Raw genomic sequence first — 72,089 nt, forward strand, 5'->3', positions numbered from 1 at the left:
GAATTCCGGATCAAGCTACAGAACAGGTATTCGGCTTTAACCCAGGAAGAGGACCATAGTGTTGAAGCAATGAACGACAATCTTATGGGCATCATTAATGAGTGCGCAATAGAAGTCGGTGGTAACGCAGTTAAACAGGAAACCAGTAAGCTATCGCAGGAGACGAAAGATCTGATCAAGAAACGCCAATGTATGAAAGCCTCTAACCCTACAGCCAGAATAGAACTGGCAGAGCTTTCTAAGTTAATCAACAAGCGTAAGACAGCGGACATAAGGAACTATAATATGGATAGAATTGAACAGGCTCTCAGGAACGGAGGAAGCCTAAAAGCAGTAAAGAAGAAACTAGGAATAGGCAAGAATCAGATGTGTGCGTTAAGAGACAAAGCCGGCAATATCGTTACTAATATGGATGAGATAGTTCAAGTGGCTGAAGAGTTTTATAGAGATTTATACAGTACCAGTAACACCCACGACGATAAGGTGAGAGAGAATAGTCTAGAGGAACTTGAAATCCCACAAGTAACACCGGAAGAGGTAAAGAACGCCTTGGGAGCTATGCAAAGTGGGGAGGCAGCTGGGGAGGATAAGGTAACAGCAGATTTGTTGAAGGATGGTGGGAACACTGTCCTAGAAAGGTTGGCCGCCTTATATACACAATGCCTCATGACCTCGAACGTACCGGAATCTTGGAAGAACGCTAACATAAACCTAATCCATAAGAAAGGGGACGCCAAAGACTTGAAAAATTATAGACCGATCAGCTTACTGTCCGTTGCCTACAAAGTATTTACTAAGGTAATCGCAAATAGAATCAGGAATACCTTAGACTTCTGTCAACCAAAGGACCAGGCAGGATTCCGTAAAGGCTACTCAACAATAGACCATATTCACACTATCAATCAGGCGATAGAGAAATGTGCGGAATATAACCAACCCTTATATATAGCCTTCATTGATTACGAAAAAGCATTTGATTCAGTCGAAACCTCAGCAGTCATGGAGGCACTACGGAATCAGGGTGTAGATGAGCCATATGTAAAGATACTGGAAGCTATCTATAGCAGTTCCACAGCCACCGTAATCCTCCACAAAGAAAGCAACAAAATCCCAATAAAGAAAGGCGTCAGACAGGGAGATACGATATCTCCAATGCTATTCACAGCGTGTTTACAGGAGGTATTCAGAGACCTGGAGTGGGAAGAATTGGGGATAAAAGTTGATGGAGAATACCTTAGCAGCTTGAGATTCGCTGATGATATTGCCTTGCTTAGTAACTCAGGAGACCAATTGCAATGCATGCTCACTGACCTGGAGAGGCAAAGCAGAAGGGTGGGTCTGAAAATTAATCTACAGAAAACTAAAGTAATGTTTAACAGTCTCGGAAGAGGACAGCAGTTTACGATAGGTAGCGAGGCACTGGAAGTGGTAAGGGAATACATCTACTTAGGGTAGGTAGTGACCACGGATCCGGATCATGAGACTGAAATAACCAGAAGAATAAGAATGGGCTGGGGTGCGTTTGGCAGGCATTCTCAAATCATGAACAGCAGGTTGCCACTATCCCTCAAGAGGAAAGTGTATAACAGCTGTGTCTTACCAGTACCCACCTACGGGGCAGAAACCTAGAGGCTTACGAAAAGGGTTCTGCTGAAATTGAGGACGACGCAACGAGCCATGGAAAGAAGAATGATAGGTGTAACGTTAAGGGATAAGAAAAGAGCAGATTTGGTGAGGGAACAAACGCGGGTAAATGACATCTTAGTTGAAATCAAGAAAAAGAAATGGGCATGGGCCGGACATGTAATGAGGAGGGAAGATAACCGATGGTCATTAAGGGTTACGGACTGGATTCCAAGGGAAGGAAAGCGTAGTAGGGGGCGGCAGAAAGTTAGGTGGGCGGATGACATTAAGACGTTTGCAGGGACAACATGGCCACAATTAGTACATGACCGGGGTAGTTGGAGAAGTATGGGAGAGGCCTTTGCCCTGCAGTGGGCGTAACTAGGCTGATGATGATGATGACTGCCTTCTAACCTACTTGATCGGTGTCAGGCGTCTTTCGCGCACCTTCGTCGTTTACAGGGGGGTGCACCTAGAGACCTGCGAGACACCATGTCTTGGCTACATGCTGGCGGTTCTGTGTTTGGAGACGGCACCTGAACCGTCTCTCGCGCCCCACCATCGTTTATAGGGTGTGTAGCTTGATACGTGCGAGACACAATGTTTTGGCTACATGCTGGCGGTTCTGTGTTTGGAGACGGCACCTGAACCGTCTCTCGCGCCCCACCATCGTTTACAGGGTGTGTAGCTTGATACGTGCGAGACACAATGTTTTGGCTACATGCTGGCGGTTCGAAGTTTGGAGATGGCGCATGAACCGATTGCGGGAAGCAGTCCTGGAGTGTTCGCGGTCGCAGATTATCAACATGAACGTACTGCTCTTCCCTCCCTATCCCGACCAGATAAGTGCTTGAACTCACACGTTAATTTACCTTGCCGCTCAACCACTCCCCTTCTCCGGGTCGTAGACCCTGTACCCTTCCTCGAAGTCCCTCCACACACCTCTTCGTCTATTTGCCAACTGATTTGTTCGCTCAAGTTTTTATTTCATCCTTTGCTCGATATCCGGATGAAGAAGGCTCAACCTTGTCCTAGGTTCCCATGATGAGAATAGCTGAGCCGGTGTGTCTTCAGTGACCCCTGTTGGCGTGTTCCTATAGTTGAATAGGAACTGGTCAATCCGGTGCTGGAGAGACTTTATCTGTCCACTTCTTTGTTCGTCCATGACCTGCTTAAAAAGATTTTTTTTAAGTCTGTACACAACGCTCCATGCTGCCATTCGATGCTGGGTGATAAGGAGGCGATTTAGTGTGCCAAATGCCATTCCGTTTCATGAATGTCTCGAAAAATGCTGATGTAAACTGCTGGCCATAGTCTGTTACCACTTCTTCCAGTAACCCGTACGCGGCATATACTGTGCGCAGCTTCTCTATTGTCTTTTCACTACTAGTCGACTTCATGACAAACACTTCAACCCATTTTGAATAGGAGTCAACTAGTACTAGAAACCAATGCTGGTCACGATGAGCAAAATCTAAGTGCACACGCTCCCACCGGCGCCTAGACACTGCCCATGACATTACAGGAACTTTGGGTGCCACATTTTGGGTCAACTGGCATGTGACACATTCTTTCACTGTTTGTTCAACGTCTTGCGTAAGGCGTATGACCTTTGGCAAGGTCATAAGCAGCTTGGAACGTCAGCTACTCTTCTTGAGGAGCTCGGCTTGTGCTGTTTCATTTCTCAGTCCGGCCACGAACCGATCCCGCAAAGCGTCATCCAGCAATTGCCCGAACTCACACGTGGCCTCTAGACAGCATTTTGATACGTGCCATTCCAGGATGGCCTTCGTGCAACAACGATAGCACTTTTCCGCGAAGAGACATTGGCACGTACTATCACTCGATTTCCCCACGTCACGCATTCTCTGTCAACAGAAAGCTCACTTTGTCGCACAAAATATGGTGTCAAAGCGTCATCAGACACTTTTGAAGGCCAGCCGACCTGCGTGTAAAACAACACCTTTGATAACAGCTTGTCTTTGCTTGTTTCCCCTCTAATGTCTTCTGCCAAGAGTGGGAGCTCGTCCAGCATAGAAAAACCTATGTACACGTCACACACGTCATCTGTGTACCGTCACCCGTGTTCTGAAGCGGCAGACATGAAAGTGCGTCAGCGCACTTTCATCAAGATAATGCAAATGGTCAGCACTTTCATGCCTGCCGCTTCAGAACACGGGTGACGGTACACAGATGACGTGTGTGACGTGTACATAGGTTTTTCTATGCTGGACGAGCTCCCACTCTCGGCAGAAGACATTGCCGATATCTCGTGATTTGCGATAAAACCATTTGTAGTCATAAGCAGCACTCTGTAAGGCCCACCGCTGCACGTGTGCTGCCGACATAGCAGGAATCGGCTTACCGTGTCCTAATTTATTTATTTATTTATTTATTTATTTATTTATTTATTTTATTTGTTTATTTATGCATACTGCAGCCCCTTTGCAGGAGTGGGTTAGACAAAAAGAAGTCATACAAAAAACAAGTAAACAATAACATATTAAAATTTCACAAGAAATAAGGCAGATGACACAAATGAAACTCAAAATAACAGCAACACTCAGAGTCAGTACAAAATAAGAATGAGTCAATACACTGTAACAACAAGAAAATACATAAAATCAGGTGCAGTTAACTTTTAACATGAAATCGTTTAGTGGCAGTGCATGACCTAATTCTTCCGGGAATTAAGTTCCAGAATTCAATAGCACGTGGGAAAAAGCTGTATTTAAATTTATTAGTTCGAGAAAAGTAAGGCTTAATATTAAGGCTATGGTGACTCCCACTTGACCGAGGAATGTCTGAAGGAATATATATGGGATGCGAGACACGATAAGAAAAAATGGCCAGGCTTAGCTTGGTTAAGCCAAGAATGCGTTGCATATTGCGCGAGTTGGGGCCCAGCTTTTCCTCCGGCTGTCGTGACGTCACGTCACGTGGTTGCGCTAAAGGTCAATGGTGGCTGCCCGGCCGCGCCCAAGGGCTGAACTGAGTGATTGCAATGTGCAACGCATAAAACTCTAGTGTAGGGGTATGAGCCACTATGATGGCTCATACCCCCAATGGTGGCTGCCCGGCCGCGCCCAAGGGCTGAACTGAGTGATTGCAATATGCAACGCATAAAATTGGCGATACCATGCAGAAACTTCAATGACTCAATGTGACGGCGTATGGATAAAGGGGTTAGGTTCAAAGAACATAAGGCACGAGAGGGTGAAAAATAGTGATCATAGCGACGATATATGAACCTAATAGATTTTCGTTGTATGCTCTCAATGGAGTTAATGTCACGCTGCTTATGAGGGTTCCAGACAGGAGAAGCATAATCTAGGATTCGGCGAATTAAAGTTTTATACATTAGTAACTTAGTTTCCTTTGGAGAATTGTTGAAATTGCGCCTCAAATACCTGAGCTTCCGGATTGCTTTAGTGCAAATGAAATTAATGTGTTTTGACCAGGGCATGTTAGTGGTAAATATGATGCCAAGATACTTGTATTCCGAGACCCTGTGCAAGGATAAGTCATTTAAAGTAGCCCCACTAAGGGTTGATGATCGGAGTAGATCCCAAATTTCCGCCCGAAAAGGTACTTGTGAAACTTCTTTAGCCCGGACACGACAGCCAGGGCTTCTTTTTCAAAATGAGCGTACGCCTGCTTCGTCTCAGTCAGAGTTTTAGATGCAAAAGTGATGGGTCTTTCTTCAGATCCTTCCTTATGAAAAAGGACTGCGCCTAAACCATATGAAGACGCGTCGCAAACCAGCCCTAGCTGCTTTGAAGGGTGCTAGTAGGTGAGTACGGACGAACTCAGCAGCCAGCCCTTGGAAGCTTTGAAGGTTTTTTCGGCGGAAGCCGTCCATTTCCACTTAACATTCTCAGCTAGCAAGTCACATACTGGTTTAAGCTGTGCTGACATGTTCGGCACGAATTTCCCATAGATATTTAACAAGCCTAAGTAAGCGCGTAGCTCGTTCTTGTTTTTTGGCGTTGGTGCTTCTTTGATAGCGCGCACCTTGTCTTCTGAAGGACGGATTCCTCTGCCATCAATCACGCGACCCAAATAGGTCACAGCCTTCGCAAAAAACTTGCATTTCTCCTTCCGCAATTTCACACCCCGTTCCTTGAACCGCGTCAGCACAGCTTCGACCTTATTATAGCATTCTTCCATTGTTTCTCCTGCTATTAACACATCATCAAAATAACATGACACTCTGTCTAAACCTTTTAATATGTCATCCATCACGGCTTGAAAAATAGACGGAGCACTTGTTATTCCGTACGGCATACGAGTGTATCGAAAAAGGCCTAGGTGGGTGTTCACAGTGACCAAAGGTTGCGAATCAGGGTGCAGCTGCAACTGTTGGTACGCTGTAGAAAAGTCAAGAACAGTAAAACATTTGCATCCATGCAGCATGACAAAAACATCTTCCAACATTGGCAAAGGGTAATAATCGGTTCTCAGACAACGATTTACAGTCACTTTGTAGTCGCCGCATATGCGAACTTTGTTGTTAGCCTTGGGTACGACTACTAGGGGCGTAGCCCAATCACTTTGCTGTACAGGCACCAGTACTCCCGATTCCACTAGTGAATGTAATTCCTGTGCTACAGCGTCCCTGAGTGCAAATGGCACAGGTCAATGCTTGCAGAAAACAGGTGTACTGCTGTCTTTTAGCACTAGGCTCACCGATGTGTCAGCTATTAGTCCTAGTGCTGGCTCAAACACTTCCGAAAATTTTTCGATGACTGCGGCTGATTTATCAAGACCGATATTACACACGCTCGTCCAATCCAGCTTCAAAGCCTCTAGCCAATTACGTCCCAACAACAAAGTGTCACACATTTGTGGTGTTTGGACTACAATTAAAGGCAAGGTCGCTGTTTGGCCATTGTGCTCCACGCGCACCGTCAACTTGCCTGTAATTGCCAGTGGGACACCTCCGTACGTTTTTAGCCGTAAACTACAACATTTTAGAGGTAAATCTGACCAATATTGCCGGTACATCTTTTCTGGTACGATAGACACCGATGCTCCTGTGTCAACTTGCATTTTGACATTCCTACCTGCCACCCTAACTTTGACATTGTAGCTACCATCATTACTCTTACATGAAAAAATATGGCTAAGCAAAATATCGTCCTCACCCCTTATACTGTCCGAGTCACCGGAGCCTTCTAAACCAGTGCTCTCTTCAAGGCTGTGTACCGAACGTGGCGTCGTTCTGCAGACCCTTGTCAGGTGTCCCACCATTTTGCAGGCACGGCATCAATATTTGCGAAACGGGCAGGTTGCGGCGGTATGCGTTGATCTGCAACGGAAACAGTCCGTTGATTTGGCTTGCCGCTCCGTGTTCTTGCTCGCTGCCCTTGTCCATGCAGAGGCCTTGGGTTTTCTTTGTAGGGGTTACTGTACGAGGTTCACCTCGCTGAGGTCTTTAGGGTGAACCTTCCTTGTTTCGCTGCGAGCAAGTTCCCCGCTTTTGGCAAGGTCATAAGCACCTTGGAACGTCAGGTCTTGAGGAGCTCGGCTTGTGCTGTTTCATTTCTCAGTCCGGCCACGAACCGATCCCGCAAAATGTCATCCAGCAATTGCCCGAACTCACAGGATGCAGCCTACCTTTTCAGTTCTAATGCAAACATAGCAACTGGTTCGTTTTCTTGCTGCGACCGACAATTGAACCGGAATCTTTCCGCTATCACTAAGGGCTTCGGTGATTAGTGCCCTTTTAGAGCCCTGGCCAGTTCGTCGTATGTTTTGGCTTCTGGCTTCACTGGGCCAACAAATTCTTCAACGTGCGATAGGCCTGTTTTCCAATGGCCATCACAAAAGCAGATACCTTCAAGTCGTCGCTTACCTGGGTGGCACGGATGTAGTGTTCAAAGCGTTCCACATAAGATTCGAAGTCTTCGTCTCCCTCCTCCGTGAACGACTCGAAGTGACCGAAGGAAGCCATGCTGTGGTAGCCCGCCTAGACGCCTGCTGTTCCCAAACTGCTCGAGCGGCAACCAGCGCTTCAGCTGTGGTTAGAGTATCGTCCGCTATGAGGATCCCATCCTCGTCGCCACTGTTGTGTCTTCAAGTACGTAGCAGCCTACTTGCCAGAACACATGTTTATTGCCACTTGCAATACAAGGGAAAAGAACCACAAGGCACTTACGTGGCCGTCTTATATAGCTATACAGAGCTACTAATCAGTGACATCGCAGACACACACACACAGGCACGTGCGTTCTATCTAAGATACACAATTCCAGACCTCAGTGACGTCAGAGTGCCACTACAGGTTCTATTTAAGGGGTGATGACACAACAGTAACTGTAGAAGTATGAATGAATTGTGCTCTTAGCGGGATGTTAACTTACAAACACCAAATACATTCTGAGCCCTTCTACAGTATATTATTTAGGAAGATGTCGTAAATGAAACAGATGTCAACAGAGCCTCTAGATTATTTTGAGAAGAAGATTACTAAGGGCATGCTATGAGTTGGCATTTCTAATTCAAGCTCAAAAGCAACAAATAAAGAAGGCAGGAAAACCATAGATAATGGCAGCTCTCATTAAAATATTTACAAGAAAAATAAAATGTACCATCATTTTGTCATTTCATGAGATCAGTGTAAGCTTATCCACTTTAAACAGTTCAAAAAACAAATTGCATGCTGAACTGCATTAAAGTGAAGAATACAACAAAATTTTTTTTTTAAATATCCGCAATGGCAGAAAAAAATTTATTTGGCATAAGGTTAATAATCTCGCCCGAAAGTCAGCTTTTCATAGCGCAGTAGTACTGCCAATCGGCTGTGGTGCAGTTCTGAGGAATGTACTGCTTATATTGTCACGTGGTGGTGACGTAGAAGAACACAGTAGCAATACTGTGAACGAGAAAACTAACTTTTATTGGGCGAACCTGTGCCCACAAAACAGGCTACACTTATAGCACAATGATAGCGGCGAACACGGTCGGCGATCGTCGAAAATCTGGTCAGCGGGCCATGCGCGTCGGCTTTTATACAGCAGTCATCGAATGTTCCAGACTAATTGTTGGGAGCCGCGTGCCTTCCACAAAGTTCTACACCATTCGAGTCACGCGATGAAATCAGATAACACAAGGTTCGGCGACAACAGACAGCGGATAGAAGCATCGATAACTTTCCAGAAACTTCGGATACATGCCGGCGCATCCCGCGCTGTGCGATAACATTTGTTAGGCGGCGAAACGTGGTAGCCCGATAAAGATAAGTATACGTGTCAATATATATAGGTCCTCAAGTAATACAGTGTTGTGAATTCTATTGCCCCATGTCTGACAACCTACCATGAGGTGCAAAGAATGATGAAAAGAACCTAAAGAACCGTACAGCTGCTGGTTATGATTTCATTAAACCAGAACCCATTAAGCATGTTTAAGACATTATTTGCAGGCCTTTAGCTCATATTATCATTAATTGCAGAGGATCTTAGGATAGCCGGAACATGTCCAGTGGTAAAAGAGTGCGGTGATGGAACTGTAAATAGCTATAGGCCAAATTCTGTATTTTTGGTGTTCTTGAAACCATTTGAGACCATTATTAAACGTTCTTTAACAATCTTTCTTGAGAAGCATAACATTTTGTCTGAACTGTAGTATGGGTTGAAGAAAAATCTGTCCACTGAGCAGGTACTGCTGAACATGAAGAAGCACGAGATCATGATGTACTAATATCTAAGCTTCACAATTATGGTGTATGAAGAATTGAAGTAAACCTGGTGAGAAACAGGTATGTTTCCTTCAATAATAAAGTGTCACACTGATTAAAAATAATCACAGATGTACTCCAAGGGACACTATACATACATGGGCACCGATATCTTGATGAACAATGCCACGAGAATAATTTTACAAGAAAGACCTTAGAGAGCCAGCAACTTTAATTATGAAACATAAATGTGGGATTTAAACATGTCAATCATAACGTTATTGTTAACTAGCTGACTGATTATTGTGGTTTGTCATGCAAGTTATGTCCGCCTGTACCACTGCGTAGGCTATTTCGCATAGTATCTGCCACAGGAGATTTTCTCTCCTGTAACTGCAAAAGCTGACAGAAATGTTAAAGCAAATAAAAAAAAACTATGTATGAACATCTGTAAACCCTATTTCACACTGTGGAGCTGGCTGCCATATACAGGTTATCACTGCAATAAGGTTCATGTGTAACTCTAGCTTTATAAGCCATGCAGATAAGTAAACACAGAGTTTCATTTATAAGGAGTGATAATTTTATTTAATAAGTTCTTTGAGTCTTTTTGAAATAACTTCTGCCACAGACGGATCGAGAAAACAGCTGATGATGCGTCTCGACGAAGTTATGTCTCTGCCAGCAGCTTGTCTTTTGTCCGAGTGGTACTTATGCAACAGTGTGGAGCCAGTTCTACTTGCATAGTCTTCCCAGTTGAAACACGAGACACATGTGAATGGAAGCTCTGTGACTGGTGATGCACAACCTGGTGCGATATCCTCCAGACGATGAGGCTGCACAAGTCTCCGCAGGTAGGCCAAGTTTTGTTCAGGTGGTGTTAGTTCCTGCAAAACAACGGTTTATATGTATTGGAACCATCACCTCTGAGGGCACACAAGCATTGAATGATGGACGGATGGATGGATTGATCGGATCTTGTACAACCCTCACATGGACTATGAGTGATGCCATGGTAAAGGGCTAAGGAATAACTTTAAAGGGACACCGAAGAAAAATATTAAGTTGAACTAGATTGATAAATTAGGCTTCCATGGCAACAAATTCATCATAGCGAGAACAGAGCTTGCAGAGCTTGTGTAGGTGAGAAAATGACGAAAATGTAAAATCGGAGTGACACCACCTGTTGTGGACTGTTCTGCCTCTCATGTGATGTCAGCACTCGCTGATTCACAGAGGGTGCCATAGAGGGAATTCACGTGGAGATTACGTCAACTTGTCCATTTTAGTGTGGGGCGGCTCAAATTGAGGAGCAGCAGTGGGATCCTTGGTGGCCATATTCTAAGCAACAAAGCGATATATTGGCACACAGAAAACAATAATAGAGCTCTAGATGAATGATCTATTGATCTAGCTCGACATAATTTTTTCCTTTAGTATCCCTTTAAGACGAAGATTTATCTCAGGAGCTTCTATCTAAATACGTGGGACCGGAGAAAACTGTTCTGCCTGGCGATGCCTCAGAACAAAGGATGCTTCACTGGCAGACATTCAGCTGTCACGGATGCTGATCACGCCTCATCGTTCTCTCAAGACAACTCAATCAGCGTCACTTGAGTCTTATGGACAAGCAGCCATGTTCCAGATTTTCGCCTTTTCGTAAGCCCAGAAATGACAGTTCACTTCAAGACAACAACGTCGCCCTCTCCTAACTGTCACGAAGAGGCCAGTAATTGATGGCAGGGCCAATGTCAAGTACTCGCAGGAAAAGGACGTCAACAGCAGGTTCGTCGTTTGCCACATGGTTGCCTCGTATTGTGCAAAGTTGGAGACAAACGGGGGGTTCGGCAAAAAAGTGGGAGTACTGCAAAAAGGTGGGACGTTCGAGGAGGGATGTTGTGAACGGTTCAGCATTTGTCATTGGCCAGTGAATTCCCTCAATGGGGGAATGGCATAAAAAGTGAATCCACACGGCTGTGAGGGTAGGCTCGGACATGCAAAGACTCTACCATGTAGTGTGCTCTGAAAGTGGGAGCTGATTTTGCAAGTTTTAACCATGTACTTTTGTTTAAAACCGTTTTCTGTTCTCTTAAACATTGCTCAGGACCTTCCTCTCGGCACCTGGCACACCACCATCCATGGAACCTCCACGGCTGCACGGACCCCCCACTTTCACAACAGTGGCTGGCATCGGTTGGCGTTGGCTACATCGGTGTGGTCAGTGCTACATAGTTGCTTCTCTTTTTGCCAGACTCATTAGCACAGGCAGTCGGTGATGGTGTTCGGTGTTAGTGATTTTGTCTCGTAGAACAAGAATATAGTGTCTTGTGGGCTAAGTTACTAGTGGGGAAGAAACACAGGGTGCACTGTATACACATGGATAAGTTAGAAATGTAAGAACTATTCAAAAGTCGTGAGCAGATTGGCACTTCGGTTGGCTCTGCGAAAGGAAAAAGGTAACAATTGCGAAAGGTAAAAGGTAACAACGCAGAATGAGGAGAGGAGTTGGGAGGATGCCGGTGAAGCCAGAAAAATTATTGCATAAGGAAAGAGCGCAAAGAATGAGAAATTCTGCAGTCTCATGATGCTAGCAATAAGGACAGGCTAGCTGGTACCTGATGTTTGCTCTTCATTTTCCCAGAACTCTCTCTAGTACAAGAAAGCAGATGCTGAGTGAGTATTTGTTTTCTGGTGGGCACTCTTTTGGAAATTCACCTTCTTGGAAATTCAAATTTCAGTTTTAAGGAAGCATGAATTTTGAAGGCAAACAAATGCTGTGGAGAAATTTGAAGTGCAGGACCTCCTTCTAATGTGCAAGAAGTTGGGCATTTCCGCCGGCTCCACAAAAACAAAAGAAGCAGTTCTTGACGTCATGAACGCAGAAGATGTGATGGTCAAGGAAGCTGACGAGGCTTGGGAAACCATTGTTGAAAGAAGGCAAAAGGCAGAGGAGTGTGAGAGGTGCGAGCGTGAAGCATAAATGCACGAGAGGCACTAGCAGGAGGCAGGGTAACAGCACGCTCTTAGGATGGAAGAACTTGAGCAGAAAAGCCAGATACTTGATGGCAGACAGCATGATGCCAGCTCCACACTTTCAGAGCAGAAGAGGATATAGTTAATTTCCTCGCCAGTTTCGAATGAGTGTGTGATAAAGAGCATGTCAGCCGGGACTTGTGGATGGAGAGATTACTAGTGCTAATCCCGTTTAGTATCGCTAACTATTTCATCAACTGCTTGTCCTAGGAGAAAGTGCGAGGCTACGATAGGGCTAATAAGGCTTTGTTCAGACATTTGAGTCTAGCATTTCACGCCGGCTTCGAAGACCAAAAAGAGAGAGCAGCAGAACTCGCCGAGGATTACTGCATGTGCCGAAGTTTCCGCACTATGCCGCGACAATCAGAGAGAAGCGACAAAGCGGTATTTGATTCCAGGAAGCAAAAGGGTAACAAGCCTTTCTGTAGGAATTTTAAACCAGAGACCAATTTTCCCCGGCCCGCATCAGGAGAAAGAGGGTGACATACCTAAAGTAGCGCAAGAAATGAAGGCGTCTGCTGGTGGTGTATGCGCGTTGGAGGTGCAGGAGAGAGGTGTGTGCTACAACTGCGGAGAAAAAGGCCACATGGCCAGGAGCTGTGGGAGGTGGGTCCGCAATTCAGGTGATAACAACCTGCAGCTGTTGAAGCTCTATATGTGACAACTTTCAGTGAATGGCCAGGTGTGTCCGGAGACAGAAATTTTGGCTAGCCCACCAGAGCAAGTCAGCTATGGCTCTTCCATAGGAGCTGACTACGGGGGGGCTCCAGGGCCTGAGCCCCCTCTGGAGTTTTCCGGGGGGGGGGGGGGGGGGGGGGGCTGAGCCCTCACTGGGCAATGCAGAAGCCCCCTCCCTCCCCCCAGACACACACACCTAAAGTGCCATTAACAGAGCTTTGTCACCCACATTATTTGAGGTTTCTATAGACTTTCCTTGACCTTTTCACTTGAAATTTTGCTGGGGCTAATAGCTTACCGCATCATTGTTGGTGCGAACGTGCATGACTTTTAATTCATACTTTCACTTTATTTCTGCAAATCCTGACAATAGGAGGACACGCGCATTAGAAGCACTAACAGCGGCTGCCTCATACGTATTTTGTCACTTGCAATATTTTGCTTTAAATTTACACTGTACATACACATACACATACACAATATACATACACATACACAATATATTTAAATATACATACAGGACAAAGTTTATTATATTTTTGAAAGAGATGGAGGTAGCCAATAAAAATAATTTTTAAAAATATGGATAGTCTGTGCCTAGAGAATGAATATGTTGCTGTATGTTCACCACGCTTCAAACTGCTTTGCGTGCTTTTTTGACCACAAAAAAAAAAACAAAAAACTATAGGCTTCAGCGACCCCTTCGACAGAGTCTTATCAATGGCGTGTGAAATGCACGTGAATGTTGCGTGTCTCAGTGTCGCTTCTCTTTCCAGTAAGCAATGCTAGCGACTCATGGAAAATAAAAGAACATTTCTAATTATTTACAACATTTATTAGGGATGGAAACATGGTCACTTGCATGCAAAGGTGATAAATATATACAGACTGTCCCACTATCGTGCACCAAGATTTAAAAAAAAAGAGCAATGAGTTACTCAAAGAAAACCTAGTGCATATTCAAAAGCGTGGCAGTTTGGGCGAGTTGGTATGTCATGACTTTTTAGTCTTGTAGCGCAGCTCAGAAAGAGCAAGAAAGGAAGGAGGTAGGGGTAATGAAAGGGAACGGAAAACAGTGAGTACGTGTCACTCTGTTTTCCGTTCCCTTTCATTACCCCTACCTCTTTCCTTTATTGCTCTTTCTGAGCTGCGCTACAAGACTAAAAAAGTCTAGTGCATATTGTTTACAGTGCAGTGGAGTAGCTGCCAGTAATTTTTCGTTACAGATTTAATTAGGCAATTGTAATTCATTATCTAACACGAGATGTACTATCCCGATTATCAAAGTGTCAATGAGGCATTTGAAGGCACAGCCAAGGGACATCTAACTGCGGTATTTTAAGCGATGTACTAATAGCGTGCTGATTTTTTTCCGACTGATAAATGAACCTCACAAAATATGGAGATTACCACGTGACTGCGCTTCCTCCTGGATTATAAAGCAGCACCCTCGAACAGGCTCCTTCTGAGTTATCCAGAACGAAACAAAGGAAATAAAGAAAGACATTGTGATCGAGCCAGTGCCTTATCTGCCATGCCGCGGCCGAAGAAAAATGTCGCATTTGGTGTTAGTTGGAAACAAGCTGTGATAGCTGTTGTCTTAGCATAGATAAAATGCAAGGATGCTTTTTTTTTTTTTTTGCCACAAAACCTATCACCACAAAAGCGAATTGACCACCTCAGTTTAAAGGTGCGTTTTATTTTGTCCCAGTCGCCATGCCTTTCTCTAATGAGCAGAATGTAAACATGATCCTTGTCTAGGAATCTGCAAATGGCAACATGAAGAAGGCCGCAAAGATATGTATCAGTCATGGAAGTGTGGCTGTAGACCAAACGCATCGACTATCATAAGAAATTATGAAAACCTGAGACAAACCGGCAGCTTCAAGAAACAGCGGCAGAGGACTCCATCTTTGAGTCCTTGCCTATGCACGGATGTTCTAACATATATGGCCTTAAACCCTCATGCTAGCGTGCGGGACATGGCTGCCCAGGCACCAATTTCCAAGTCATCAGTTTGGAGGATTCTAAATGATGGCCTTTCACCCGTACCACCTTAACCAGCACCAATGCTTGGAAGATAGGGACCTGTAAAATTGTCTAGATTTCTCGAATTGGGTCCTCACAAAAGCCGATGAGTCACCGGACTTTTTGAGCAACATTGTGTGCACAGATGAAGCCATTTTTTGCAGAAACGGCCAGCTAAATTAAACATAATGCACGCTATTGGAGTGACTCCAATCCACACTGGGTATAGCAGACTCGGCACCAGTACCAGTGGTCGTTCAATATGGGGTGCGGAATTTATGATGGTGCTACAAACGCTCCCATCTTCTTCGATCAGACATTGACTGGATAGGGCTACGTTGATGAAATACTGGAAGAAGTGGTGGATGAGTTTCTCAGCAAAGTACCGATGTCACATCTTCTATGGTATCAACAGGATGGGGCACCTGCACACAGCAGCAGCTGAGCACGAAACTGGCTGGATGAGACTTTTCATGCGCAATAGATTGGACGGGATAACCTGTAAATTGGCGGGCTAGGTCACCTGACCTCTATTTGATTTCTTTCGTTGAGGTTATGTGAAAGATCGTGCATACATGATCAAGATGAACGTCAAATTAGTTCAAGGCAAGAATAACGGATGTCTGCCGTAGAATTCCGGCGTTGGTCATCAAGAAAGCCACTGAAGATGTGATAAAGCAAGAAAGATACTGACGACGTGATAAAGCGGACACAGTACTGCGTATCAGCAAAAAGAGACCTATTCCGACACTTCCTCTAGGCAGCAGCTGGGGTTCAATGGAGATTACGAATTCAAAGATAATAAGGCCACGCTGAAATCTGATGGTTTCTTTTGTTCTTTTTTTGTGCAGACATCGTGACTGCCAATTCGGCTCATTTAGAAGTGGCATATTTACTTTCTTGAAGGCAGCAGTTTTGCCTTTTCTGTGCACATTGGTCGCTTCCCGGTCTGTTTATTTCACTTTTATTTTTGACACAAACCTGTTTTTGCAGCACGTATACACTTTCATGAAAAATAAAACGGGCACATTAATTTGGCTTTGGTCCGAAGCAAGTTTCTGGCGCAAAATACAGCTTCGCGCTCACTCTTTCGATGTAGTGCGAGCAATGCCAAGATTTTGAAACATTTTGTGCCTGTTTCATTGCTTTTCGCATTTCGTGCATAGCCAGAGCGGCGCTTCGGCCGCATTATCAAAGGACTTTTGTTATCAATGTGATCAGTCGGCCTTGAGAGACGGATAATAAGTGTAACGTAGAAATGAGAGGAAGGAGTAGCTGCAAAACGTGAAGCCTGCTGTTAGTGCTCCTTCTGTACCACTATCAAGGTGATGCACTACCTCTTCGGGTTTGTGACAGGCAGCGCAGTTGTTGAGGGTGCTGCCTCAGCTTATTTGAGGGTGCCGCTTTATTATGCAGGCAAGAGCACACTGACGTGGTATTTTTCATACTTTGTGAGGTTTCTTTGCCATTCAGAAAAAATTTTACATTAGCACGTCGCTGAAAACACTGCAGTTAGATGTCATTTTGGGCACCTACAAATGCCTCATTGGTACTTTGAAAATTAGGACAGTACTTCTCGAGTTGGATAATTAATTGCAATTACCAAATTAAATCTCTTGGAAGGTGCGAGAATACAGCTGTATTACGCACCGTTTTGTTAAATCTTCTTTTTCCACAGGCTGTGACAGACTGGAATTTGTTACCAGAGGAATGTGTTTCAATATCTGATAATCACGATTTTTATTCCTGTCTGTGTTGGTGACAGTGCATTACTGTGTTAATTTTGTTTTAATTTTCTATTGTGCTTGAAAATGTTCACTTATTGTGTGCTCCCACCTTGATGTTACCTTAATTTATACATTCTTTACTTATTTCTGTGAACGATTTAATACATATTTCTCTAACTGTCTCCCCTGCGATAATACCTTCAAGGCGACACAGGTATTCTCTAAATAAATAAATAATAAATAAATAAATGAATAAATAAATAAATAAATATCAGTAACGAAAGAATTACTGGCGGCTACTCCACTGTACTGGAAACAATATGCACTATAGGTTTGCTTCGAGTAACGCAACTGCTCTTTTTTTAAGTCTTGGTGTATGATAATTGGGGAAACTGTACAATTCACTCAGTAACCAAAATGAGGCCAAGCTGGATTCACTCGAAATCAGAACGAACAGCAGTCATGCGCAGCAGCGCTTATACTTGGACTCACAAAATAGAAAAAAAGAAAGAAAGAGAGGCTGCAGTTTCGCCGGAAAGGCGAAGCAGTATTAGTAATAGCCAAGTATGCAACAATTACACGAAGGAGGATTACACCACCGAGAGGACTCAGGCTGTGAAATTGAACTGTCTCCTACTATGAGGTCTTGTATATACTGATATAATACCGTCACTTCAGCGCTCAATTCTTTGAGGTCACACGAAGTTTCTTTAAGTGTAAGAAATATATATATATATATTGTTACGCGAAGGATGAGTCAGTAAGACGAGCAACTATTTACAGCTTATATTTACAACAGTGGTTGCAGCGCTGACTGCTTAAGTTCACAGCGCAAGCCCAGTTTGTTCTTGCTCCTCTTTTCTCGAGTGATGGTGCCCACGCGCCTCGTTCTAACAAGCAAATACCAGACGCGTGTAGCAAAATCACCCGCCGGCAGAAGCAACGTCCCGGAGCATCTAAATGTCATCACTGGGAGGGCGATACTACTTCAGTCGTGTAATGTGCACAATATCACTGGACTGGGAAGCAGATGGGGCGTCAGGGGCGATCTCGTAGGTGACGGGAGTCATGGCACGAAGCACTCGGTATGGGCCTGTGTAACGAAAAAGCAGTTTTTCTCACAGGCCAACCTGACGCGACGGAGACCATGGAAGCATCAAAGAACCAGGCAGGAAGTGCATGTCTCGGTGGCGCTGGTCATACAAACGCCCTTGACTCTTTTGGGATTTCAGAAGGCGGTCACGGCAATTTCCCTTGCGTGGGCACAGTGGGCGATGGCGTCAAGTGCATGTTCAATGGTCGGTGCCGTGTGAACAGGGAAGGTTGTGTTGAGGGACAGTGCTGGTTCTCGGCCAAACAGAAGAAAAAATGGGGAATAAACGGCTGTGTCGTGGTGCGAGGAATTATAAGCAAATGTGACAAATGGTAGAGCGAGGTCCCAGTCAGTGTGGCCTAAAGAGACATATTTCGCCAGCATGTCGGTGAGAGTGCGATTGAGACGCTCCGTGAGGCCATTTGTTTGCGGATGGTATGACGTGGATAGCTTGTGCGTCGTGGTGCAGGATTGCAGGGTGTCCACGATAACCTTTGATAGGAATGTCCGGCCACGGCCTGTGAGAAGTTGTCGCTGAGCTCCATATAATAAAGTCACGTCGCGTAAAAGAAAATCGGCGACATCTGTGGCGCAGCTTGTAGGAAGCGCTCGGGTGATGGTGTAGCGCGTGGCGTAATCCGTGGCCACAGCGATCCACCTGTTCCCAGAGGTAGAAAGAAAAAAAAAGGGCCAAGTAAGTCCAAAACAACCCGAAAAAATGGTTCCGCGGGAATGTTGAGTGGTTGAAGGTACCCAGCAGGGAGCGTCGATGGTGTCTTGCGTAGCCGGCATTTCTCCCCCGCAGCTACGTATCATCGACTGGAGCGAGCAAGCCCTGGCCAAAAGAAGCATCAGCAGATCCGGTCGTAGATATGTGACACACCCAGGTGACCAGCAGTGGGGAGGTCGTGAAGTTCGTGAAGAACAGCGGAGCGAAGGTGTTTAGGGATCACAAGAAGTAATGCAGGGCCGTCGAGGTGAACATTGTGGCGGTAGAGTGCGCCATCTTGAAGTGTGAATAAGCGAAGGGAACTGTCGGCGAGTGATGATTCCAGGCGGTCAATGATGATACGCAAGGACGGGTCACGGCTCTGCTCGTCGGTGACATGGAGCAGTGGAAAAACAGAAAGAACACAGGTGTCGGTGTCAGCATCAGACGTAGAGGTTGCGTCTTCGACTGGGTAGCAAGAGAGGCAATCTGCGTCCTGGTGTTGGCGTCCCGACTTGTAAGTCACTGTGTAGAGATATTTTTGTAGTCAGAGGGCCCAAGGACCGAGCCGACCAGTAGGATCCTTGAGCGACGAAAGCCAACAGAGCGCATGATGGTCTGCGATTACTGAGAAGTGCTTGCCATATAAATATAGGCGGAACTTTGAAACAACCCCGACGAGAGCAAGACATTCACGCTCGGTAATTGAATAGTTGTGCTCTGCAGTTGTCAGGAGCTGGCTAGTTAGTGTAGGCTATGACGCGGTCGTGTCCATGTTGGCGTTGCGATAAGACGGCGCTGATCCCATAACCACTGGCATCGGTTCGGACGTCTGTAGGTGCGGACGGGCCAAAGTGGGCCAAGACTGGTGGATGGTGAGAATCGTGATAAGGCGTGAAAATGCGGCAGCCTGAGGGGAACGCCATGTAAAAGGCACGTCTTTCTTCAGAAGTTCAGTGAGTGGTCGAGCGATTACTGAAAAATCTTTCATGAACTGTCGGAAATAAGAACAGAGCCCCACGAAACTCAAGACGTCTTTGACAGACTGAGGTACAGGAAAAGCCGTTACTGCTCGAACCTTCTCCGGTTGGGTTGTACTCCGGAAGCATCGATGAGATGGCCTTGCACTGTAACCTGTCGGCACCCAGCCTTGCAGAAGACGTCAAGGATAGCTGCGACGCGCTCAAGGTGCATCTCAAAAGTAGGAGAAAACGCAAGAACGTTGTCGAGGTAACAAAGGCAAGTTGACCATTTGAAACCTTGAAGCAAAGAGTCGATCATCCGTTCGAATGTGGCGGGGGCATTGCATAAACCGAACGGCATAACTATCAATTCAGAGAGGCCATCTGGAGTGACGAAAGTGGTCTTTTCTTGGTCTTGCTCATCGACGGAAATCTGCCGATAACCAGATGGAAGGTCGACGGATGACAAGTATTTGGCACCGTGAAGAGAATCAAGAGCGTCGTCGGTTCGGGGTAAAGGGTAAATGTCCTTTTCAGTAATTCGGTTTTGGTGGCGGTAATCAACACAGAAACGCCACGTGTCATCTTTCTTTTTGACGAGCACGACTGGCGACACCCAAGGACTCGACGAGGGCTTAACAATGCCTCTGGCGAGCATCTTGTTTACTTTCTGCTGAATAACTTGCCGCTCTGCCGTGGACACGCGATACGGTTGGCGGTGAATGGGAACAGCATCACCAGTGTTTGTGCGATGCTTAACAGCGGACGTATGACCAAGTGGTCGATTGTCAGTGTCAAACATGTCGTGGTAGGAAAGCAAGAGGCGATATAGGGTGGTTGCTTGGTCAGGTGCGAGGTCCGAAGCGACCATGGAACGTATTGGGCGGTCGAGGTTCAAGGCATCCTGCGGGTAGTCAGGAGGATCTGCAGACGCGTCGGCTGCAAAAGCAGTGACGTGGTCGTCTGTCACTGACCGGAGCGTGGCCACCGCTATGCCTTCAGGTAACACTTGCTTCGTGAAGCCAAGATTGATAACGGGGAGACATCCTATTATCGGCAAGGGTTATGACGGACTGTGGCATAGAGGTGTCGCGCGACAGGAGGACATTACGAATAGGTGCAATGACATAGTCGCCATCAGGCACGGTTGTCGTTGAGGCCAATTTGACGAAGGTTTGGGCTTTTGCAGGTAAGCCAACAAATGCTGTAGTGCAGAGGGAGTTCGGTTGTTCAGGGTGAATGTCTGAAAGAAGAGGAAGCTCTAGGCACAGCGTACCGGTGGCACAGTCGATGAGGGCAGAATGAGTCATCAGAAAGTCGAGCCCGAAGATTAGGTCATGAGGGCAACTGGTCGGCACGGCGAACAGGACTGGAACTCGGCAGCCAGCAATTCCTATGCGAGCAGTGCACATATCCCTGACGGCAACAATGGTGCCATTGGCGACGCGCAAGGCTCGAGTGATGACGATGGCATCGACGGTAGAAATGTCGTTGTAGACGAGCAAATTGAAGGCGTCGTGTACTATGCCTTTTAGGATATGGCCCACCTAGTCAACCTTGGTCATGTGCTCGTCGAACTTCCGGCAAAGCGCAAGCACTTCCTGTATGTAGGAGACATACGAATCGGTCGACGACTGGAAACAGGTGGCAAGCTCTTTTCGCGCAGCCTGTTGGCGACCTGACAAGTTGCCAAATAGGTCGCGAAGCCACTCTTTGAAAATGTCCCAGCTGGAGAGCTCGTCCTCATGGGTGTGAAACCAGACGCACGGTGTCCTGTCCAGATAAAAGATCACATTGGCAAGCATGATGGTAGGGTCCCAGTGGTGGCTTTGGCTAACACGCTCATACTTGCTGAGCCAGTCGTCGACATCAACGTCATTTTGGGCGGAGAATGTCCCAGGATCACAGAGACTAGGAACCGTAACGTACGTTGTGGTAGGCGCCGCAGGTGTAGGTGGCGACGGGGTGGTTCCATCAGAAGCCATAGCTGAGAAAACGACAGTGCGGCCGCTTCGGAGCTCTGTGGCGAGGACGGTCAACGTTCCACCTCCACCATAATGTTACGCGAAGGACGAGTCAGTAAAACGAGCAACTATTTACAGGTTATATTTACAACAGCGGTTGCAGCGTTGACCAGTTATCACAGCGCGAGCCCAGTTTGTTCTTCCTCCTCTTTTCTTGAGTGATGGCACCCATGTGCATCGTTCAAACAAGCAAATACCACATGTGTGTAGCAATGTGTGTGTGTGTGTGGGGGGGGGGGGGGGTTCTGAAAACTGGTCGGCTCCCCCCCCCCCCCCCCCGAAAAATGAAAAGTCTCCGCCTATGGGTGGGAGCAAACGCTGATGGAACGAGGAGAACCCTTCTCCAATATGGGAGCTCTAAGGGCAAAAACACTGGAGGAGACTCCGAGACTGATAGGCATATTCCCTATCGAGCAGCGATCAGAGGACCATGGAACGATTTCTGAGGCAGCTGCGCGCAGTCACGAGTCAAATGTATTAGTAGTAGGAAGAGAGGGGAAGGCAGTAGAGAGCGGCGGTTTTCCCGTACAAGAAACAGAGGGCCCGTTAGGCCAAGTGTGTACAGAGGCGGCAGGTTTGGCCAGCCTACCGGAAAGTGTTTCCTATTTATTTTCGAATAGGTCAGAGCAAATTTGTGAAACCCGAGGGGGTAAGAAAATTTCAAGTGCGTGTGCGAATGAGGCCAAACAGAGAAAAGGCATGGGCCCAAGAAGAGAAAGCCAGAGGTGGTCAAGGTTAAGGCGGCCAGAATCAAACATGCGAAGTGCCAAGGCGACAAAGGTAAGTGCGCGAACCTAAGGATCCAGCTGGAGACCGTGAAAAAGTGAAGGAGGGTAAATCCCAAGCTTAGGCATTTGTGGAGATCAAGGATAGGCATGATGCATGTCATGAAAAGGAGGATTTCGCAAAGATTCAGGCATCGTAACTGCCACCTACCCACATTGCGTGCATCTCATTGTAAGCAGAAGGAGAAAGGGAAGTGTCCTGTGGGCTGCTACAAGAGCCGGTCACTCGCGGGGGCAAAGAAAGGCCTAGCACATAAGGGTACCAGTGCACCCAGGGGTCTGTGAAGGTACCCCTCTCCCAGTACTTGGAGGCTGCTGTCTTAAAGTTGCAGCTACGAGGTGTGTCAGGCAAATTAGCAGTTTCTGCATTCTTTGAGACCGCACCTTGCGAAAACCCCATAATGCGCGACCCTCTGGAGCTCGTCTGAAAGGGTTCGCTTGAGGCCAGAGAATAAAGAAATCAGGAAGACGCATCGGAAATTGTTTTGTACTTTTGTATTAATGCTGTATTCAGCCTAGTTACGTGTTGAACACTGAGAAGCATAAGCAATACCACAAAATTTTGTTAGGTTGTTAGGATCTTGGTTCAGGTTAGTTCCCCAATTTCAAGTGGAATGTTTACGTGATGACATGTGTAGCATTGCAAGGTAAACAGTGTCAGTGTTGCATACAGTTTGGAAAGGTCACACGCAGGTTGATAAGTTCTGTTTTGATAGGAGTTCATAACGAGTCAGGTTTTAATTGGCAGGAGTGTTTTTTGGAGGCATGTTTTGTAGACTGAGTTCATGAGCTTTCATTTCTTTGATGATATTACATTTTTTGAACGTTTTAGGAGCTTTTGTTTGACAGAAGGCCTCGTTATGCTAACCTGGTTTAATGAAGGTACTAAGGAATCAATTCTTTGCGAAGTGGACCCTCAGCTCAAATGCCAGCTGGATGTGGAACTTCTGAAAAGTATCGAGACACTAATTTGTCGATTGCGCTTTCGCGGCCGCATGGACCCGCGACTTTCACAACAAAACATAGGAGTACAGATTTTTGGGCTAGTTGGTTCGTTGCAGTAATTGAGGTCATAGTACTAAATTGACATGAACAAGAAAGACAACCGGACGTGCGCTAGTGCATGTCTTGTCATTTCTTTTTTGTCGTTGTCAATTCAGCACTATGACCTCAATTACACTGGAGAAAACACTTTTCCTGGCAACCACTGCACTGATATTGAAGAAGGTGGTTGCATTTAAAGGGACAGTTAAAATCTAGTTACAGTAAGGCAGAGTTTTTTTTATTATATCATCAAGTCTTCAGAATAGTTATTGAACACTTAAAAAAAAGTAGAAGTATGAAGTTTACAATTTATGTAAACTGCACCTAATACATTTAAAGGGGATTAAACTGATGTATTATGCACCACTCTATAATATGGCACTGATATGTGAGCAGGACTTTAACAAAGCACCTGTAAACACTGTAACAATATCATGTAAGCTGTAAACTATAATATCAAATTCATCTGCTTTAGTTATGCTGTAATGGATGCTGTTTACATAACAATATCTCTTTTAGTACAGAGTTACTGATTTCTAAGCTTCGCGCATAATTTTTTTTTTTTCAGCTTGGTGATTTTCAACAATTTTAATATTTGAGGTCCCATATAATGAAGTTGTGTTTCTAGGGTTGCTAGAATTCAACTTTTTCTCTTAGATACAACAAATTTCATACAAATTGATCCGGCGATAATCTCTAAAGAATATCTACATTCTAAATTTTTTACATATAAACTGCTTAACATTTATGCTCCTGATGGCATTTTCTAAATTTCAAGCAAGCAAGTTCCATGAAGATGTTTTATAACTTATAACTAAAGAGCAAACACACAGCAACAAACAGAAAGAGAGACCGAAGGAGCTCAATGCCTTGTTCCATGGTGTCACTTTGTAGTTTGCGCTTAAGTTATAATGCAGTACGAACAAGACAAATCCTCCGCTTTTTTTAAAGGAAGCATACCTTTATAGGTAGGAAAAAATAATGTATGCTCAGGCAACTGATGTAAGTACATTACGAGGATACAGCGTCATTAGGCTGTGATGGTGAAGAGGCACAAACAATACCACTAAGAGTAAATAAAGAATCTACTAACTCTTTGATGAACGAACATGTACCCAGAAAGCAAAACAATGCACAAGTGACAACAATAGCTGCGAACACAAACGGTGGTAATTGAAATTGAATTATGCTGCTAAAGCCTGTCTTTGAAGAACAACAAGAAGAAGAAGTTTATTTTACCACATAAGTACACTGATATATACAAAGCGGTAGGGATGGCAGGATAAAAGCTGCATAACGGCAGCTTGACTAGTCTTACCTCCCCATGAACACCTCCCCATGATATAATAGATGCATCACTGCACATTCCAGAGCAATCACTGATGCTTTCACAAATTCGAGATTGCACAACACTATTGCCATCAGACGTGCAATCTGATGAGAGACGCATAATATCTTGCAATTAAAATGACACTGTTATTTAAGTTTCATATTCAGCGACCATGTCTTGCAAGAGAGCGATAACATGATGATGGTGATCTTTCTGCGTATGTGACAAGTGGCAAGAAGTAAAACAATGGCCAGATCTGCCTCTGCCATTAAAGGCCAACTGCGACAAAATTTTGGAGTGCGTAAAATACCTTGTTTAAGATGATGCAGATGTAGAGGAACCTCCGTGCAAAAGCTTATGTTTGAAATACAAACGGGAGTATCACAATAAGCTTGCAAACATAGCCATTTTCGATACTGAAACTGACAAGAGCGCCGGCATTACTGCTTGCTGGAAGTGACGCATTACTTACTGTGCGACTCCTCACCCCGACCTCTGTAATCTCAGAGGCCACACTACAGCATAGCGCTGATATGGCAACCTTCCTTGGGGTGCCGCAAGGTGCCCTCTCCACAAGTGAGATGCTCAGACTATCGCATGCACTCAGTGATCTCTGTGGTTCTCTAGGCACGGCTATGTGAGCCAGCCCAAGTGCCTGGTACCCGCAGCTGAGTGCAGCGTGTTGGGACTTGCATCATAGCGACACCGCCGGATACACACATTGCCTGCTAAGGTGTTGTTTAAAGGCTGCTAACAAAAGGCTAATTACCAGCTCTGTGGCTTTGCCAAGATTGGTTCAGTGGTATATACTACTCATTTATAACAAATTTAGCCAAAGAGTAATTTTGTTGCAGTTCCCCTTTAAAGGTCATTTACAACAGCTATTCCAAATAGGGTATAGTACAAAGCAATAGCGATTTCCTTAACTGATCCTTAACATGTTAAAGCAAAATTGCTGTGCAACTGGCTGCTCAAGGCCCTTTGCGTGTATTCGCGGGCTTCTTTCACGTTCGAAAAAACACTTTTATGTAGCCTGTATCGAGAGTTTTTCATGTTGCTCTACAATTTTCTTATTGATATTTTTCATCTAATTACAATAATTTGAGAACTTGATTCATTCATTAAGACTAATGATCTAATTAAGGCAGAACGAAAAGAATATTCCAAGTATCTCCAAGCGATGCCAAACAACATTATCTTGGTTCTGTCCAGCTATGTGGAATTTGCATATTTTTAATGTTCGGCTCAAGTTACGTGGGACACCATATACGCGCGCACCCACCCACACACACACACACACACACACCGCCAACAGGGTGGCTGGTACAAAAGTAAGGTGACCAAGTTTTTAGCCCACTAGCAGGGTAATAGCATAGATGGAGACGATTAGTGACATGTGCTTGCCTCATTTGTGTTCACCCATTGCTCAGCCTCATCTTCATAGCATGGTATTAGTGCAGTGGCAAGAGTCCGTGTGACTGCTTCAAGCAGCTGGAAGTCCTTGTCTGTGTCCTGTGAACAAGTGATCTTTTTCAGTTGGCAAGACATGGTAAATTCAGAATGCGTCGTATTACCATAGGAATCCATGTATTGATGCTGAGTGCAGTTGTGAGACAAGAAACATAATGCCACCAATGGTGCGGAACAAGCAGGACATCTCCAGGTTCTAGCACCACATGGTAAGGTCTTGTTGACTGGAACAGCGCACATAATTTCACACGTTTTCTATTCCGGGATTAGTGTTATAGATTTGCCTACTTGAAGTTCAGGAAACGTCACGAAGTCAACTTCTCCGAAGCTGACCATGCTGAATATGCTGGACTCCTCGAATGGTATTCTGGTTGGATACAGACAGCTGCCATCCTTTGGTGGAAACATTGTCCATGATTTCCTGTAAATTTTAAACATTTAAGTTGTATTCCGCCATCTTCAACTGCTCCAAATGTGATGCTGTGAGGCCACTGAACTGAGTCAAAATGTGTGGTCATAAAGCTACTTATGTAACAGATAATTTTTTAATTAAATCACACAAGCATCAACTTACCAGTAAGTTAGTACTCTACAGTGAATTCTTTGAACCTTAAAGCGCCCCTCACCAGGTCTGGCCATTTTAAGCTGACAAGTGCAGAGCATACATTGCGTGATAACGATTGTATCTGCAAAGTATTACATTGCTATGCACTGCGGAAAGATTTGAAATTTCAAACCGAACACCGTTTTTCCTTCTCCTCGTGGCCGCCATGCTCCAAGCTGGAGAGTGACGTACTTGTGTGCCTGCGCCTACGTACTGGTGTCCACAGTGTGATGACGCTCGTGGTGACACGCGACTGCAAGAATTATTCAAGACAACATCTCTTATCTGTGCAATCTGTTGCTTGAATTGACGAATTGAAGTTTAGAGAAATAATAAAACACACAAACAGAATGTCTGCATGTTTTTTGTTTTACTTCGCACCGAAACAAGAGAGATGTACTTCCGCTTCGTCTGCTTGTTCTCATGGTCGTGCCGTCACGTGTGCAGGTACCAAAACTATGCCATTTTCTACCGTGTTCCAGTGCGTGATCATGCTCTGCAATTCACTTGTTCTGCCTCAGTATTCGTGTAGCAATGAATTATGCCGCTAGTCATGTTTCCTTGTGCACAGCACGCAAAATCGTGTACTGTGCGAATGAGACAACGGCTCGAGTGCGACGCCATCGGCACCGAAGAAAAAAAGAAAAGCGAGGAGAAGAAAAAAAACGAAAGCAGGGCATGTGACGTATGTGTCACGCGATCCTCGAGGTTCGGTATCGGAGAACGTAGGAAAGGAATTTCGCTTGCGGATGCTAGATGGGGCAAGTGAAGACAGCATCTTGCTTGGCAGTGGAGCCCGCCTGCTGAAATCATGGGCTCGCGGCACTGAAATATTTGTATCTCGGCTATTAATGAGTCGATCTGAAAAATTTTTGCAGCAGAATGCTCCCGGCAGAACGCTCCCCAGAGGACACATAACAACTTCCAGTATACAGTCAAAATTTGCTATGGAGCCTGTGAGGGGCCCTTTAAGGTGGCCATCTATTAACACTTGTTCATATTTGCTGGCAGGCTGATTTCAGTGGCAAAGTTATGTTACATTTAATGTCTTCCGCCAAGAAGAATTGTGCAGCATAATAACTTTTATAATTGGTGGTATTTGAAAGCACTGTCTCAAGATGTTGGCACTAAAGCTTTTGGTCCTGATGCACATGTGTTCTAATGTCACCACTGACATTGTAAGAACCAGCTCTCTGGGCCCTCCACTACTGCTTCAGTTTGAATGTGCTGTTCTTTGCTTATTTAAAGCTAGCTCCATGCCTTTCTGCAAAATTGAACCATTTGTAAGACAGGAGAACAGAGAAAAGAGCTAGGCTTAGACACTCTACCTTTACATCAGGGCCGCACAACTCAACACCAGCACTGAAATCAGCTTCTTCGAGAACTACACAGGCCACACTTTTAGGGGAAACGCAGATGTATTGCTTGCTTTGCAGTCAAATACCAATACGAGTGGGGCTAGCAGCATGCTGAAAAGTCAATCTGACAATCCTTTGTCGCATCATCATGAGCAACTTGTTATCTGCATAAGCCTAGTACCAATTTCTGCACGACGTTGTTGGTGCCAGTGTTACCAGATCCAAGTAATGTGAATGTTGAAAAATAAGGTGAACATGGCCAAGAACTAAAGCATTTGTTCACAGGGACTACTGCCTATGGTTGTCATTCAGTTGGAAAACCCAGTGGGGAAATGCGTGCTTGATTAAATTATGTTGATGCTGTGCCAAGAATGCAGTTATGGCATTGATAGCTTGAGGAATGCGTTCAGTAGTAGTGCCTCTTTGTTACCCCTTGCCCGAATTCCAACATCTTTTTCAGATTAATACAGTTCAATTTTCATTTCTTCCCTTTGTAAATGAGAAATGCAGGTAGCAGGAACAAAAAGCTTTGTCAATCGACAGCTTGATGCGGATCTCTGCACTTGATGCTGCGAAATGTTCTATGTTGAGAAATAAAGTATTCAATATTCTATTTTATATTTGAAGTCACTTTTTTAAAATATTCATAATTTAGCTATTTGAACCCCGTTAGTCCTAAGATTTATCTTTATTGTTGTTGTTGGAGGCACTGGTTTGCTCTTACGATTAAAAAATTGGACCAGTAGTCCTCCATGTTCATTTTTGCATACAGTGCAGAAAAAGTTGTAGGGGTACATATATTAAAAAGCTGCAAGAAAGATATGGCAGCCTTTCTCGCAACATTGTGAATTCCAAACTACATGCAGCAAAATAATACCTGGCTCAGATATTACAATGTTGTCTGGCAAATGAGCAAGTTTTTTTACAAAATGCTCAATAAATTTCGCAGTGCCTCCTCTGATGTTTCTGCATGACACTTGGGTGCACGCTTCTCATGCTACAATATTTATCACTATAATTATATGACGAAAGCTGAGGACTTGAAATAGTCTGCATAAGGAAGCAATATTTCTCCGATGTAAGGCCCATAAAGGAAAAAGTGCAGTTAGTTACATCAAAACGTATAACAAGACTTTAAGAACTAAATGAAAGTCCCTCATCAGCCACTGGTCAACCCAGAGGGGATGCATGCATCCCCCTCCTCTGCCCCAACCCACCTGAGAAATCTAGACCTGCTGGCTAACAGTAATGATTGTGCAGTAAGAACCCCTCTTCCTAGCGTCTGTATGATTTTATAAGTCCCCCATACTACCCCGAAGCTACCTTGGATCTGACCCTGTCATCAGCTCAAGCTTACCAAGTAGCTTTTAGGTGAAGAAAAACTAGTCTCTAAGGTGCACTACACCTGAAGCATGATAAAATTTTGCTGTTAAGCAGTAGGCCATTTCCAAATTACATGAATAAATACTGAACTTATTCAACTAACCTTCACAGTCACTGACATTAAAGGGGACATACACTGGACATACAGTCAGTCCTGCCCAAGAAGACTAACAGGTAGATAAATTTTCTTCCCCTAGTAAGTAAAGATACAGTGGTGGCGTGGAGCAGAGGTAGAACATCAGGCTTCTAATTTAAAGGTCACAAGTCCGAATCCTCATCCATTCCACAACATTTTTCAGGCTTGGAGTGGTGCCCCTAGGCACTGCTCCCCCCCCCCCCCCCCCAAAAAAATGCGGAGTGCCAGTGGGGCTACACTAGTCCTGGTGCAACCAAATTGAGAAGGCCCCATAAGCTTCAACAGAGACTCCCTCATGAAAACAGGAATTGGCCTCCCTAGTACAGCATTCAGCCACTCTCGCTCTTGACTCTTGCAATTAAACTGTGGGCCTCAGCCCCTGGTGGCCACGGAGCATATGACCAAGGTTACGGTCAGGCCTGTGATACGGCAGAGGGTGCTAAGAATCTCTGGATCCAGACAGGCCGCCACTGGAAACTGAACCTGGCAACATTTATTTGAGAAATTATCAGGCACTGCCTGGGATATTATTTATCTTAGTGAGGTTAAAAAAACTGGGGAAGCTTATACAGTGCTGACTAATGGCCACATCCTCTTCTACATAGGTCTTCCAGATAATAGAGAATACAGGGTAGGATTTCCAATTCATAAAGGCACAGGGGACAACATTGATGAATTCTGCAGCATTAATGAGGGTAATGGTCATCGTAATAAAGTTAAATAGGAGATAAACAGGGTGTCTCACATAACTTGAACCATAGGCGTATCTACTAGGTGGGCAGGAGGGTGGCCATGTCAGTAGAATTTATGGAAAGGAATAGACTTTGAATAATGAATGCCTTTTTCAGGAAGCACAGTGACAGGAAGTGGCCCTGAAAAAGCCCTAATGGAGAAAAGAGACATGAAATAGATTTTATGCTCTGTGCCAACCAGCATAGTGCAGGATTACAAGTGGTACGGTAAAGCACAGTGACTATAGGTTAGCGAAGTCTAGGATTGCTCTGAATTTGGAGAGAGAAAGAGCAATATTAGTGATGAAGAAACAGGCCAACCTAGACGTAGTAAGGGTGCAGGCAAATTCAGCAAAATGAATTCAGGCTGGTGCTCACAAACATATGCACAAATATGCAGCTTTAAAACAGGAAAATGAAGATACCATAGAGGTAATGAATGAAACCACAACTAAGCTGATTTCAGAAGCAGCAATTGAAGTGGGAGGTAAGGCACCAAGGCAACCAGTAGGCAAGCCTTCCGTAGGAACAAATTACCTAATAAAGAAACGACAAAGCATGAAAAAGTCGAATCAAGAAATCAGATAGAATTAGCTGAAATGTCAAAGCTGATAAACAAAAAGAAAGTAAGCAATATTCGAAATTACAACATCGAAAAAATTCAAGAAGGAGTAAAATATGGACACAGCATGAAATCAATGAGAAGACAACTTTTCACGGAACAGGGCAAGATGTATGCACTGAAAGATAAGTATGGTAATCTCATCAGCAATTTCGATGGTGAAGAGTTCTATACTGACCTGTATACTACCCAGAGCAGGCACACAACCTCAACTCTTTCCATTGGGCATCATTAGCCCACTAACTAAGGTTGGAAACGTCGGTTTCAAGACATTCCGCGCCGCTCACAGACACACTGTGCTTTTGAATGTGTAGGAGGATAACTATTCTTTTGTTTCCTAAGCAGCTTACCTTTTTCCCCCAGGCAGTGATTTTTTAATGCGCTCCGAAGTTTTTGCAAGCATTAAAGTAGATTTGTTGAAGGATGGTGGGCAGATCGTTCTAGAGAAACTGGCCACCCTGTATACGCAATGCCTCACGACCTTGAGCGTACCCGAATCTTGGAAGAACGCTAACATAATTCTAATCCATTAGAAAGGGGACACCAAAGACTTGAAAAATTATAGACCGAGCAGCTTACTGTCAGTTGCCTACAAATTATTTACTAAGGTTATCGCAAATAGAATCAGGAACACCTTACACTTCTGTCAAGCAAAGGACAAGGCCAGATTCCGTAAAGGCTACTCAACAATACACCATATTCACACTATCAATCAGGTGATAGACAAATGTGCGGAATATAACCAACCCTTATATATAGCTTTCATTGATTACGAGAAAGCGTTTGATTCTGTCGAAACCTCAGCAGTCATGGAGGCATTACGGAATCAGGGTGTAGACGAGCCGTATGTAAAAATACTGAAAGACATCTATAGCGGCTCCACAGCCACCGTAGTCCTCCATAAAGAAAGCAACAAAATCCCAATAAAGAAAGGCGTCAGGCAGGGAGATACGATCTCTCCAATGCTATTCACAGCGTGTTTACAGGAGGTATTCCGAGACCTGGATAAGGAAGAATTGGGGATAAGAGTTAATGGAGAATACCAAAGCCTACTCTTCCTCCTCTTATCATTCGCCTCTTCTTTTTCTCTGCTCTCTTTCAGTCATTACTACGACTGCTCACTATTAAGCATTTTTAGTCATTTGCAATCAATTGTGGTCATTACAAGCCATCGTTAGATATACTGGTCATTTTGGAGCCATTACAAGTCATTATAAGCCATTATTAGCCATTATTAACCTCTATCAATCTCTAGTATAATGTTATTATTCACTAACTGTCAATATCAATCGTTTTTCATTCTTTAATCTGTCTTTAATCTGTTTTCATATGGCGTGATGACGCTTCGGCGGACACTCCGGCAGTCAGGTCTACTGACACAAACTTCACCATGAACCTAGAAAGGCTTTCGCCTTGAAATGATCACCTCCGGGAGCGGCGTACGCGCTTGGGAAGATCACAAATCTCGGAATTCCGCTGCATTTGTGGCTGACCGTATCGACGGATTGAGCAGCAGCGAATCTGAGGATGCTACCTTTTTATCGGACTTTAACTCTGAGATCGACAATGATGCAAGCCAGCCCGGAACACCGGTGGCCGCAGACTGGTATGCCAAACTGTAGTGCTTGCACTTAAATTTTTGTAGTGAAATACCTGTTCAATGAAAAATTGTGATTTTTTTCGGAGATAGTGCCAATTTGACAGCAATAAATTTTGTATATATAATAAGTCTTTTTACATTTTTTTGTTAGTAGACACAAGCGAAACATTACAATTTTTGTTCAATTTTATCCCACAATCTTGGTTTTGGCAATTTATATATTTTTTATGACATTCATCTCGTTAATAAAAATTTTATGCATGAAAAGTGCATTCATTCTGCCTTTTGTTTAAGTATTACATAAGATATAGAGTACTGTAGTTCGTTCAGAAAGAAAATCTGGCGTAACCTACAAGAAACACCCATTTTCCCCATGGCAGGGACAGAGTTAATTGGCAGTAGGGATGAATAGAGTACAGAGGCTTCTTCTACAACTAGTGATCAAATTAGAAGGGCCTTGAAAGACATGTCCCGGGGAAGATCAGCAGGGGAAGATGGAATAACAGTTGATTTAGTCAAAGATGGAGGAAATATTAAGCTTGAAATTCTTTTGGCCCTCTATATGCAATGCCTCACGACTTCAAGTGTACGAGAGAGTTGGAAGAATGTGAAAATTATACAAATTGTTATGGTTGCCACCAGTTCTTACGAGCTGGTACCTGTTGTTACGGGAATGGGGTTTTGGTGACCTTCAACAGCGTCTGCTTCGAGCTCAAATCAGGATAACCATCTGGGAGGGTTCGGCAGGGAAGACGCTGTGACATAATAACAATAACAGAAGTTTAATACATTGTTACGAGTGAGCGGTGATCACTAGGACAAAAGGTACAGAAACATTTGGCATGCATGCTCCTGCATTCAAGGGGAGAGAAGTTGTCCACGTGGTGTCTTGGTGGTCTTCTTATAGCCTACACCATTCAGGCAACCTCATTCTTTCTTGCTCCCTGGTAGAGGGACTTGTCAGCACACACAGAGGAATTCGGAGAGAAACCACTCATTGGCGTAGAGGTGGTGAGCGTAGGTCCTGTCGGGTCAACACACTCATCAGCTCACGCAGAGGAATACTGGCAAGCTACACAGAGGAATACGGAGAAAAACCACTCCCTGGCAATCCACACAAAAAAACACAGAGAAAAACCACTTTCTGCAGTAGAGGGGGTCAATGTCAGACAAAGGAGAGTAGGACTTGCACTGGTGCATAATCGTGTCGCACACATTTGACGGACAAGTCTCTTCATGTTGACGAGCATGTCAATTAGGCATGTCGAGTCTCATCCACTTAGTATCTGTTCTATTCATCGCCGAACACAGTGAACTATAACAGATTGCCCTGTGGCTGAAGGAGATCTCAATGGGCAGGGGATGACATCCGCGGGACAGAGGGATGACGCAGGTCCGTGTTGGTAGTTATCGATTGTCGCACAGTTCTCTGGAGCACCAAAACACTGTGGCTGTTTTCCCACATCGCTCAAGGTCCTGGTCAGAGTCTTGATGCCTCAGAAGAGTCCGCAACAGTTTCTCATTCATAGCCCTCATTGGAAGAACTACGCCAAGACTCAGCCGCTCAGTCAACAAGCACAAGACTAAGTCTCGCTGAGCTCTGCCAGGCTTATTTCCCACTCAAAAATGACAGCTTTACAGGGCTTAAAGCAGCACTAAATACATACAAGAACTTGTTATATGCTTCACAAGAACTGACTTAAACCAAAATAATACCCTTCCAATCCCTACGTGAGGGGAAAAAAAAGTTTTGGGAAACGTTTGAGGCTCATTCTCGATCTAGGGGCTTCGATTCAAGCCATCGGCATTGCTATTGAGGGTCCCCTTTTTATAGCTTATCTCAAAAGAATATTGCTGTAAAGCGAGACTCCAGCGCAGGAGACGGCCATTTTTGGAAGACGTCTGCAACCATATGAGAGGAGAATGATCCGTTTCGACGACGAACCTCGACCCTGCAAGATAGCAAGACAATTTTTTAACAGCCCTTACGAGACATGTGCATTCTTTCTCAGTAGTGGTGTAAGCCTGTTGTCGACTAGTGAGTTTCCAACTTGCATAAAGGACAGGGTCTTCCTCATTGCTCTCTCCCTTTTGGCATAGTGCGATGCCCATGCCTCGCTTGCTCGCATTGCATTGAACCACAAATTCCCTCATGTGGTCCGACGATTTTAGCCCGGGCTGATTCGTCAGTGCACTCTTCAGGGCGTTGAAAGAGGATTCCTTCTTTTTGTCCCAGAGAACACTCTGTAGCTCCATCTTTTGAAGAGCATCAGTTAGAGAGCTATCTAGCTCAGAATACCTAGGGATTTGCCACTGATAGTATCAGTCAACTGTCAAGAAAGGTCAGATATCGGTCTTCGTGCGAGGTTGCGGGAAATCTTGTGTCGCAGCCACCTTTAGCTCAGAGGGACGGCGACTGATCAGCCCAATTATGTGACCGAGATAGATCCCTTCTGCTAGCGCCATTTGGCATTTTGGTGCCTTGACAATTAGGCCTCCTTCACGCAGGGAGGCAAACAATGACCTCAGATATTGCATAAGCTCCGACCAGGATGCAGAATATATATCGCGACACCATCTAAGTAAGGCAAGGCGAACTCTTCCTGTCCTCGCAACACATTGTTCATAAGGCCTGAAAAACAATACGGCGCATTTTTCCAACCAGAGCTTAATACTTAAGGGCAGAACATTCTCAATGAAGATATGAAGGCAGCATCTGCTAGCCTGCTCTGTGAGCTGAACCTGCCAGTAGTATAGAACTAGATCCAGAACAGAAACGAATCGGGCGCTACTAACTTCCTCGACACGCTTTTCGATGTTTAGTATAGGATAAATCTGATCTTTAGTGATGGCGCTTAGCTAGCTGTAATCTAAGTAAGGGTGCAGATCCTTACCCGGCACTTTAACTAAGGTCAAAGGCGAGGTGTAATCGCTCTCACAACGCTCGATTGCACCTAGGGTCAACATGTTATCTACCTCCGCATCCATAATATCATGTTGGTGCGGTGACACTCGATAAGCTTTTGAATGTACCACTTCCGAAGTGAGCTAGCTAGATGTCCAAGAACAGATGTCCTTTTTTTTTCTGGCTTATCTACAAATAAGTCCTGATATTCTTGCAGGATTTCCTATAACTCCGTCATTTGTTCAGGTTCCAGATGCACTTTAGAGACTAGTTCCCTAGCCTCTCCGTTAGTTACTGACACAAGCCCCGGAAGCTCTACCGGAATTTCTTTGAGAATGTTTACCTGTGCAACACCTTCGTTTAGGTTGCTTCGGATGTTCTACCAGCTAGCGTCCTTGTTTTGCTCGGACTTCAAGGCTTAACTGTCTATCTGTAACAGCCACTGTAGGCCGTCCGACGTAGGCACTACAAACAAATCTGGCGACTGTTTCTCCCATAACTTGGCTGCTGCCACTAGCGGGACTTCTGCCTGTGTGGATCCAAACTCCTGCAGTTCCAATGTGGCGGAATTCTCGATCTCCGCTTTCTGATGTTCTGAACAGCTATCCACCTCAATTAGTGTTGTTTCCATGACTGCTTTTCTAGCTACCTCATGAGCTTTCGATCTCGTCAGTGCCATTTTGCTAGCCTCTTTGAACAATAGCCCTTTTTTGTGCAGAACCTGACCTGACCTATTTCAGAACAGGTAAGGGTACTCGTAGGAAGTGTAGACGATAAGGCAGCTTCCATCTGAAGTCTGCCAAAAGGACCTTTACTAGACACCTTTGTGACCGGAAAACATGTGCTCTGAGCTTTTACAGCTTGGTTAATCCAGGTGAACTCGCCCGTGAACATCTCAGGTTCCACATAAGAGATGTGAACCACGATCATAGTTGCCATGAATTCATGCAGTCCGCAACATGGTTTGCTGTTTACCTCAAGGTCGCACAGCTACGGTTCGAGCAGCTTCATGTCGTGTCATTGCAACTGACCAATAGAAACACTACCTTTGCCTTGTTACAGTGCGCAGTAATGTGCCCTGGTTTGTGAAAGCTGTAACAAAGAAACAGTTTCCTTGCTTCCAATTTATTAACTTAAGGTGTCCCTTCCGATCCGGAAGTATTACATTTCGAGGTACCCTCAATCACAGGCTCGTGCATTCTTTTTTTTGGCCTGGGATTTGGCCTGCAGAGCCTGAAATTGGGATCACCGTTTCAACTGTCGCTGACTTTGCGAGCTCAACGCATCACAAGTTCCTCAGCTAGTTCACAGCTCTGGCTATCGCGCCAACTTCTGGCCTATCTTGAACCCAGCACTTCACGTTCTCAGGTAGTCGGTTATAAAATTGTTCAAGTACAAAGCACTGAACCTTCGCGTGATCACCATAGGATTTTTGTTCCTTGAGCCATTCGTCCATGTTTGACATAAGCTTACATGCAAATTCTGTATAGGACTCATTCCTAGCATTTTCTATTTCGCAGAACTTCCGCCAGAACACTTCCGCTGACAGCTTATACTTCCTCAACAAACTGGACATTACCTAATCATAATCCTGTTTCCTCTCTGGTAAAGCGAGTGATTACATCCGTTGCCTTGCCCTGCAACAGTGTGAGCAGACACTATGGCCATGATTTGCAGGAGAACCCCTGCTTCTCGCATGTCCGGTCAAAGGTAACCAAGAACAAAACAACATCTTCTCCGAGCTTAAAAGGCTGCATTAGCTCCGTCATTTTTAACAATATGCACTCTCCTGCACTTTTTCCTTTGCTTCTCTGCCCTGCTGCTCGAGCCGCTTCAATCCAAGTGCTTGTTCCATTTCCTCATGCTCTTTCTGCTCTTTACATTCTCATTCCCTTTCCTCGCACTTTTCTGCCTGACTTTTTGCAGCCTCCCTCTCTCTAATGATCTCCAGGCATTCCGTAAGCTCATCAGCCTAAGCCTCTAAAGCCAGAATAGCCTCAATCAACTGTGGTTTTCGGAGTGGTTCAGTGACATCCAGGTGCAACTTCTTCGTCAGCTCCAACAACTCCAGTTAATGCAATGACCTCAAATTCATGGCAGTTTTCAGTGCTGCTCTCCCTACTGTACACAACTATCTTGCCACAACCTAACTAGGTGGCAACAATAGCTCGAATTACCCATTCTGTTACCGCCGTGGTTGCTTGGGTGAAATATGAAAACATCTATTTACTTAGATTTAGGTGCACGTTAAAGAATCCCAGGTGGTCCAAATTTCCGGAGTCCCCCACTACGGCCTGCCTCAGAATCAGAAAGTGGTTTTGGCATGTAAAACCCCATAATTTAATTCCTTTACCCATTCTACTCTAACCCTTCAACAAAACCTGGCCAAACTCAGCAGAGAAAGTCCCACACTAACCACCTTCCAGCCAAGAATCTGGCGCAGACCATCGCAAACGCTGCATTCAGTCGCGACTTGGTAGAGAAGGCTCGTAGATCCATATCCCTCCACTGCTTACAAATGGTTAAGGCTAATATAGCTTGTTAAAGGAGCGGGGTTCCGGCAACCTTCAACAGCGTCTGCTTGGAGCTCGAACTAGGTTGACCATTGGAGAGGGTACGGCAGGGAAGACGAGGTGATGTAAAAACAATAACAGAAGTTTAATGCGTCGTTACGGGTGAGAAGTACATGTTGCTGGGCTAGTCGGTTCATATTGCTGAGAAGACCATAAATATAATTTATGGTCTACTCAACGTTACAGGTGAGCAGTGCGCTTTAAGACAAAAAGTACAGACATGGTTGGGGTGCGTGCTCCTGCACACAAGCGTAGAGAAGATGTCCATGTGGCATCTCGCTGGCCTTCTTATAGCCTACACCATCTGGGCACCTCATTCTCTCTTGCTCTATAGTAGAGGGCCTTGTCAACACACCGATCAGCCCACACAGAGGATTCGGCAAGAAACCACTCACTGGCGTAGACGTGGTGAGTGTAGGGCATGTTGGGTCAACACACTGGTCAGCTCACACGGAGGAATACAGAGAAAAACCACTCTCTGGCGTAGAGGGGGTGAACGTAGTGCAAAGGAGTAGGACTTGCACTGCTGAAGAACCCTGATGCACACCCCCGACGAACAAGTTTTTTCGTGTTGACGAGCGTGACGATGAGGCATGTCGAGTCTCAGGCGCTTGGCATCCGTTCCATTCATCGCCGCACACAGTGAACCATGAGACAATCCATAATAATCGAGACATTAAAGAATTGAAGAACTATAGGCCCATTAGCTTGGTTTAAGTATTGTATAAAATATCCACCAAGATAATTTTCAATAGAATCAGGGAAACAGTTGACTTCAATCAGCCAAGAGAATAAACTGGCTTCAGGAAGGGATATTTTACAATGGATCATGTCCATGTCATCAATCAGCTTATTGAGAAATTTCTGGAGTACAATCAATCTATCTATACGGCTTTCATGGATTATGAAAAGGAGATAGAGTAGAGATACCAGCAGTTATGGAGGCATTTCATAACCAAGAAGTATTGGAGCCATACATGAATAGTTTGACAAATATCTACAAAGATTCCACAGCTATGTTGCTTCTCCAGAAGAAAAGTAGAAAATTACTTATCAAGAAAGGGGCCATACAAGGAGACACAATCTCTCCAATTAACAGCATGCATAGAAGTATTCAAGCTATTAGACTGGGAAGGCTCAGGAGTGAGGATTAATAGTGCATATCTCGACAACCTACGGTTTGCAGATGATGATGTCCTGTTCAGCAACACTGAGGATGAGTTGCAACAAATTATTGAGAACGTTAGAGAAAGTTCAGGAGTAGGGTTGAAGACTACTATGTAGAAGAAAAAGCCTGGCAAAGAAACAGGAATTCGTGATCGCTAGTCGGCCTCTAGAGTTTGTGCAGGAGAGAGAGAAACAAGCTTTAATGATATGCTGGAGATGTTAGCCTGGCTGTTCACCTGACATGCTACTCCAGGTGCTGGATGATGATTACGAAACATACAGTGATAAACACTTAACAGCACATACAGTCACATACATACATACACACACATATAAAGGGTGTTTCACCTAACTTTAGCCAGAGTTTAAAAATGTGCCGATGCACTCTAAGACAACACGACCAAATGCATGTTGCTCACTTTTGTGTGTAGTGTGTCACACAATTTATCGTATTTTGCTAAATTAGATAATTAGTCAAGATTAATTAACCAACTTCTGAAGCAAAGAAGCTAGGAAAAAATTTCCAATTAGAAAGTGGCAGAGCGGTTAGCAAAATGCCCGAATAAACAGTTTCTGTCTATCTATTAAGAATTAGTGTTTTTCAGCTTACTGTGGATGCCCACAAGATACAAAAAAAAAACACCATGTGACATGCCTGCTTGTGCGTCGTGATTGCAGCGCTCTCAAACGTTTCTCAAGCAAACGAACATGGGATCTAGCAGAGTGTACTGCCACTTGTAAGGCGACAGGGCAGTGATGGAGGCGCTGTACAGCACACCTCACTAAATACTATGTTCGTTTGCACGCGGAGCGCACGCGGGTACGTCACATGGTATTTTTTTTTTATTTCGCGGGCATCTGCAATAAGCGGGAAAACACTAATACCTAATAGATAGAAAGTTAGAAACTGTTTAATCGGACGTTTTGCAAAGCGCTCTACAACTTTTTAACTGGAATTCATCATCATCACCACCATTTATTATTCCCTTAAGCGTCCCTTCAGGGACATTACATAATGGGGGGGAGAGGCAGCGATGGGAAAGTGCCATACATCAGCTCAAAAAAGCAAACAAAGGTAACCGAAAAATAAATAATAAACTGTGCAGAAAACACCAGGTATAAACAGAACAATGAAAATATCTAAAACTCAGTAGCAATAAATTAAAAGAAAACTGTAGACAAAAAATGTGAAAAATGCTAAACAAAAGTGGCAAAAAAGAAGAGAAGGAAGAATAGGCGATGACACAAGCAAGTCTGATTGCTGGGAGAGGGAACGTGAGGAAAAGTGGCTATTTGGGTTCAAATGGTCTGATAGTAACTGCCTAAATTTGGAGGGATCTGACTATGAAACCACGGCTTCGAGAAGATTGTTCCATTCTTCTATGGCGATGGGGAGGAAGGATTTGTTGAAGGCATTGGAAGAACCATGCAAACGCTGTATGTTAAGGGAGTTAAATGGTGAGATGAGCGTAATGGAGCATGTAATAAGTTCTCGCGCAGGGCAGGAAAGTTAAAGCATAATTTATGAAAAAGACAGAGCATTGCAAGTTTCCGGCGAAGTGCTAGAGGTTCGAGTCTGTGAGACTATTTCATGTCAGTAATGCTGTGTCAAGGTGAGTACTGGGAAGTTATAAAGCGGGCTGCTCGGTTCTGTATGGCTTCGAGCGACTGAATCAAGTAAACCTGGTGAGGGTTCCATACGGCTGAGGCATACTCCATTTTAGAGTGGAGGTATGTTTCTTATGCTAGTCACCTGATGGATGGAGGGGACATAGGCAGCGATCTTCGGATGAAACCAAATGTTCTGAAAGTGTTAGCACAAAGTTTCGTGATATGCATACTGAAAAGATTTTGCGCCAAAAAACAACACACACAAGAAAGACGACGACACCACGGGCGCTACTTCAACTGTTTAATGAGGGTGAAAGCACTCGACAAATATAGCCCTCCAAAACACCGCGCATGCGTACTAGGCAACATGGAGTACAAAGTTTTATCAGAGTAGGCGTGATAGAAACTTCAGCTCAGCCTCGTAAAGAAAAACTGATGTATCACTAACACAGTTAGGACCTGCTTTCTTGATGTAGAAGGCTTCCAATGTTTCACGCAATGTCTGATGCCTGCCTCTACCCAAAATCCTCGCTTCGCGGAACCGTGGAAAACAATCGGTGCAAGCCCTGCAGTGATCCACAAGTCGCTCACCTTCATTATTCTTTATATTTTTTGCATGTTCCCTAAGCCGGTCGTTGACACAACGCCCCGTCTGTCCAATGTAGGATTTCCCGCAGGACAGAGGAATTTCATATACGACGTTTGTGGCACACTTTACGAAACGCTGGCCATGCTTATTCTGACAGCCAGGCATTTGGCTTGCGACGGCTTAGCTGGGCAAGCTTTTTGGGAGGGCTTGCATCGATTGTTTTCCACGGTTCCGCGAAGCAAGGATTTTGGGTAGAGGCAGACATCAGACATCGCGTGAAACATTGGAAGCCTTCTACATCAAGAAAGCGGGTCCTAACTTTGTTAGTGATACATCGGTTTTTCTTTACGAGGCTGAGCTGAAGTTTCTATCACGCCTATTCTGATAAAAATTTGCACTCCATGTTGCCTTGTACGCATGCGCGGTGTTGTGGAGGGCTATATATGTCGAGTGCTTTCACCCTCATTAAACAGTTGAAGTTGCGCCCGTGGTGTCGTCGTCTTTCTTGTGTGTGTTGTTTTTTGGCGCAAAATCTTTTCAGTATGCAAGATCACAGACTAGCCCAGCAGTTAACTCTTCTAAAGTATATTTCGTGATATGGTCCTCCCAGGTGCCTGTATGAGTTTGTTACTGATAGTGCCATGGAGTTCAGCAAGTACGGGAAAGGGTAGTGGAACGTTTACGTGAGATGATGAGTGCACGTTTACACCTTTGCCTAACTTCATAGCTTCCGAAGTTGGTCAATTAATCTTGACTAATTATCTAATTAAACAAAATACAAAAATTAGCATGACACTGCATACAAAAGTAAGCAACATGCATTTGGTTGCATCGTCTTAGAGCGCATCAGCATATTTTTAAACTCTGGCTAAAGTTAGCTGAAACACCTTGTATATCCAGGGTGTCCCAGTTAACTGTGACAGAGATCTTAAAATCCAAGAGTCCAAGGGCACTAGAAAAATCCAAGAAATCCAAAAAATCCAAGAGCACTAGAAAAATCGTACCAACTGCATAATAGTGGCAGTCGTATGTACATAGAGACACTATATTTTTCATCACAAAGTATTAATTAGTCAATTACCTTTAATTAATGCACTTTTAATTATTGCTTGAATCGCACACATTCATTACAATGTTGTATGGCACCCTAAATAACCTCCGAATCAAGCATTTATTTCGTGCTGAAGTAGTCCTGGTTGTTTTTTTAAAAAAGAAGACAAAAGCCCATGAAATATAATATAGATGCGCACTCGCACGCCACTACTCAAGCGCTTACAAGCAACCATTGAAAGATATACGGCTGCATTCTCTTATCGCCGCATCGTACAAGGCTCCACTATGCTTATCGATGCGTCAGCGGCGTGTTCTCTTGATGCCGCGACCATCACATAGCGTGAAGCCCTGTATCGAGCTGCCGCCGCTTAAAGCCATGTATCCGTGGCTATTCGCTTGGGAACGCTTGAGTAATGCCGCAAGAGCGCATATGTGTTTCGTATTTTGGATGTTTTGCGCGCTTTTGTTCTTTCTCGGAAAAACCAACGAGGCAAAGCTGAGCACTAAACAAATGCTTGACTCGGAGGTTAATTGAGGTGCCCTACAACTTTGTCAATGATATGTTTGCGATTCCAGCAATAATTAAAAAGTTCTCTAATTAAAAATAATTAAGTAATACTTCGTGATGAAAAAAATACTGGCCGTAAGTACATATAACTACGGCTACTATGCAGTCAGTACGATTTCTCTAGAGCTCTTGGGTATTTTTAATATCTTGGTCCAAGTTAATTGGGACACCCTGTATATACTATAGAGATATGTACAAAGTTCTGTGCAGGAGTATGTTTATCTAGATAAATTACTCACCGGGGACCCTGACTACGAGAAAGAAATCTACAGAAAAACAAAAATAGGTTGGAGTGCATAGGGCAGGCATTATCAAATCCTGACTGGGAGCTTACCACTTTCATTGAAAAGATATGTGTAGAATTATTGCACTCTGCTGGTGCTAACATAGAGGGCAGAAGCTTGGAGGCTAACAAAGCTCAAGAACGAGTTAAGGACAGCACAAGGAGCCATGGAACGAAAAATTTAGGGGTAACATTAAGAGAAAAGATTAGCAGTGTGGATCAGAGCCCAAACGGGGATAGCCAATATTCTAGTTGACATTAAGAGAAAAAATTGGAGCTGGGCAGGCCACGTAATGCGTCGGGCAGATAGCCGGTGCACCATTAAGAGTAACAAAATAGGTGCCAAGAGGTGGGGAGTGCAGTCAAGCCGGGCAGAAAATTAGGTGGAGCGATGAAATGAGGAAATTTGCAGGCACTAGCTGGCATCAGCCAGCGCAAGACAGGGGTAATTGGAGATCGCTGGGAGAGGCCTTCGTCCTACAGTCTGCAAAAAACAGGCTGCTGTTCTGCTGATGATAAAGATAGCATAAGAAGTTGATTACTTTTCACGGTTAGAGCAAATCTTGCAGTTGCAGAGTTGTTTAATCAGGAGTGGGAAGCTATGCTTCCTGGGCAATGTGTAATATATACTTTGTAAGAGTATGCACTAAACACTTAAATGAAGTACGGTAAATTAAAGGTAAGGTAACTTAACATACTCAAATACAGAAATGGTGCAACATTTATGAGGCACATGCAATGTGAATGAATTGATTCTGAATGTGCAAGTGACATAAATGTGACGGTAACACAGCATGGAGCATAACATGGAAGTTATGATGCACCTTTGTGACAATTTGTGACAATACTGGGGTGCGATCGGGGATCACTGTTTGGAGCACATGTTTGTAGGCCGTGGCGACTTTGTCAGCCACACGAAGTCGATGCGGCTTAGGCCAATCACATGCAACGCAATGAAGCACATGCTCCAAACAATGATCCCCAATTGCACACTTGAATGCTGTTTTAGAGGTGAACAGCTAAACATAGTTTGTAGATTTCTCGTAGTGAAGTTCACTGCAAAACATTGACAATAGCTGAAGGGCAAAAAAAAAAAGGAATTCAACCTGGTTTTTCTCTCGCTGCTGGCTCGGCCCCCACAACAGTATGACATTTGCCAGTTTTTCAGCTCTCTAAACTGGTGCATTATAAGCTGCATCAAAAACCCCTCTCGGGTATTCATGCATAAACAACTCAATTGTCACAAGCACATTCATTCTTAATTACTCAAACTCTTCACCGTCGTACTACAAGGCTGAACCGTCCATGCCCTTCTTTTCTTTCCAAGTTTTCTTTCATAAGTCCAAGCACCATCCTCTGCTTCTGTCTTTAGCAATCAACTGCACATGGGGACCTATTACATCAGCTAGCACGACCAGTTTGGGCCACAGACACACACACACCTGCTCGTCCTCCCACAGCGATACGGTGTCCCAGGCTAGGTTATTCATTAAATTCGAATGTCTAGGACTCTCATCTGGAACTGTACATTGGATTAAAGCATATCTGTATAACAGAACTCTTTTTTGCTAACAGAACTTTTTTTTTATTGGCAGGGTGCTTCTCTGATGTACTGCGAATTACGTCTGCATCTGGTGTTCTGCAAGGCAGTGTGTTAGGGCCCCAGTTGTTTTTAATTTATATTAATAAGTTAGTTCAAATAAACCCAAAGGTAGTGGGTGTCAGATTGTTTGAAGACAGCTGTGTCGTTTTTAAAGAAATATTGTTGAGAACCGACCAATTTTTGCTTCAGAAAGCTCTGCAGTCAGTAGAAAAATGGTGTCAGGAGGGCGGTATGCAACTAAACATGGAGAAAACTGTACTTTTATGTATATCAACAAAGAAGACACTCACTGTATTTTATAGTTTTCATAATAATTCAGTCTGCCAAGTTAACAACTACAAATATCTGGGTGTCATTCTAACAAATAAACTTGCATGGTCCAGTCATATTTCAAGCATCTGTACATCTACACTCAGGCAACTGTGGATTCTGACGAGAAAGCTGGGAAATGCTCCCATAACTACAAGATTGCTAGCTTATAATGCTTGCATTAGATCCAAGGTCGATTATATGACTGTCATTTGGGATCCTCATACTAAAAAAAGATGTTGCAAAGTTGGAAAGACTTCAGAGGAATACCAAAAGATTTATTTTTGGAAAGCATAAAGGTAAGAATTCAGCGTCTTCACTCATATAACAACACAATATCTCCACATAGGAGGCACATCTAAAAGTTGCTTGCCTAGCCTTCTTGCAGAAGATTATTTCAAGGAAGGTAAATATTCACTTGCCTGATTGTGCTAAGGCAGCTGCTAGAATGAAAACAAGGCGATTCCACCAACATTTACTAGCTCTTATATTTGCACACACTGAAGCATTTCAGCAGTTTCTTCCCCAGAACTGTTACCGATTGGAATTTCTTGCCAGCTAAAGCGTTTCATTCAGGAAATTTTATCAGGGGAAGACGAACACTTTTGTGCTGTCTTTCCACTGTAAAATATTTCGTCATTTTTGGATGTCCCTGTGCTGCTGCTTGTTATGCTCGACTTGTTTACGAATGTTGATGCACTTGTTTGATTTCAGATTACATTGCTTATCTTTGATGTTTTCATGATGCAGACTTATTATGTTTGACTTGTTTGGATTAAGATGCTCTGTTGTGTTCTGTTGGCATTTTCTTAGATGAACCTGCTCGTGTGTTGTATATAGTCCCTCCTGCTTGGGCCAGAGCTATGGCTTGCAGTAATTGTAAATAAATAAATAAAAAATAAATACAAGACCACGCTATCAACAAGTATACTAAATTTTATATAAGGAACTAGAATAAATTTGAATAATGCAAAGTTTGTACTCAGTGTATTGCCACTTAATTTTTTTTGTCATACTGTTTGCATGTTTGCTTACAATTTTATTCACCAAAAGCACAACACAACCTCCCCCCTCCCCTCAATACATCAATAGCGTTAGTTTTTTTGTTCTCAGCAAACGCGTTAACTCTATATGCACGTCAGGAATTTTCATGAAAAAAGATAAGTGGCTAGTGGAAACCATAAAATTTAGTATAAAGGAGTTAATTGTCCATTGATTATTTTGACTCAGCTCAGTAGGAATATTGTATATGTGACATAGCGCATTCAGCTTAATGCTTGAATAGGTATACACTCGTCTGCATGCGCATTGTTGAAGAGATAACAGAATCTACGGAAATAACCTTACTTGCCAATTAACTGAGCGACCAAATTGTAGCCATAGGTGTCTTGATGGCAGGGTGTGTCTGAACCCTCACTTCCAAGCCACAAAGTGCTGTCAGCACCGTTTCGGCCAGGGAAACCAAACGAAGTCCAGTCCACGGACTGGAATAGAAAAACGCCTGCGCATATTAGCGCGCATCCAAGCCGTCACTAAACACAACGAATGGATGCTTGGATAGTTACCTCTAGAACACTGGGGAAATCTCTGAACACATTGTGCATGTAATTGTAACTTGAATATGCAAAATGGCTTGACCCGTCGACAGTGGCCAGCTCATTTCGTTTGTCAGTGAGACCGGAAATCCACTGCGAGAATTGTCCCATTGTGGCCGATGCCCGAGTACCTTCCGTTTCCCACTGAGGGGCTCCTGCGAAAAAAAAAAAAAGTGTCACGAGACGGCCAAAGCCACAATGTCCGCGATATAACGGTACACTTGAGGCTTTAAGGTGCACAACGAACTTTTGCATTCACGGTGAATTTTGCGCGTCATTACAGGCCTGTTTGTTCTACTTGTCAAACACCAATAGAAGAGAACAAGACACAATGACACGAGCCACGTGACGGCAAAAATAGTCCTGCAATGGAGCCATGGTATAAGAAAGTGCGAAGGCGTATGTAAGCTGTGTTAATGCCGCAGAAACTCTTCCTTTTTGGGTGAGCGTTGTGCCGCAATACCTGTAGCAGATTTAATTCCAACTCTGAACTTCAAAGACACATTCTGAGTTTTGGTAGCCCAGTCTGTCAGTGTCCAAGACGAGCACTCCCACGAAGACAGCGCACGCCTAAAGACGACCGGTTGTTTACAATCTGTCAGGCAGGTTCCTTGGGTCGTTGCTAATTCTGACATGGCTCCGAGCAGTGTTGCTTCACGCTGGTGGTTCACAACAACGCAGTGTACACATAAAGAGAGGCAGACTATACGTTGACCTCTGCGTCAACAAGTCGGCATGCGCCAAAGGTAAAACAGCCGGACGTGTCAGCGGCCTAACAACACCATAAAGGTAAAACGTCTACGAACTTCGCATGGGAGCGCGGTAAAATAAGAGCGCCGCCATGCTACCCCAGAGTACCCAGACGAGCTTTGCGAAATCCGTCACATCTATCAGACGTTCGTGGCCTGACGCATCGGGCGCACCTCGTTTCTTATACAGGATCCTGAATATTTCACTGCGCATGTTCGGAAAAAGGTTTTGTGCTCACCGCTGCACTGTTCTTGCTCGAATTTTGCAGAACGATCGCATTTTGGTGTCGACTTCATTTAATATAAAGAAAAAAGTGCAAATTAACCTGTGCTCATGGAGATGCGAGCTGCTGCCGCGGCGGCTCAAGCTTAAACTTGTGTCGGCACCTGCCGTCATGCCTGCGCCGTCGCGGCAGCAGCTCGCATCTCCATGAGCACAGGCTAATTTGCACTTTTTTCTTGAAAACCAGGCAATTATTTTTCCCGAGTGATATATTAAACGAAGTCGACACCGAAACACGATAGTTCTGCTAAATTTGAGCAAGAACAGTGCAGCGGTGAGCACAAAACCTTTTTCCGAACATGCGCAGCGAAATATTCAGGACCCTGTACATGGTTTGACCATGGGTTTAATCTCCGACATATCCGCGAGTTTGACCAAGAGAGAATGAAATAAATAAATAAAAATAAATAAATAATAAATGAAAAATAAGAATAAGAGATAGAAATAAATGTTTGTCGTGACATTAAAAAAAAAAGGTGCATGTGCTTACTTGCGAGGAAAGGAAGGGACATGAAATATTTAAAGCGAAGGGCAGCGTCAAAATTTTGTTATATATTCTTTTTTTTTTTTTTTAGATACGCGTGACTGCGGATGGCGGATTTTTTTTTTTTTTCGGTTGGAGGAGTAGACGGTGGCATGGCAATGTGATAAACGGTAAACAGTTTTATTGTTTATGATTGTTATTATATATTATCCCGAAAGCCGTAACTTTCACAGGCGGTAGCGGTGCCATATATGCGATTTCTTGAACAGGCTATGCGATTATGGGACCTTCGCGACCGTACCAAGGCACTCCGGTGCGATCTCGGAGGCCAAGGTGATAATCCTGGATGGTCCACAGCTTTGTGGCCTCAGTAGGGCACGTGGGAGCTTGGGTAACTTCGTCGAACACTGAGTTTTTAGCATAGAAACAAGTAGCAGCAACTCGTAAATACTTCCGCTCAAAAGTGTGACACCAGCCCCCAAAAAGCGGGCCCTCCAAGAGGAAGCCACGGGCCAAGTGCGCTCAGAGGTTAAGGACATGCTAGTCGCACTTCAAAGCACGATGACCACACTCCAGAACGCAGTCGAATCCATGCAACACGCCGTTCTCGCACTGGCACAGCGCGTCACAAACATTGAAACCCACCTACAAGCTCTCCCCATGCCCGCTCCTCCTACCCTCCAAACCCCAGCACTGCCCCTGACAGCATCCCCCAATCCCCATCATGGCCCACAATAAGAGAGATACACTTATCTGGCAGTGGAACTGCCGAGGCTATCTCCGCAAACAGCCAGTCATCCGTCAACACCTTCGTACCGTCACCCGGCAACCGGACGTCATCATGATTCAGGAAACCCATATCGATTCGGTCACCCTCCCAGGTTACCAACCTTTCATCCCGCCACATGCTTCTCGCCGCCTCTGCACTTTCGTCCACAAGAGAATCACCGCCATCGAACACAATCTCCACAACCGAAACATCGAACACCTTCTCGTTGAACTTATCCCCACCAGGAGACGTAAGGAAAGTATTTTTCTCCTTAACGTGTACAGCCATCCCTCTGCCAAAGTTCGAAGCCGTTTTCTCACCCTCTTCAAGAAGGCCCTTAACGTAGCTGGCACCAACCCCCTCGTTATCGGTGGAGACTTCAATCTCCCCCACACGGTATGGGGATATGGCTACTCGACGACGGCGGCTCAAAACCTCTGGAAAGACTCCCAAGACCTCGGCCTCACTTTCATTACAGACCCCACGTTCCCCACACGCCTCGGTAGCTCCACTTCCCGCGACACGACCCCCGACCTGACATTTACCAAGAACGTCACCAACGCCCAATGGAGCAACACACAACGTGATCTCGGTAGTGACCATTGCATCATTGCCATACTTCTCCCTCGGATAGCTGCAGTTACTGCCAAACCCCGTGAGTTCACGTGGGTTGACTGGGATGCATTTCGCAAGCATCGATCCGCTGACCAGCACGCGGAACGCATAGCGGACATTGATGCATGGACTCGAAATCTCCACTCCGATACCAATGCAGCCACGCACACCATTACCACCGATGCCCCCGTCGAGCGCATGGACAGTAGACTGGCCCACCTCCTCGCGGCTAAAACATCCATCCTATCCCGCTGGAAAGGGCAGCGTCTCAACAGGCGCCTCCGCGCTAAAATAGCCCTCCTTAATAAGGAAATCGAAGCCCATTGCCTCACTCTGAGCCGTCAGCAGTGGACTGAACTGTGCAATACTACTGACGGACAGATCCATTGTCCCTCTTCTTGGAAGCTTCTCAAACACCTCCTCGATAGTCAAGCCACCCGCTCTTCCCAACAAGATCGCCTCTCTAAACTTCTCTATACGGAAAGGAAGAAACAGGGCCGTGCCCAAGTATTAGACTACCTCACCAACAAGTATCTCCCCGTGGGCCCAGTGCAATCTCACGGCTCCTACACCGGGGCCCCCAACCCCCCACTGGACGAAGACTTTAGTGTCGCTGAGATCCAAGCCGCCCTGCATAAATTAAACAGCCGTTCTGCCCCTGGGCCCGATGGGGTCACTAACAAAGCCCTCCGTAATCTGGATGATGCCTCCGTCACCCACCTGACAGATTATATCAATGACTGCTGGCGTAATGGTGCCATTCCGCCGGCCTGGAAAACAGCAAAGGTCATCCTTATTCCGAAACCTGGCAAACCTTCTAGCCTCGATCATCTTCGCCCCATCTCACTAACCTCATGTGTAGGAAAGATTATGGAGCATGCCTTCCTCACGCGAATTAACACCCATCTGGAAGACACTGCAGCGTATCCTCACTCTGTCATTGGCTTCCGGGCCCACCTGTCGACCCAAGACGTCATGCTACAACTTAAGCACCATATACTAGAAGACAGGCACGTACCCAGGATTTTTTTTCGGGGGGGGGGGGCACCACCTCCATCATCATCATCATCATCATCATCATCATCATCATCCTCATCCTGTTTTATGTCCACTGCACGACGAAGGCCTCTCCCTGCGATCTCCATCACCCCTGTCCTGCGCCAACCGGTTCCAACTAGCGCCCACGAATTTCCTAATTTCATCGCTCCACCTAGTGTTTTGTCGTCCTTGATTGCGTTTCCCTTCTCTTGGTACCCATTCTGTAACCCTAATGGTCCAACGGTTATCTAACCAGCGCATTACATGACCTGCCCAGCTACATTTTTTCCTCTTGATGTCAATTAGAATATCGTGTATACCCGTTCACTCTCTGATCCAAACCGCTCTCTTTCTCTCTCTTAACGTTATGCCTAGCAAACTTCGTTCGATCGCTCTTTGCGCGGTCCTTAACTTGCTCTCAAGTCTCTGCCCCATATGTCAGCACTGGCAAAATGCACTGATTGCACACCTTACTTTTCAATAATAATGGTAAGCTTCCAGTCAGGAGCTGGCAATGTCTGCCGTATGCGATCCAACCTATTTTTATTCTTCTGTGAATTTCCTTCTCATGATCAGGGTTCCCTGTGATTAATTGACCTAGGTAAACGTACTCCTTCACAGTCTCTAGTGGCCGACTGGCGATCCTGATCTCTTGTTTCTTTGCCCGGCTATTTATCATTATCTTCAACTTCTGCATATTAATATTCAACCCCACTCTTACACTCTCTCTAGTAAGGTCTCCAATCATTTGTTGTAACTCGTCTGCATTGTTGTTGAATAGAACAATGTCATCGGCAAACCGAAGGTTGCTGAGACATCTGCCGTCGATCTTTACTCCTAAGCCTTTCCAGTTCAATAGCCTGAATTCTTCTAAGCACGCAGCGAATAGCTTTGGAGAAATTGTGTCTCCCTGTCTGACCCCTTTCTCTATAGGTATCTCCCTGCTTTTCTTGTGTAGAATTAAGGTAGCTGTAGAACCTCTGTAGATATTCTTACGCGAAGGACGAGTCAGTAAGACGAGAAACTATTTACAGAATATATTTACAACAACGGTTGCAGCGCTGACCGGTTAGATTCACAGCGCGAGCCCAGTTCGTTCTTCCTCCTCTTTTCTGGAGTGATGGCGCCTACGCGCCTCGTTCAAACAAACAAATACCACACGCATGTAGCAATATTTTCCAAGCTTTTTACGTAAGCGTTCTGTACTCCTTGACTACGTAGTGCCTCTATGATTGCTGCTATCTCTACTGAATCAAATGCCTTTTCGTAATCTATATAAGCCACATAGAGAGGCAGATTTCGCGATAACCTGATTGATGACATGGATGTGATCCATTGTAAAGTATCTCTTCCTGAAGCCAGCCTGTTCCCTTGGTTGACAAAATCCAGTGTCGCCCTTATTCTATTCGAGATTATTTTGGTAAATATTTTATGTAATACTGGGAGCAAGGTAATGGTCCCATAATTTTTCAATTCTTTAACGTCTCCTCTTTTGTGGATTAGTATAATGTCTGCATTCTTCCAGTTTTCTGGGACCCTTGCAGTCGATAGACACTTCGTATAATGATCCGCCAGTTTTCCAAGCATTATGTCGTCTCCATCTTTGATTAAATCGACTGTTATTCCACCTTCTCCTCCCGCTCTTCATCGTTTCATGTCTTGCAGGGCCCTTCTGACCTCATCGCTAGTTATAGGAGAGTTTCTGTATCCTGTTCACTACTGTTTCTAAGTGAGGTATCGTGACTCCTCTGGGTACTCTATACAGGTCAGCTTAGAATTTTTCCGCTGCTTTTACTATATCTTCGAGATAGCTGATGATATTATCCTTCTTATCTTTTAGTGCATACATCATGGTTTGTCCTATGCCAGGTTTCTTTTTTACTGATTTCAGGCTGCGTTCATTTCTTACGGCTTCTTCAGTCTTTCTCATGTTATAGTTTCGAATATCAGTTATTTTCGCCTTGTTCATCAGTTTTGACAGTTCCGCGAATTGCGTAACGCTGTGCGGCCGCCAGTCCCATACAACCGCGTAGAGCGCAGGACTGCGATTCTAGACGTACTGCGCTCACCGCGAAAGGTTAGAAAAACACCCACATAAGCACAGCAGAGAAGTGGCTACGTTAGACGGTTCGACCGATAACTGTAGAAACGTCATTCAAAACAAGTAATTGTTCTCCACCTCCGGCGGCGTTTTCCCTACTTCCTTTTTAAATAAAAAGATGTTGATCCATAAATATTCTCATAAACAACGGTTAACCTTTTTATCATTCGCTTTTGCTTGCAGTTTGGTCGTTGCCTTGGCTCTCTCCCTTAGTAGATCGCTTAATTTCTCAACTCCTTGCGATTTTTGTTTCCAGCTGCCAATTTTGCACGAGAAGTGATACACAATTAGTGAAAAACAGGAGAGGTAACGGGCGACAGTCATCTTGCTTATGAATTTAAGGGTTATTGCAGGGTTTCATGATGGACGCTCTTTCACATTATTTTATTTCCCACCTTATCTAACCCATATCACGTGTATATGGTTCCGGGCATCTGCCAGCGTCGCGGCGAGCCGTAACTCAAGGAAATAATGAAGCAAAGGGATAAGTTAAACGCAATTGGCGTTTTCTCCTGGCCGCAACTCGTTCCATGAGAGTACAGACCAGCATAGTAACAGCCGCATCCCTCTCCTGGTCCCAGGATCAGCCTAAACAAAGAAGGTTGAACTAACAAAAGCAACAGCTATGTGCGTAACGGTTGAATAGATGGTGACAACTGAACGCATCTCGAGTTAATCGCGCGGGTGCGGAATCTATGAGAAAACTGTCCTTCACATTAGAAGAGATGCCGATAACTACCGCCATATAAAAGGAGTGAAAAAGGCAGCATAATGCTGACCGATGAACAGCTGCCAAGTCTCAACATTGATCTGGCGGCGCTTTAGGAATGTGTGAGGAGTGGTGGCGTGGGTGGGGAGGGTGGGGGGGGGTATGCCACTTGATTTCGGGGGGGGGGGGGCCCGGGCCCCCCCGGGCCCCCTCCTGGGTACGTGCCTGCTAGAAGATAGAACACGTACTACTAAAGCTATACTCGGCCTCGATCTCGAAAAAGCATTTGACAGCATAGCCCATTCCACCATTCTTGACCGCATCTCACGCCTTAATCTCGGTGCGCGCGCTTATAATTACGTCAGAGACTTTCTGTCTAATCGCACGGCCTTCCTTTCGGTGGGGGATCTCCGCTCCGACGCCCAGACTTTGGGCAGCGCGGGAACTCCCCAGGGCTCCGTTATCTCCCCAATGCTTTTTAATCTTGTCATGATCGATCTTGCCAAGGAGTTGCAGCAAGTGGACGGTGTCACCCACACCATATACGCTGACGATATAACCATCTGGGCCCACAAAGGCAGTGACGGCGAAATAGAAACGGCACTACAATGCGCCATTGAAACAGTCGAGACCTATATCCAAGGCACGGGGCTTCGCTGTTCCCCTGCGAAGTCCGAACTCCTTCTCTACAGGCCTACTCTCCGTGGCCGCCGTCCAAAATACTCCACCGCTAAACGCCATTACGAAGACATTGCGCTTCATCTCATGGATGGGAGCCCCATACCCCTAGACACCAATATCCGTGTGCTCGGCTTGCTCATAGAGGCGAACGGAGCGAATGGCATGGCCCTCGCCAAAATCAAGATCAGCCAACACCATGAGACTTTTGAAGCGGGTCTCCAACCGCCGTGGGGGTATGAAAGAGGAGAATCTGCTTCGATTAATCCAGTCATTCGTAATTTGCCACATCACCCACGTTGCTGCGTATCTAAACTGGTACAAGGCTGAACACACCAAGATCAACATACTTATACGCGGTGTCTATAAACAAGCCCTCGGCCTCCCCGGTTGCACCAGCACTGACCTCCTCCTTCAACTAGGCGTCCACAACACACTGGACGAACTCATCGAGGCCCAACGTCGCTCTCAGCTGGAGAGACTCACTCTCACAGCGACGGGTCGCCATATCCTCACCTCGCACGGTATCACCTACCACCATCAACACGGCCATAAGCACCACATCCCCTCCACCATACGAGCTTGGATTCACGCCGATCCTATCCCCAGAAACATGCACCCCGAATACAACCACGCACGTCGCACAGCACGTGCCACGGTTCTCACCAAATCCCTTACTCGCCACGACGGTGTGAGTTTCGTCGACGCCGCCGAATATCCCCACGGTACCCGCTTTGCAGCCGTCACCACGCGTGAAGGCTCTCTCCACCATGCTATCAGCCTAGTAACCCCACACGCTGAGGAAGCTGAAGAAGTGGCCATCGCGCTAGCCACACTAGACCCAACATGCCATACCATCGTCTCTGACTCCCGCTCCGCCGTTATCAACTATATCAACGGCCGTATTTCACACCAAGCCTTGCGCATCTTGCAACAAGCGCCCCGCTCAACCGACCATCAGGTTACACTCGTCTGGTTCCCGGCTCATGTAGGCACCGTCCACCCGCACCTCCCCAACCTCAACGAGGTTACCCACTCCCTAGCGCGAGGTCTATAGTTAACCGCGCGGGAGAAGGGGAGGCTGCCCCCACCGGTAGGGATCGCCTGACACGCTACAATGATCTTGTGAAGACCTTCTACTTAGAGCGTAGAACGTTCCCCGGCCCACACAACAAACTATCCCGAGCGCAGGCTACAACTTTCCGCCTGCTACAAACCAATACTTACCCCTCGTTACAACTTTACAACAAGATCTACCCAGACATTTACCCCAATCCCACGTGCCATATCTGCAAGACACAGCCAGCCACACTTCCACACATGCTTTGGGACTGTACACACCAATACCCCGACACTAACCCCACGACCCTCTCGTCGAGATGGCACGCTGCCCTGCGTAGCCCCAACCTTGACGACCAACTCTGGGCGACCCAGCAGGCCTGCGAGGCGGCGAAGAGGCAACACCTCGACGTCCCCACGTGGGAGGCCTAGGCCCAGCCACCATCTCTTGCTGGTTTCAATAAAGTTTATTCAGTCAGTCAGTCAAAACTGTGAAAGATCCCTGGACCCCCCCCCAAAAAAAAGAAAGAAAAAGATGGTGTAACTAAGTCGCTGGCTTCTTCTGCATTATATGGCTATCTGTTATAAAGTCAAATATGGGATAATGGACCGCACCTGCCAGGACTCAAAACAGCCACAAATGCGACCTTATAGTGTCAAAACACGGCCAGATACAGAGGGGTCCCAGCCCCTTCCTCCCACCCCTCCACATTCTTGTTTCCTCTAAACTTTGATGAGGGCCCCCTTATGAAAGTTACCCTGTATCAGTCCCTGTTGCCGAAGAGCACACACCAAAGGAGCAAAGGATAGCCTACCAGCATTTCCTGGCTAAAGCTTACGAATAATTGAGGGACTCTCCTCGACGTAAGCAAAAAAAGTCGCAGTTTCGCCCGAAAGGCGAAGCATCGATTGCGATAGCAAATACGAGTTACACAGTTATACGAAGTACACCGTTATACGAAGTAAGGATAGGAGTTTTATCGGCGGTATAAACTTGGAAACATTTGCTTACGGCAGCAACAGCGAACGAAGTCACCTTCGTGTGGTCTATCGCTTAAACGCAAGAGCGGCGAGAACACAGCTCGCACAAAGGTGCGAGTCCTTTGCAGATCCCTTTCAAGATACGGGGTGTGGCCGTGCAAGCTACGCACATCTACGCACTTGGCGGAGTCGAAGCAACAGTATAACTCTATGGAAGCAACACCCTATAGGACGAAGCGAGAGTTTGCTACATTGCGATTTATGAACGCGGCTGTCTAGCGCGTTTATGAGCGGCTACTCTTCTCAACTTATTTATGACTGTTTTCTTAGACTGCCAAGATTTGCTGCCTGTGTAAAAAAAAAAAAAAAAAAAAATCAGGAACGCCTGCTGGTGACGCAGCACTTTTTTTTCTAAGTTATATAGGCGATGTATAACATTCTTGTGCTTTTACAGCGGTTTATGTAACATGCATAGTGATAGAGTGAAACTAATGCTACTGGGTGTTCTGTTGTTTTCTATTTCTTGTTATGCATCAAGCACAACATTATTTGGGTATGCACTGTGGCATTTCAACATAAAACATAATATGTATGCTGACTTCAGTTCATTGCATGTCCTCGGCTTACAAGCTCAAAATTTGAAGCATGTGTTGTGAATATCACCTGACCATTGGTTTCAAGCTCGAAATGCATATGTATAAATGAGCAAAGGATAAGTGGAAAAAAGGAAGTATTATGGGCCTCGTTTTGACCATGTCTTTATTGACTGCGATCGTCACGATCTGCGAAAAACAAGTGCCATAAGGGTCGAGTGACTCGAGGCGAGAGCGCGCTCACGTGCGCGGAGAAATCATGCGAGTACCTGGTGCACATGAGGACGCGGAATTCTCGCGCGACAAGTGTGCCTTCGCGTGCCACGAGCACGGAATAACCGCGTGTGTTGAGCAACAAACACGTACACGTGTACCCGCGTCAAGCGTGCAAGACGCGAACGATCCCTGCAATGAACTCCTATTTTCGTAACATCGCTAACATCGCGTGCACTTCGCTTAAATATCTTCTAAAACAGTGCCGAAAAGCACAAGCAAGGTGTACTTATACCTCGCACGCGCGGGTGTGTTTTGTAGGATTGAAGTTCTCCCGGCCGATTCTGTGTAACCACGCAGAACGACGCTCTCGGTCATTTTTCCCAGTCGGAATCTCGAAAAAAGTATTTCCAGACTCAGTTCGGTTGCTGCATCCGAAGGCGCAGCAGCTAGGCATGATTTCCTTGCAGTGAAACGCGAGCGCGACAATCGGAACACAAAAAACGTAGGGTACCTGCGCTGCCTGCGCTCTTCAGCGGCGGCGAGGAGGTGTGCGCGTGCGCCTGTTCAGACCGGACGGCTTGCCTGGCGGCCCGCGTGGCAGGGAAGGCGGGGCATCTCTTTAGCATGGATGGATGGATGGAAGGTAGGAGCGTCCCCTTTGAAACGGGGCGATGGCAGTTGCCACCATGCTCAGATTTTTATTTTGCCTTTTATTTTTATCTGTGTTGTGTGTTATTGAATTTCTCGATTTTCTTTAAATACGTCTTCCTACCCTTTTAACCTTATGTCACCTCTCTGCTTTTGAGCCACCAATCCTCCAATCGCCTTTTGCTAATTTTCACCGCATATTTATTTACATGACTATTATTATCTCTGAACCCTAGGGCCTCAGGAAGGGTGACTGTGGCCGCATCGACATCGGGCTTGATACCATCACATTTTAGTATGAGGTGTTCCATTGTTTCTACATATTCACCACACACAGTACATGTGTCTTCTTCTTCGTTAAATTTCTTTTTATAGCTCCGCGTTCTAAGACATCCTGATCTAGCTTCAAAGAGTAAGGCACTGCCTCTTGAGTTATCATAAAACGCTTCCTTCCTGATCTGCTGTTTCCAGTATCGATATAGTTCCACACTATGCTTCTTTTCCATTGAATTTATCCAATTTTTACCTTCCGCGTTTTTAACCTGTCGTTTAATGCTCTGTCTTTCTTCGTCCTCGTGTCTGGCATACTTACTGGTTAGCTTCCTAGTTCTTTTCCGCCATTGTGAGTCAACGCTCTTTCTGTATAGGTATTTAAATTTAAACACCTTAGCTGCCCACCTGTTATCGTCCAATTTCCTCAGACGTTTTTCGTATAGGATTTTACTCTGAGCTTCCCGCGCTTCGAACGATGCCCAGCCCATATCTCCCTGTACTGCTTCGTTTGTGGTTTTCCCGTGGGCACCTAGTTCTAACCTTCCCGCAGCTCTCTGATTTACTTCTAGTCTCGACTGAACCTCTGCCCTTAAACACAGGACCGCATTCCCGAAAGCAAGCCCCGGCACCATTACTCCCTTCCAAATACCTCTCAGTACCTCATACCTGTTGTACCCCCACAATGCCTTATGTTTAAGTATGCCGGCATCTCTTCGCCCTTTTGCTATGAGAAACTGTTCGTGCTTTTCCGTGTACATCTGCCCTTTGTTTATCCATACCCCGAGATATTTGTATTCGGCCACTCGGGGTATTTCATGGCCTTGTATTGTAAGCTCCTGATCAGTTCTACCGTTGAAAAACATCCCACCGGACTTAGCTGCACTAAAACTGAAACCTAAACTGTCTCCTTCGTCCCCACAGTAATTAACCAGAGTTTGCAAATCTTCCTGGCTATCTGCTAACAGTACAATATCGTCCGCGTACATTAAACCCGGTAGTCGTTGCTCAACAACCTTTTCGCCTAATCTGTACGACAGATTATACCCTAGATTGCTTCGTTGTAACCTTCTTTCCATGCTTATCATATAAAGCATCAACAGCAGCGGAGATAGAGGACAACCTTGCCTCAACCCTATGTGAACCTCGACAGTTGTCGTACTCTTAATTCCTTCCCATGTTATTTCAACATTATTTTCTCGATATAGTTCCTGTAGAAAATCAATTACATCATGACCGACACCTTCAGCTTTTAATATGTTCCACAGGAGTTCCCTGTTCACGTTGTCGTATGCACCACTTATGTCCAGGAAGGCTAAATACAGAGGTCTATTTTCCGCCTTAGCTATTTCTATGCACTGGGTAAGCACGAACAGGCTATCATCTAAGCGCCTACCACTTCTGAACCCGTTCTGAAGTTCTCCGAGTATTCTATTACTTTCTACCTATGGCTGCATTTTTAATTTCACCGCCTGCATCGCCAGCCTATATATAACTGATGTTATCGTAATTGGTCGGAAGGATTTTATGTTCTTATCACCTTTCCCTTTATAAATCAAATTCATTTTACTCTGTTTCCAGCTTTGCGGAATTTGCTTATTTGTTATGACTGCCTCCAATGCTTTTACCAGCGTTTCCTTGCTTCTTGGGCCAAGTTCATTAATTAACTTCATTGGAATTTCGTCTATCCCCGCGGATGTGCATTTTAGAACATTTGCTTCCGCCTTTTTCCAGTTAAGATTGGTCAGTTATAAGCTGTTTTCTATTATGCTATTCTGTGTTGCTCCCTCACTTGAGGCGATTACCCTATCGTCTTTCCTAAATGACTCTGCTATAACTGAACCAATGTAGTTCACAGCGTCACCTCCCTCTAAACAATTTCCTTCGCCATCGTTAATCTGTTCCTGTTTTCTGTGATTAGCTTTACCCAGCCAGCTTATATGGTTCCAGAATTTTCTTGGCCCCCCTTTAGTTGCATCGCGAACGTCAGCCAGCCAGCTATCAGAAGACTGCTTTATTTTAGCCTGGACGAGGACCTGCACTTGTTGTTTCTTTTGTCGATAATATTCCCATTTTTGGCCTATTTCCTCTTCAGATAACTGCGCCCTCTTTGCTTCTCTGTGTTCCCGAGATGCCCACCGTCGTTGTTCGATGGCCTCTCTAATTTCCTTATTCCACCAACTTCGTGGCTTCCTCTCCAGCGGTTTACTCCTTTTACTTCTTTTATTTTTGTACTAAGGAGTAGTTCTAACTGATTATAATCCCACCTTTCCATGGGATGTTTCTCTATTGCTTCCTCTATGCCAGCCGCTATTTGTGCTATTTGCGCGTCATTTAATTTTGCGTACTCTTTTTGACTTCCCTGCATTTCTCTTTTGAGTAGGGCTCCCAACTGTAGACTAATACGCTTATGATCACTTCCGAGGCTGTACTTCCCCTCTTCGTCTATTTCCATTATTGCGAGCTTGCTATACAAACCCTGCGATATTAAGCAGTAGTCAATGGTCGTTTGTCTGTTACGGGACTCCCACGTGATTTGTCCCTCACACTTAGTTTCTCTATTTACTATAACTAGGTTGTGTCGCTCACAGAAGTCTAGCATCAACTTCCCATTACAATCTGTGTATCCATCCAGATCCTCGATGTGGCCATTCATGTCACCCAGCAGACAAATATCGGCACCTTCTCCAAACTGCTTTATATCGTCATCGAGACACTTCACTAGATCTTTGTTCTCTTGCCTGCATTTGTCCCCTGTCCCTAATTAAACTACTCCTAGCCATGCCTTTTTACCGGCAATTGTACCTGATACCCAGACATGTTCTTTGCAAGTTAACTTTATTCTTTGCCAATTTGTTCATTGGTGTATGAGCATACCTACTACTCCTCCCTTCCTCTCCGTTGTTGTTCTATTGCTCCCTTCACAGACGTAGCCTTCAATAAACGGTGGGTCTTCTAGATCCATGAGAGGTGTTTCGCATAGCGCGTATACACCTACTTCTTCGTCCTTTAACTGCTGTTCTATTTCTAACGACCTCGCTCTCTTTCTACCGCCTTGCATGGCGGGACGACTTCTTCCTTTCAGCAGGCTTGGTATAACCAGAGGAGGAGGGGCCCACTTTCCGTGCCGGTCACGTGACATCGACGGAAGCAAGATCCCGCCCACGATTGTAGAGAGCCTATTTAAGGGGCTCCGAAATGTACTTTTACTCACTTCATGCTCTTCTCATTTTCTTTCATCTGCGTTTGAATAAACCGTGCAAGTTTCGCACTAGAAAATCGTCTCGCCCTTGCTTGGTCGCCATGGTCTACCGGATGCCTGAAGCCCGCCGACAACGCCACGCTTCCCAATAAGTAACGTCGGTCGAGCTTCGATATGCAGGCGCCGCTACTTCTCGGCAGTAGTACGATACGCTACCCTGGAGTACGCAACACCGGATCGCGCCCGGCCCGATTTATTCCGCGCGGACAAGTTGGCCGCAGCCAATCAGAGCCCGACACCGAGGAAGCACTGGTGAACGAATGTAAACGAATGTGTTTCACTGGGATTTCTTCTGTTCTTGAATAGCGTCAAAATGGCAAGTTGGGCCAGTTGTTTGGGATTCATAGTAAGGTTTGTTACAGCGCAACACAAGACAAGGACAAAAGAAGGTATAAAACGACGACACGGCGCCGTGTCGTCGCTTTATACCTTTTTTTTTTGTCCTTGTCTTGTCTTGCGCTGTAACAAATCTTCAAAAGCGACTACACAAGGGGCGAGTAAAATGCCAACGATCTCGTCTTCTTCGTCTGAGCTCATCATTTTACAGAAGTAGATAGAGGACGGGCGCGCGCCAACCCACGACGAAAAAAATATCGAAAGTGCGCGTACAAACCCAAAGTGCCGCGAGATGGCGGCACGTCCCTGAAATATTTACGCTCGAGCCGTCCATCGCCGCAAGCCGCACCGCACGCGTGTGGTCGCGCGAAAGATTGCACGTATCAAGCACTTGTGCACAAATTTCGGTTTACAATATGTAAGGTATACACTGTGCACACGGTGTAAATGGTAATTTGCGCACAAGTGCTGGATACGTGCAATCTTTCGCGCGACTGCAAGCGTGCGGTGCGGCTTGCGGCGATGGGCGGCTCGAGCGTAAATCGGCCCTAAAGAAATTGCGAGATGCCCCGCCTTCCCGGCGGCGCGGATAGCTAGACAACGCGGCCGGTCTGAACAGGCGCGGGCGCTCGCCGCCTGGCCGCTTTGAAAATCCGCTTGTCCGCTTGTCCGCTTAGACGCTCCGCTTTCGGTGTGAATGTGCCTTAACACCGGCCAAGCGGCCGCGTATTTTCCGCAAAGCGGAAAATCCGCGGCCGCTTGGTTGGATCCGCTTGTCCGCTCCGCCTTCGGTGTGAACGTGCCTTAACTCAGTCGGCCCGCCCGGCGCTTCGAAGGTATATGGCACCCCTAAGTCACGTGGTACGGTTGGGCCAATGACCGCGTCGGCGGCGCGGGGAAAGCGAATGCGGTACTCTGAAATTTTTTCCAGTGACTCTAAAGGCACATTCACACCGAAAGCGGAGCGTCCAAGCGGCCAAGCGGATTTTCAACGCGGCGAAGCGGTGAGCGCGCGCGCCTGTTCAGACCGGACGGTTTGCCTGGCGGCCCGCGTCGCAGGAAAGGCGGAGCATCGAGCATGTTCGTGGCACACGTGTCGCCATCTCTTGGCACCGGTCCCCCGTCCTCAACGCGCGCGCGCGAGCATCGTCACCGCGCCACCGTCTTCTGGCCAGCCGCTCTCGCTTGCTAACCACTTGTGAAGAATGATCAGCTCGGACGAAGAAGACGAAATAGTTGGTATTCTACTCGCCGCTTCTTTAGCAACTTTTCAAGACGAGAAGCAGAAAGCTCGAAGGAAAACAGCCCGCCAACGCCACTGGTGGGTTCGCCCCGCCTTGCAAGAACGAGAGAGAATGGGTCATGCCAGTGCTTTGATTCTTGTGTTCAGTGTCCTTGTATACGTCGTGTCTCTTGTCATGTAGCATCGGGCAACATTTGATTGTGTCGAGCTGTCGAGATTGTGTCGATCCAGCTGTCTCGGTGGATGCCATTTTGAGTCGGCTTGTCTCCTCGAACCCTAGTTGGCTGCGGGAAAGCGGGAAGCTCCGGCGGGGCGGAAAAAATCGGTCCGAGAGCGATCGGGCTGCCCGCCGCGTTTTCCGCCTCTTTTGCCCGCTCGGCGAGGAGGTTTTCGCCGCTTTCCGCTTTCCGCCTGCCCGCTTTGCCCGCCCCGCCTTCGGTGTGAATGCGCCTTAAAGAAGGCCGGCGCGGTCGGCCGCACCCGCCAGGACTGCTGTCTCGAAAACTATCTGCACAGAGTCCGCCGGGTGCAAGAGGAACTGACGACCGCGGCTCACCGGCCAAGCGGCCGCGTATTTTCCGCAAAGCGGAAAATCCGCGGCCGCTTGGTTGGATCCGCTTGTCCGCTCCGCCTTCGGTGTGAACGTGCCTTAACTCAGTCGGCCCGCCCGGCGCTTCGAAGGTATATGGCACCCCTAAGTCACGTGGTACGGTTGGGCCAATGACCGCGTCGGCGGCGCGGGGAAAGCGAATGCGGTACTCTGAAATTTTTTCCAGTGACTCTAAAGGCACATTCACACCGAAAGCGGAGCGTCCAAGCGGCCAAGCGGATTTTCAACGCGGCGAAGCGGTGAGCGCGCGCGCCTGTTCAGACCGGACGGTTTGCCTGGCGGCCCGCGTCGCAGGAAAGGCGGAGCATCGAGCATGTTCGTGGCACACGTGTCGCCATCTCTTGGCACCGGTCCCCCGTCCTCAACGCGCGCGCGCGAGCATCGTCACCGCGCCACCGTCTTCTGGCCAGCCGCTCTCGCTTGCTAACCACTTGTGAAGAATGATCAGCTCGGACGAAGAAGACGAAATAGTTGGTATTCTACTCGCCGCTTCTTTAGCAACTTTTCAAGACGAGAAGCAGAAAGCTCGAAGGAAAACAGCCCGCCAACGCCACTGGTGGGTTCGCCCCGCCTTGCAAGAACGAGAGAGAATGGGTCATGCCAGTGCTTTGATTCTTGTGTTCAGTGTCCTTGTATACGTCGTGTCTCTTGTCATGTAGCATCGGGCAACATTTGATTGTGTCGAGCTGTCGAGATTGTGTCGATCCAGCTGTCTCGGTGGATGCCATTTTGAGTCGGCTTGTCTCCTCGAACCCTAGTTGGCTGCGGGAAAGCGGGAAGCTCCGGCGGGGCGGAAAAAATCGGTCCGAGAGCGATCGGGCTGCCCGCCGCGTTTTCCGCCTCTTTTGCCCGCTCGGCGAGGAGGTTTTCGCCGCTTTCCGCTTTCCGCCTGCCCGCTTTGCCCGCCCCGCCTTCGGTGTGAATGCGCCTTAAGCCGCGGTCGTCAGTTCCTCTTGCACCCGGCGGACTCTGTGCAGATAGTTTTCGAGACAGCAGTCCTGGCGGGTGCGGCCGACCGCGCCGGCCTTCTTTATTCTATGGCCGGCGCGTATATATATATATATATATATATATATATATATATATATATATATATATATATATATATATATATATATATATATATATATATATATATATATCAGGCACGTACCTAGGATTTTTTTTTGGGGGGGGCACCCTAAGGTAACTTTTCTATGCAAATGGGGGGGTACCTTTACTAGTACAAATGTTAATAACGCCCGCCATTCGCCATTCAGACGCGTAAACCCGCAAAAGATAAATGGAATAAGGTGAATCTCATAGGTACGCCTGTGAGATACACCTCTCTTTTACTAGGCAAACAAGGAACCACATCAAATGGACTCGCGCAGGAAGGAAGCGTAGGAAGAACACTGCCAAGAACAATTAAAAAAAGCGAAAGTGTAAAATTAAGGTTTGACTACGGGCTAGTTGGAATTCCATGGTATAAATCGTTACTTACAGCGCAAACATAGACGGAGGACAAAAAGGACGACGTAGACAGCGCTTGTCTACGTCGTCCTTTTTGTCCTCCGTCTATGTTTGCGCTGTAAGTAACGATGTAAAATTAAGATTTTTATGGCAGCATACAACTTAAAAAAACGAAAAACAGCAGCTGACAACCAAAGCACGCGGTCCATGCGGCATTGTGTTACTCCGCCAGCCAATCAGAGAAGCAAACAAAATCGTAGTCATGCGGTCTTTTCAAGATGGCGTCGTACTTGATACTTCCGGAGCGTCTGCTGTTCTTGAAGACTCTTTTCATCGACGGAAGCAATGAGATGTGCAACAGACATGGACAAAGTGTATGGAGTCTGAGCATTTCACTCCTCAAAAGTCTACATGCCATGGTTGCTTAGTGGCTATGATGTTGGGCTGCGAAGCACGAGGCCGCAGGATCGTAACGAAAACACTCATGCGAAAACACTCATGTACGTGGATATCGGTGCATGTTAATGAACCCCAGGTGGTTCGGAGTCCCCCACTACGGCATACGTCATGGTTTCGGTACGTAAAACTCCATAATTAATCAATTCTTCAAAACTCTGCGGTACAGTTCATTTCGCTGCTGAGCCCGTTTTCTTCATGAAACTTCACTGCCAACTCAAGTGCAACTTGACAATATCCTGCATAGCCACAGCGAAGCGAGCATTTCATTTCAATTCAATAAGGAATCAGGCATTCACCATTCCACTATAATAGGCGAGGGAAAACGAACAAATTTACGCGCTATTAATTTTGTTTTTGTGGTTACCGCCTGATTTCGCTGACAGGAAAAGTTTGAAGTACGAATTATTTGCAGCCTCGCAGAGGAACAGTGGCTGGTGGTTATGAGGGCGTGTGCAGGGCTTCACTGTAGACTTGAGTTGTGTCCGACTATAGCAGCGCTTTTTGAATTAGCTCTGGAAGAATTACAGAGGAATATACATTTGTGGAACAATCACATCTCTTTTGGATCCCTCGTTTACTGCTCTACCAAGTTAAGCGCCACAACCGACTCGTATTGTTATTTGGGAAGTTGCGTAACGTTACGTGGCCGCCAGTCCTGTATAACCGTGTAGAGCGCAGGACGCTGTGGTAATAGACGTACTGCGCTCACCGAGGAAGGTTAGAAAAACACCTATGCATTAGCACCGCATAGAAGCGGCTACGTCAGGCGGCTCGACTGATAAATGTAGAAGCGTCATTCAAAACCCACGGAATCGTTCTCCACTTCCGGCGGCGTTTTCTCTACTTCCTTTTTAAATAAAAAGATGTTGATTCATAAAGATTTTCATAAACAACGGTTAAATGTGTAAATATTCGCTTTTTCTTCCTGTTTGGCTGTTGTCTCCCTTAGTAGATCGCTTAATTTCGCAACTCCTTGCGACTTTTGTTTCCGATTGCCAATTTTGCACGAAAAGTGCTGTTCAATTAGGGAAAAACCAGACAAGGTAACGGGTGACAGTCATATTGCTTATGGCCCTAAGAGGAAGCTTTAGCTCGGGTGCTCCTATCTAAACGCACGTAAAGGGAGACATCATTTTTCTCGGCAACCACGGCACCAAATTTGACGAAGTATGCTGCATTTAAAAGAGAAACTTAAAATCTAGCGACTGTTTGTTTCCAATTATTAATTTAGATGGCGAATTTTTTATTAAAAAATGGGCAGAAGATCAAAAAATTTCGGAAAACGAAGCTATAAGGTATACAGCTCTATAACTCAGCGAAGAAAAATAATCTCACAATTCTGTGAATCCCTTCTGAAGTTACCTCTAAAGGGGACAACATTCATATGTTACACATGAATCTAAAAAGAATTTGTAATATGGAAATACAGCTTTGACGTAAATTAACGAATCGAATTTGTCCGCGTGGAATGATCTAACGGATGCCGTTTACAGAACCGCGGTATCTGTTTTTCATGCAGCGCTATTAATTTTTAAACTTCGTGCGTCTATTTTTCTTTCCGAATTTTTTAAAATCCTTTTCACAAAAGTAAGGCCATAAATCGAAGTCCCGCTTGCAACAGTAATTAAAATTTACCTTTCTCTCTCAAATGCAACAAATTTAATTAAAATCGGTCCAGGGGTTATCTCAAAAAAGCGTTCTTGCGTTTTAAATGTACTTGAATAGGCCGCGTCGGAGCTGGGCCCGAGCTAAAGCTTCCTCTTAAGGGTTATTGAAGGGTTTTATGATGGACGCTGTTTCGCATTATTTTATTTTCCACCTTATCTAACCCATATCGCGGGTATATGGTTCCGAGGATCTCCCAACTTCGCGGCGAGCCGTCACTCGAGGAAATAATGAAGCAAACGGACAAATTAAACGCACTGGCGTTTTGTCCAGCCGCAACTCGTTTCTCGTGCATACAGACCAGCTGACTACGAACCGAATTCCTTTCCGGGTCCCTGTATCAGTCTAAACAAGGAAGGTTGAACTAACGAAGCAACAACAATGCGAGTGACCGTTGAATAGGGAGTGACAACTGAACGCATCTTGTCATGTTTGCATGACATCTTGGCATCTTGTCAAATAGATGGTAGCTGGCACATGCCGTCGTCCAACTTATCCACACTGAGGTCGTTGTTGAACGGAGAGGCTTGTTCTCATCGAGAACGAAGAATATGGGTTTATTTAGAGTATTTACATGAAAACGTAACAGTTCATCACTCTAACATGACTGCAAGAGGAATGCACACTCAGCAGCCGCACAACAGCTGCTTATAAACACTCTGTGCTCCCTAGATTCCCAGGTGAGGGAAAAACGGCCGTTCAACCTGCTACGAACTCGGAGTGTTCAAAGGCATCGTAGCCGACCCGCCTTTAAGGGGGAGGGTTACACACACTTCCGCACAGGTTTCACTGACCACGCCGAGGGGAGTGGGTTCTCGGAGACACGGTGCTTTTCTCCGAGCAGGCGCCTCTTCAGCCCAGTGTTGACCCCGCAGACAATGACCGCCGCGTCTGTCCATAACTTCTAAGCTGCGTGAGACGGTCGCGCAACATATCTTCCAGGAGCTCCCCAAATTTCCACCGCATTTAACAACCCATGGAGCCCACGGCGAATCCACGAACAATACTTGGTCCGCCGACCGCGTTTAGTCATAGCCTGGGCGCTCGGTTGGGGACGCGGCGTATTGTTGTTTTCCCAGAACGAGTCATCGCAGCAGGCCGGTCGCGTTCCAAGGTCTGGTTCTCTGAATATAGCCATCCCCACCGCTGCCGCTGGCTGGGAATATTTTGCAGGTCGGTACCCTTGCAGGCCGTTCGTAACAGCCCCTCCATGGCCCGGAAAATCTCGACTGGCCAGTGCTGATAACCGCTGGGCAGGAAGAGACTGGCTGGTGGCAAGGGGGGGGGGGGGGGGGGGATGCCTTGGCTTGCAGCGACCAGCTGTGAAATGATGACACCGCCCCAAAACATCCAACAAGGACAGCCAACGGCAAAACGAACCCCACAACACAGCTCTGCGCCGAGATGACGTATCTGGGATCTCACATTAGACCCGCTAGGCTTCAAAGAAAACACAAGTGCAGAAACAAAAATTGCTGCATTTCGCTCCTACAATTTGGAAGGAATTTCGTGCGGACAAATTGGGCAATCTTGGAAGGAGTCCTGCTAAATGAGAGGGGATCTGCTTGGCTGAACAAAATTAACAATAAAACCCCCAAAATTTAGGCGCGATGCCTAAACGCAGAATTCAAATTAGCCTGCTCAAACCATCCGCATTGCTATGCAACTTTCCCTTCTTATATCTAACGGAGAAGTTGTACTCTTGGAGAGTGAGGCTCCATCGGAGCAAGCGGTAATTTTTGTGTGACATTTGACTGAGCCACGTCAGGGGACAGTGGTCGGTCTCGAAGATGAACCTCGCTCCGTACAAGTAACACGACAACTTCTGGGCTGCCCAAACTAAACAAGCACATTCCTTCTCCGAAGCGCTGTGGGCTTCCTCTCTTACAGTTAGTTTGCGGCTGGCATAGAGGATAGGATGTTCCTTGTTATCGTCGCCGACCTAAGTACCACGCCCATACCCCTGTCGCTTGCGTCGCACTGAACTATGAATTCCTTTGCGTAGTCTGGCGCGCCAAGCACAGGACGAGAAACCAATAGCGTTTTCAAATTTTGGAAAGCATTCTCTTTGCCCTCATCCCAGTGCACGCTATTCGGTGCTTCCTTTCGGAGGGCGTCCGTTAAGGACTTGTCATTTGCGAGTAATTCGGAACGTACCGTTGATAGTACCCCACAAGTCCCAAAAATGAACGAATGTCTGTTTCGTTCGCGGCTGAGAAAAATCTCCAATCGCAGCTATTTTCAGCTCTGCCGGCCGTATCGTGCCCTGACCGACAACATGCCCATATAAGTAACCTACGAACAGCCAAACCTGCACTTTTCCGCCTTCATCGTTAAGCCAGCTTCCATCAACCGTGAGGACACCTGCTTGATGTGCGATACGTGCTGTCCAGCTGTCTGAAAAAATTGCTACATCATCAAGATATGGCAAGGCGAACTCCTGGAAGTCTTTTAGGACAATATCCATTAACTTAGAGAAGCTAAACGGCACATTCTTCAGCCCGAAGCTGAGAGCGAAAAGTGCCTACAGGTGAGATAAAGGCGACATAGCGGCTGGCACTTTCTGAAAGGGGAACTTGCCAGTATCCCCGCACGAGATCTATAGTTGAAATGCATTTAAAAGCGCTAACTCTTTGGATTCGTTCATCAATGCTATCCCCCAGGATCAGCTAGTGCACGTCGACGTCCCCGCGCCTGCGCTGTGACCCACCAAGCTTCTGGGCGCTGCCTATATATACTGACTGCCCTGCGTATTTCCTTCAGTTTGGCAGCAGTGCGTGTGGTTTCTACAACACTCATCAGTCATTTTTCTGTACACGTAAGATCGTATTACCTTTTCAAGCCCTGCCATTGTTGCTGCATGCACTGCTGCCAAACAGGAGTAACATTGTTTCCCTTGAATCTTTTGTCATGGCAAGCGGGAGGGATCTGGGTAAAGCATTCGAGGATTTCAAACGTGAAATCCGTGCTGAACTTCGCTCCTTCAAACAAGTGTGTAACATTGCAGTGAAAGCTGTGACAGTGTCAATGCGCTTACCTTGGAAATGAAGACTTGACGTGAAGAACTTGTCGCAAAGCGAAACAGCAACAAAAGACTCGCTGCTGAAAATAAACAACTACAGACGAAAACTGAAGAATTGGAGCAGTACTCACAGGCGAACAACCTTGAAATTAAAGGTGTGCCTGATGAGGGAGAGCCTTTTGACGCTGTCCAAAAGATTTGTGTAGCCGTGGGTGAGCCGTTGGCTCGTGATGAGGTTGACATTTGCCACAGAGTTGCAACAAAGACTGGCGTTAAGAACATTCTGGCACGTTTTGTGCGGCGGGACAAGCGAAATGCTGTACTGGCCAAGGCGAAGGCACGCCTTTCTACGACAGTACTTGGCGTTAGGACAACGGGTCCTATATATGTCAACGAGCACCTAACAAGGCAGGGCAAGCAGCTACTGGGAGCCGCAAATGCAAAAAAAAAAACGAGAAGTAGGAGGGAAATTCGTTTGGACGCATGGCGGAAAAATCTTCGCAAGGAAATCAGAATCATCAGACATGTTAAAAATTGCCTGCCGAGAAGATCTGGATAAAATGCAACGTTAAGGTTGGCGTTGACATAAGATTTGTTTTTTGTGCATAACCTAACAGAGTCATGGCTGCCATGGCAGAATGTAAATACTATGACACTGAAAACTTCAACACTGAGGTGTCGCCTACTTACTTCAGTGCATTCCATTTAAACGCTCGTAGCATTAAAAATAAAATGAACAGCCTACGCATGTTTTTCGATAGCCTATCGATAAAATTTGATGTCATATTGTTCACAGAATCCTGGCTTTCTGCAATCGATAACCCACCAAGAATACCAGGATATAATTATCACGGAATGACGCGGTCCACTAACCGTGGTGGAGGTACATCTCTATACATCAAAAATTGTATTGCTTGTGATGTTGTTGATGAACTAACTTGTATTACACCCAATGTAGAGTGTCTAGTAGTAAGATTTACAAATGTTGTTATTGCAGCACATCCTTTTTAGTAATGGGCGATGTGAACATCAATATGCTCAGTGGTGACGCATCCAGTGAACATTTTCAAAACATCCTTCGTACTTTTGCCTGTACAAATCTGATTACGTTACCTACGCGCATTACTGGAACTTGCGCCACACTTCTTGATATCTGTATCGCCAGCCTTCCTTGCGACCAGTACTTACCAGGTGTTTTTTCCCTTGATATCAGTGATCATCTCCCGATTTTCACGTTTTACCAGTAGCTCCCAAAAAGCACAAGAATAACAACCCAAGTTGTCGCGACATTAACTCCGCTTCACTCAAGAATTTTTATTCTGATACTGAACTGATAGCATGGGAAAATGTTTACGCCGAAAGTGATCCCGATCAGGCCTACCGTATCTTTCTCAAGAAAATCATAGACTGCTATGAAAGACATTTCCCTTTGATACATAACACCAAACGAAGCAAAAGAATACGCCAATCTTGGATTACAAACAGCTTGCATAAGAGAATAAAAACAAAAAACGAAATGTACCATAAATTCGTTCAATGACGTGATGCTGCCTTCCTCAGAGAATTCACATCATATCGTAATAAATTAAACGCTGATTTAAAAAGGCAAGGATCTCCTACTGCCAGTCCCTGTCTGCTAAAATATACAACAGTCCAAGAAAATTATGGCAGGAAATCAATAATTTGTCTAATAACTCTAAGGTTCAGTGCTCAATTAATATTGCAGCTTTTGCTCAAGCCAAGACGGATGAAGACGCCCTAACAGAAATGAACGAATTTTTTTCCAATGTTGGCGACTACGTGTCTCCGAATAGCCACAGTGATTGTACTAAAATGTCACAGTTTGCACGTCCAAAACTGGCTAATTCAATTATTCTTTCTCCGGTTACTGCACAAGAAGTCACAAATTTCATTTCCAGAATTAGAAACAACGTCGCCGCCGGGTTGGATGACCTGAGCGCTGTTCCTAT

The 72,089-nt window shown here is 45.6% G+C and overlaps 1 protein-coding gene and 1 pseudogene across 3 annotated transcripts; both read right to left on the minus strand.

Annotated features, from left to right (window-relative positions):
• Positions 1 to 4,773: 4,773 nt before the first annotated feature.
• On the minus strand, positions 4,774 to 8,691 carry LOC126529851 (uncharacterized; annotated as a pseudogene).
• Positions 8,692 to 9,864: 1,173 nt separating this feature from the next.
• On the minus strand, positions 9,865 to 47,792 carry HSPBAP1 (HSPB1 associated protein 1). 3 transcript variants are annotated; one of them, XM_055070128.2, is made up of 7 exons: positions 47,341 to 47,792; positions 46,848 to 47,032; positions 46,630 to 46,766; positions 26,476 to 26,608; positions 26,292 to 26,411; positions 26,122 to 26,229; positions 9,865 to 10,191 (listed from the first exon to the last, which is right to left on the minus strand). In XM_055070128.2, the coding sequence occupies exons 1-7, from the start codon at positions 47,510 to 47,512 to the stop codon at positions 9,889 to 9,891; spliced, it is 1,158 nt and encodes a 385-aa protein (XP_054926103.1). In that variant the 5' UTR covers positions 47,513 to 47,792; the 3' UTR covers positions 9,865 to 9,888. The 3 variants fall into 3 exon arrangements, with proteins under 3 accessions (XP_054926103.1, XP_054926105.1, XP_054926104.1); XM_055070130.2 differs by lacking the exon at positions 47,341 to 47,792 and adding an exon at positions 47,137 to 47,277; XM_055070129.2 differs by lacking the exon at positions 47,341 to 47,792 and adding an exon at positions 47,125 to 47,277.
• Between the last annotated feature and the right edge of the window lie 24,297 nt (positions 47,793 to 72,089).

This window comes from Dermacentor andersoni, chromosome 5 (genome assembly GCF_023375885.2).
Source record: "Dermacentor andersoni chromosome 5, qqDerAnde1_hic_scaffold, whole genome shotgun sequence".
Lineage (NCBI taxonomy): Eukaryota > Metazoa > Arthropoda > Arachnida > Ixodida > Ixodidae > Dermacentor > Dermacentor andersoni.

What these genes read in the sequence shown, in the direction of transcription:
- HSPBAP1 (XM_055070128.2), bottom strand. Translation starts at nt 47,512, where the DNA reads ATGTCAGAATTAGCAACGACCCAAGGAACCTGCCTGACAGATTGTAAA. An exon ending in TGGAATTAAATCTGCTACAG is followed by an intron (nt 47,033 to 47,340) that starts GTATTGCGGCAC and finishes TTTTTTTCGCAG; the next exon opens with GAGCCCCTCAGTGGGAAACG. An exon ending in GTCGCTCAGTTAATTGGCAA is followed by an intron (nt 26,609 to 46,629) that starts GTAAGGTTATTT and finishes TAAAATTTACAG; the next exon opens with GAAATCATGGACAATGTTTC.